The 72,089-nt window shown below is 37.6% G+C and overlaps 2 protein-coding genes and 1 long non-coding RNA gene across 16 annotated transcripts in view; 2 read left to right on the top strand and 1 right to left on the bottom strand.

Annotated features, from left to right (window-relative positions):
* The window catches only part of LOC123518851 (monocarboxylate transporter 1-like), a 132,128-nt gene extending 98,547 nt beyond the window's left edge, over positions 1-33,581 (top strand). For 9 of the 12 annotated variants that reach the window (XM_045279891.1, XM_045279892.1, XM_045279890.1 and 6 more), the window contains 2 exons: positions 30,823-30,953; positions 31,151-33,581. In XM_045279891.1, the coding sequence (XP_045135826.1) occupies positions 30,823-30,953; positions 31,151-31,357 (338 nt within the window). In that variant the 3' untranslated portion in view covers positions 31,358-33,581. Of the gene's footprint in view, positions 1-30,822; positions 30,954-31,150 lie in introns of those variants that run through there. The other 3 variants (XR_006678900.1, XR_006678899.1, XM_045279900.1) reach the window with 2 other exon arrangements.
* Positions 33,582-40,043: 6,462 nt separating this feature from the next.
* Positions 40,044-65,096, bottom strand: LOC123518849 (nuclear receptor-binding factor 2-like). Of its 3 annotated transcripts, none has more exons than XM_045279887.1 (6): positions 64,758-65,096; positions 52,289-52,409; positions 49,717-49,901; positions 44,920-45,120; positions 43,998-44,274; positions 40,044-41,402 (listed from the first exon to the last, which is right to left on the bottom strand). In XM_045279887.1, the coding sequence occupies exons 2-6, from the start codon at positions 52,334-52,336 to the stop codon at positions 41,205-41,207; spliced, it is 909 nt and encodes a 302-aa protein (XP_045135822.1). In that variant the 5' UTR covers positions 52,337-52,409; positions 64,758-65,096; the 3' UTR covers positions 40,044-41,204. The 3 variants fall into 3 exon arrangements, with proteins under 3 accessions (XP_045135822.1, XP_045135824.1, XP_045135823.1); XM_045279889.1 differs by lacking the exon at positions 52,289-52,409 and adding an exon at positions 64,292-64,430 and having other exon boundaries at positions 64,758-65,095; XM_045279888.1 differs by lacking the exon at positions 52,289-52,409 and having other exon boundaries at positions 64,758-65,093.
* Positions 64,774-65,613, top strand: LOC123518850. The gene is made up of 2 exons (XR_006678898.1): positions 64,774-64,905; positions 65,365-65,613. It is a non-coding gene; the product is annotated as an uncharacterized LOC123518850 (long non-coding RNA).
* Positions 65,614-72,089: the final 6,476 nt, after the last annotated feature.

Below are 72,089 nucleotides of genomic sequence, written 5' to 3'. Positions count from 1 at the left end.
TGTGTGTGTGTGTGTGTGTGTGTGTGTGTGTGTATATATATATATATATATATATATATATATATATATATATATATATATATATATATTTTTTTTTTTTTTTTTTTTTTTTTTTTGATAGATATTATGATTTGGATTCATATCATGTTCTACATGGGGCATAGGGTTGATTTTGTTCCCCTTACAATTGTGTCTATTTCTCTTTTCACTGTATATAGCAGTTTAACTGACTGTAATTCCGGATTCTTGGAAATTCTTCAAGAGGGTGGCTGAAGCAGAAGTTTCCATTTACTGCTGTTCATGCACCTCATCTTTGTAGACTTTCAAACACTCATTCACTTTTATATAGGAAAATACAGTGGTGCCTTGCGATAACAGACACTTCGGGGGTGAAGGGTAGTCTGTTACTGAGAGCAGTTTATCTGTGAAACCCTTAAACACCCCCTTTCCCTTTTTCAGTAGTTTATTCTCTTTTAATAAGTATTTTGATAATTTAATCCATCTTATTCTACACTCAGTGTTGAAATAAAAGAATTAATTATTGTTTAAGAAGTATACAGTGATAAAAATTTGTCATACAAGAATAGATTAATTAAGATATAGCTTCCCATTTGTTGTAATGGCCAGTTTCCATGTGGTCCAGTGGCATCTTTAAGAAGCATTTAATGATTGCCTGAAGGACATTATTGAGGTGACAAAGGAGGGAAGGAAGGCAAGGGGTCATCAGAGTCAACTACTGTTATACCTCCATAACTTGGATTTCACAATAAGTCAGACTTTGACCAATCTAGGGACTAAAATTTGAGTTGAACTGCCCACCCGGGTCTTTTTTTTCAAAAGTTTGTTTTCACTTTCTTGAATCATTTTCTATTGACATTATCAAAACTCTAATTCCAACAAAAAATTGCATTTTAGTTGTAGTTTAAAATGATACCAAACAAAAGTCGATCAGAGTTTATACTGATTTTGTGAAAATATTTGAAGTGTAAAAACACTTTTTGAAATATTTGCTCTTAAAGAATTTTCATAATTTTGTTCTTGTTTTGTTATTTGTATCCATCTGATTGACATGCAATTTTTACACATGATTGCTTACTTAATTGTGACTTCCTTGAGCATGATAGGATGATAATGCATCAGATCCCCTCTTCTCTAGAAAATATTATTCACTCGTACGTGAGGGTTCAGAGGGAGCCATCAGCATCGTCATGGCAATCTGCTGGTTTATGACTGAACTGGACACTCTCTGAATCATTATTGTTGTGTTGAAGTGAGATAATGATACTGTGAAACAATTATTACTTATCTGTTCCAACTGTATACCTCTGTCTCAAACATAATCTTTTGTAATAATGTTATGGTGAGAGTTACATGATGTAGAGTTGTCATGATGAAGGTTGTGAGAAAAAACTGTTTGGAAGGATCATAGTCGTATGATATAGAGAGAGGTTGGACAAGCATGGCATTGACTATTGATACCTATAAATCAGGTAATTCGTTCAAATCTTAGCAAAACCTTAAGTTATATATATATATATATATATATATATATATATATATATATATATATATATATATATATATATATATATATATATATATATATATATATTTTTTTTTTTTTTTTTTTTTTTACAATTTTTAATTGTACATACAATAAGTGAAGGCTGGTGATGGATAACTTAGAAGAGGAGGGGAGAAGGGTGGGAAGGAGGAGGCAGGTTGCCAGAGGATGAGTTACCATCCATGAAAACATCTTTGTAACTTTTCTCCTGATGTGCTTCCTGTGAATCCACTAATGGAGTGCTGCAGCTCACTAACACTTGCACTCTCACCACATTCCTTATTTTCATCATTAATAAGCCTCTTTGGTGCCATCATAAGTTTCTGAATGAAAAACTACCAACAGAATGCAGAAGAATGTTGTTTTTCCAAAGACTGCGGTAGGATTAGGAATTCACACCAGTATCGGTATACCGGTATTACCAGTAATACAGTATCAGAATAGTACAGTGGCAGCTGTGAGAAGGGAGATGACAGAGCTTTGTATGTGACCAAATATGCAGCTATTTGATTACCAGATATTTTCACCACTAATAAGCCTTTGGTGTTTATGTAAGTTTATGAATTAAAAACTACAGATAGAATGCAGGAGAATGTTATTCTGATGACCACGACAGCACAAGTCGCAACTGGCAGAGGTGGAAGAGGGACACCAGGGAGCCTTTGTTTACAACCGTGTGTGTGAACGTTCGAGTAATGAAAAGTTAAGTAATTAGATGTTCAAGTACTGAGTCTCCACTGTATTTCACTTCGGCAGGCTATGGATCCAACCACCCTGGGATCACAAATCACCATTAGTGTCAATCTGGTGACCCCACACAGGCAAGCAGTTGCCACTCTTCACCTTGTTACAAATTTTGTAAATCATAGATTAACAAAACATGTCATAATGGTATCTAGCATGCCTTTTTTTTTTTTTTTTTTGGCTTTTTATTGTGTGTTATGTGTATTCATCCGTGAAGCCACTCAGTAACCATGGATTCGTGGGGAAAATGCCGTAATAGTCCAAAAATAATTTATTATTGTCTGACCAGTCTGTTATTGAACAAAATCCATTACTGCAAGTTCTGTTATCGCTAGGCACCACTGTATATATAACATTTTATTTTAGACTTGTTTATTTATTGTGTCATCTCTCTCTCCCTCTCATCCCATTCTTTTCAGATACCCAGGCATTTCATTATCTCATTTTTTTATGGTTTATTTAATTTTGTTGCATGACGTATCAAATATTCCTTATATAATATCCATCCATATTTTTCTGCCAGGTATCTCTCAAATTATTTGTTTCTGTTTTAAAGATATATCAGCCTTTAATCTTAGGTCATTTTCATTTCTTAGATTTATCTCTGTTGTGGATCTTATTTATGTTCAGCCTCACTTTTACTTAATGGTTTTCATGTAATATTTCATAGATTGAATTTATTATATTTGTATATATTTTACTTATTTTTTTATTTATCATTATTTTTTTTCTGTCCTGTCATGCTTCACATCAATTCTGTTACTTTTCTTGATTACAAAGATATCTCACCTTTGTTTTCCCTAACTGACTTAATAGTCTTTTTGCATTATACATAACATTTTTTTGCAGTCCTTTCCTTTTCAATAACTGAATTTATGATTGAAAACATCTCAAGAACTGTGTGTTTGATCCATAAATTTTGTATACGTTTACTTTTCATTATGATGTATATATTTACTTTGAGGCACCTCAGCTTCAAGAACTAGAAAGTGTAGTAATATAGGCACTGTCTCCAAAACAATTGTGACAGTCTTGTATGAGTGAATGTTCATTGTTGATCATTGGGACACAAGTATCTTTTAGAACCCAAACTGATTAATGTACAGTACCATAAAAAAAAAAGGGATGGGTTTTAGGATAATTATGGTGTCCTGTCGTGCATCATGATATGTTGTAATTGAAAATTTTGATCATGCTAGTTCCTTTCTCATATGGAATTTATGTGTAATCATGCAATTTTTTCATGAAAAGTATATAAATGGGTTTTAAGATGTACACACACACATTAGGCTGGGAAGATATAATGAAAGGGTTAGGAGACCAATGAAGGTGAAAATGTAGAGGAAATTATGGCTAGAAAAGGGAATGTTAAAAAATATAGTTTCCCGCAAAGATATGTTGAGACGTGGAACAGTTTGAGTGAAGAAGTGGTGTCAGCAAAGAGCGTGCGTAATTTTAAAGAAAAATTTGATAAGTGTAGATATGGAGATGGGGCCACACGAGCGTAAAGCCCAGGCCCTGTAAAACTACAACTAGGTAAATACACACACACACACACACACACACACAAAGAAAGGAAGAACAAAGGAACTATGAAAAGGACATTGTCGAAAAATGTAAGGAACAACCAAAATTGTTCTACAGATTCATAAATGGAAAAATAAGGCAAAAAGGAACAATAGAAAGGTTAAAAGGAGAGAACGGGATGGTGAAAGACCCAAAAAGCATGGCAGAACTGTTAAATAATAAATTTCAGGAGGTCTTTACAAAGGAATCCAAATTCGAAAGACCACAGGGTAATAGAGAGACTGTCCATATGAAAGAGATTAAAGTAACCAAGCTTGAAATAAAAGAGTTGATGACGGAATTAGATGAAGAAAAGGCAATGGGACTGGATGAAGTCTCAGGCAGAATATTAAAAGAATGCAGAGAAGAACTAGCAAGTCCTATATACAACATCATAAAATGCTCAATAGAAAATGGAACAGTACCAGTAGAGTGGAAATGAGGTGGTTCCCATATATAAGAGTGGAAGGAAGGAAGAACCTTTAAATTACAGACCAGTATCACTAACTAGCGTAATATGCAAGATGTGTGAAAGAGTAATAAAGAAACAATGGATCGAATTTCTTGAAGACAACAAATTATTATCAAATAGCCAATTTGGTTTTAGAAAAGGTCGGTCATGTGTAACAAATTTATTGAGTTTCTACTCTAGAATAGTTGATAAAATACAAGAGAGAGAGGGATGGATGGACTATTTATTTAGATTTAAAAAAAGGCATTTGATAAAGTGCCACATGAAAGATTACTGTGGGAGTTAGAGGAGAAGGGTGGCTTAAAAGGAAGCACATTGAGATTGATGGAAAATTATTTGAGGGGGAGAGAAATAAGGACGGTAGTTAAAGATATGAAGTCCAAGTGGAGAGCATTAAACAGCAGAGTGCCACAGGGGTCAGTATTGGCGCCAATACTTTTTCTCATATATATGAACGACATGCCACAGGGAGTAAACAGCTACATAAATCTGTTTGCGGACGATGCAAAACTGTGTAGAGTCATAAATAAAACAAAAAGAGGATTGTGAAATACTGCAGGAAGACTTAAACAAGATCTGGAAATGGAGTAAAAAATGGGAGATGGAATTCAATGTGGACAAAAGGCATGTCATGGAAGTGGGAAAAAGTGAAAGACAACCAGTGAGAATCTATAAGATGGGAGATGGAGTAGAACTAGAAAAAGTAAAAAAGGAAAAGGACTTGGGAGTGACGATGGAAGAAAATAATCAACCAGTAAGCGATATTGATAGAATTTTCTGAGAGACATATAATTTGCTAAGGAATATTGGAGTAGCATTTCACTACATGGACAAAGAAATGATGAAGAAATTGATAAGTACTATAATATGCAGGAGTTGTGTGGACCCTCCATAAAAAGAAACACATAAGGAAATTGGAGAGGCTACAAAAAATGACTACAAGAATGGTTCCAGAATTTGAAGGAATGACATATGAGGAGAGACTAAAGGCTATGAATCTACTAACCCTGGAACAGAGAATGGAGAGAGGGGATCTGATACAAGTTTATAAATTGGAAGTAATGGATAATGCTGGGCAGTGGAGCGAGAAAGTGTTACAGTTGACTATGGTTAATACAACGGACCAGTGGGTGGAGGAGTCAACAAGGTACAGGGGGGAAGAAGAACCATCGTTGCTTGACCTAGTTTTCACTAAGAAACCAGAATCCCCTCCAATCATACAATACCTTAGTCTAATGGGGAAAAATTATCATGTGACATTTGAGATTCAAATGCAGGAGGAAGATGAGATAAGTTACAGAGAGGATTATACAGGATAGAAATTAAATTATGCAAAAACAGGTTTTGAAAAATTAAGGATTTATTTTGCTGATATTGCGTGGAGTAATATTATGTGCAGAAAGACTGTACAAGAGAAATATGATATATTCTTACAGAAATACAATGAAGGAGTAAAAAGTTTGTTCCTGTTTATAGAGTTCAGAAAAAAATACATGCATACAAGCAAAAAAGGCAAAAGATAAAGCGTGGAAGAAATTCTTAAAGCAGGGAAATGACAGCAGTACAAAGATGCTTGAAATTAATATATCAGAGTAAGGAGAGAAGAAGAAAGAAATTTTGAGAAAGATGTAGTGGATAAAAGCAAAGATGAACCAAAACTTTTCTACAAGTTTATAAACGGCAAAACAAAGAATAAGGAAACAATTGAAAAAATAATTAAAGAAGGGAAGACATACCAAACAGAAAAGGAAATGTGTGAAATAATGAATGAGAGCTTCAAAATGGTATTCACTGCAGAAAATGATTTCACAGAACCTAATAGAGCTTTGGATTGCCAAGGAATACAGGAGATTGCAGTGCACAAAGAGAATATTGGAAGATTACTGGATAAGTTGGAAGTCAGAAAAGCAATGGGGCCAGATGGTGTATCAGGCTGGGTGTTAAAAGAATGTAAAGCTACTGGACACAATTTGAGAAATAATTAAAAGTTCAATAAATGTGGGGCCAGATGGTGTATCAGGCTGGGTGTTAAAAGAATGTAAAGCTACTGGACACAATTTGAGAAATAATTCAAAGTTCAATAAATGAAGGGAAAGTTCCACTAGAGTGGAAGAGAGCCAATATAATACCGATATTTAAAGGAGGAAAGGCAATTGAACCACTAAACTACAGATCAGTGTCACTTACAAGTGTCGTAGGGAAGTTATGTGAAATAATTATCAAAGAAAAATGGATTAAATTTCTAAAAGAGGAGCAAGTCATATTGAACAGACAATTTGGGTTCAGGAGAGGGAGGTCATGTGTGTCAAACTTATTAAGGTTCTACTTGAAAACAGAGATGGATGGGTAGACACAGTATATCTGGACATTAAAAAGGCTTTTGATAAAGTCCCACACGGAAGACTTCTTTGGAAACTAGAGAACATAGGAGGACTGCGCAGAACCTTGCTTGAATGGACAAGAGATTATTTGAAGGATAGGAAAGAGAACTGTGATCAGAGATACATACTCATCTTGGGGTAAAGTAACTAGCAGATTGCTACAAGGGTCAATGTTAGCCCCCATTATGTTTCAAGTTTATGTAAACGACATTCACATTTGGATAAACAGTTATATAAATTTATTCACTGATGATGCAAAATTGCTAAGAGTTATCAAAACCAGAGAGGACTGTCCGCTGTTGCAGGAAGATTTAAACAAGATCTATGAATGGAGCAAGAAGTGGAGATTAGAGTTTAATGCCAAGAAATGCCACATAATGGAACTAGGAAAGAGTAAGAGAAGACCAGTATGGAACTATTTGATGGGAGAGGAACAAATAATGAAGACTAAAGAGGAAAAGATCTTGGAGTGATCATACATACAAGAAAATATGAGCCTTGATAAACATGTAAGCAAGATATTTGGACTATCATATAAGATGTTGACTAATATAAATAAGAGTGGCATTTCATTACATGGATAAAGATATGATGAAAAAAATTATCACAAGCATGATATGCTCAAGACTGGAATATGTAGCAGTGGTATGGTCTCTGAGCTCTAAAAAGGATATAAGAAAATTGGAAAGGATACAGAAGATTGTTACAAAGATGGTGCCGGAATTAAAGGACCTCACATATGAAGAACAACTGAAGGAAATGGGACTACCAACCTTACAAGATAGAAGAGAACAATGTATAAGATAGTAAATGATATTGAAAAGATAGACAAAGAAGATCTGGTGCTGTTGATGGAAGAAGATGGAAGAACAAGAGGACATGAAAAGATCAGGATGAGGCAGTGTGTGAAGGATATTTGAAAATACAGTGTTCCACACAGAATGGTGGAAAAATGGAATGCAATGGATAATCAAATTGTCACAACACATAGTGTCCATAACTTTAAGGAAAAACTAGATCAATAGAGATATGGAGACAGGACACTATGAGCCCCGCTCGAATCCTGTACAATACAACTAGGTAAATTTACACACAACACTGTGCTGACAAGATGTCTCTGAGCAACTCACAAGGAAAAGCTTCAACAAGGATTTGGAGCCTGACCTGGACATACAGGGGGAGAGGGGGCCATAAGGTTCTCCTGTCTCCATAATAAATAAGTTTTGGATCATATAGACGGAAAAAATGGAGAGAGAGATATAACTGAGTAGTGCTGCCAGATGTATGACAGAATCAAAATATACGCCATCTTGTGAAAACCAGCGGTACATTGAAACACCTGTTGGATTAAGGAAACTGACTGAGGATATTATGGACAAGGGTTTTTCTGGATTTAGGAATGAAGAGGTTGATTGACATGGAGAGAGATTTGAGATACATGAAGTAAGTGATGTCAAGTTTAATGGACAAGCAGGACAGACTGACAATGGAAAACACAAAGCTGAAATTGAGATTAGTAGAATGTGAGAAAGTCAGTGCAATCAATCAGGGATTAAAGGAGGAGATACAGGAGATAAAGAAGCAAAATTATTTATACACTAAAAGCTACATGTCATGACGATGAAGACTCCATAAGGAGCCTTTTCAAAAGCCATGCTCCTTTATGCCGCACAGTTTTTTTCTTTTATACCATGTGTTCTTTTCACTTGAATTCATGGGCTAAAGGGTATACTTTTTGGGGTACCTCCTACCTCAAAGCCCACCCGCTAGGAAACCATTGCCCCAAGTGAGGAAGCCCAACCTACACTCGAACCATGGACAGGATTCGAACCCATGCGCTTGAAGACCCCTCGGACCTCAAAGCACGCATGGTTCCACTGTACCATGTTTGTTTATATTTGAGGCTATCTTTTTTTATTTACACCATGTGGGCTTTTCATGGGAATTTATGGGCTAAAGGGGATACTTTTTGGGGTACCTCCTATCTCAAAGCCCACCCACTAGGAAACCATTACCCCGAGTGAGAAAGCCCAACCTTCACTCAGACCGTGGACGGGATTGGCACCCTTGCGCTTGGAGACCCCTTAGACCCCAAAGCACACATGGTTCCACTGTACCATATATCGAGGCCTGTCATTGGCCCATTGTTTTCAAGATGTTGGACACTTAGCCAATCATGTATCAGCTTTTAGAAGGATATGTTTGTGTAGGTGTGAGGGCACCAAGCGTGAGGATGTTGAGAGTACTTATGTCAGTATGCTGTATTTTATCATTTTTTATGTAGTATTTCTTGGTGAGATATAAGATATACATGTATTTCAATGGATAAGTAAGCAGTTCAGAAACATATTGTAATGCATGACAATATTGGAATCGTTATTTTTATCTCGTTATTGATTTAGATAAGAGTGCGTAGTACTGGCTTGATGGAGTAGGCTGAGGAGGATGTGTTGACGCTTGTTTCTGACCACGAAGAAGTTGAATTTTCATATTACAATTTGCTTACTTCCCTGATTTGTTTTCCATAATGAATGCAGTATATCAAAGAAAAACTTACTGCCTTATATAAGAGTATGTGGTGCTGGCTTGATGGAGTCAGATGAGGAAGATGTGGTGACTCTTGTTTCTGACCACGAGAAGTTGAATTTTCACTATATTACATTTTGCTTACTTTTCTTTTATAGTTATAGCATAATAGTAGTAGTAGTATATATAGTAATAGTATGCAAAAAGTAAGAAATTAGGTGAAAGTAGAATTTTTTTGGTCTTGGGAGGTGGTTTAGAACGAATTATAATTTCTTCCATAAGAATAGATGTTCTTTGATGCTTTGGAGTAAGAACAAAATTTTGAACAAATTAAGTTCGTTTTCTAAGGAACCACTTATGAGAGCTTTTACAGAACATAACCCTCACATATAATGAATACCTGGTGTATTTTCATTGCTTTGTGGGACAATGTTATTATTTTCATCAATTTTTATTATTCCTATATTTATTTTATTTATGTGTGGATCTTCTAAAGTTTTTTAACCTCATATTGTATAGTTTTTTAAATTCAATTAGAGGGCTTGATACTCTCCTGCATGAGCTTCCACCTCTTTATCTTGTATTTTTCCCTAATATCTACTATTCTTTCATCCTTTCAGACAGGGTGCTGTTGTATCCAGTTTAATATTACTTATAGAAAAACTTAACTCCAATTGTTTTCTCTCCTTTACTAGCAAACTGTATATTATATGTTACACATGAAGCTTTTCCTTAGCTAGTGTTATTGTTATATTGTTATTTATCCAGATCAGCTTCCTCATATTTTGTTAATTTAAAAAAAAATATATATCATATTTGATGGACATGTTCCCATGGATGTTAAGTTAGCACATGCAAACCAGAAACAACAAATGATAAAGGCATGTTCTACAATAGGACCACTGATTTATTTTCAATTACTGCTTCAAATTATTACATTCATTCAACATGACGACTGACATTGATACGTTGTGTACATTTGTGCGTGTGAATGTGTGTGTGTATTTACCTAGTTGTATTGTACAGGGTTCAAGCGAGGCTCAGAGTGTCCAGTCTCCATGTCTCCATTTATCCAATTTTTCTTTAAAGTTATTCACTTTATGTGCTGTAACAAATTCATTATTCAATGCATTCCACTTTTTCTCCGTTCTGTGTGGAAAACTGTATTTTCCAATATCCTTCACACACTACCTCATCCTAGTCTTCTTTGCATGTCCTCTTGTCTTTCCAGCTTCTGTCACCAGCACCAGGTCTTCCTTGTCTACTATGTTATACATTGTTATTAGGTCTCCTTGTTCTCTTCTATCTTGTAAGGTTGGAAGTCCCATTTTCTTCAGCCATTCTTCATATGTTAGGTCCTTTAGTTCCAGCACCATCTTTGTAGCTATCTTCTGGATCCATTTTAATCTTCTTATGTCATTTTTAGAGTTGCATATTCCAGCTTCAGACATATCATGCTTGTGCTGATTTTTTTCATCATATCTTTGCCCATGTATTGAAATGCCACTTTTTATATTAGTCACCATTTTATATGCTAGTCCAAACATCTTACTTGTGTGTTTTCAGGAGGTTCAGATTTTCCTGTATAATCATTTCCAGATTTTTTTCCTCCTTAGTCTTCATTATTTGTTCCTCTCCCATCAAATAGTTCCATACCAGTCTTCCTTTACTCTTTCCTAGTTCCATTACATGACATTTCTTGGCATTGAACTCCAAATTCCACTTCTTACTCCATTCATAGATTTTGTTTATATCTTCCTGCAACAGCAAACAGTTCTCTTGGGTCTTGATTACTATTAGCAGCTTTGCATCATCAGCAAACAAATTAATATAACTGTTTACCCCATTGTGAATGTGATTTACATATATCTGGAACATAATGGGGACTAACACTGACCCTTGTGGCACTCCATTTGTTACTTTACTCTGATCACAGTTTTCATCTCCCTGTTCTTCAAATAATCTCTTATCCAGTCTAACAAAGTTTTTGCAGTCCTCCTATGCTGTCTAGTTTCCAAAGTAGCTGGCCATGAGGGACTTAATCAAAAGCCTTTTTTTATGTCTACCCATCCATCTCTGTTTTCAAGTTCTGCAATAACTCTTAAGTAGAAACTTAATAAGTTCATCACATATGACCATCTTGTCCTGAACCCAAATTGTCTGTTCAATATAAATTGTTCTTCCAGATGTTTAACTTATTTTCTTTGATAACTATTTCACTTGTAAGTGACACCATTCTGTAACTTAATGACTCAGTTGCCTTTCCTCCTTTGAATATTGGTATTACATTGGCTCTCTTCCATTCTATTGGTACTCTCCCTTCATTTAATGAACTTGTAACCATTTTTCAAATTGGATTTCACAGCTGCTCTGTACATTCTTTTAGCAGCCAGCCTGATGCACCATCCAGCTCCATTGCATTTCCGACATCCAAAATATTTAATAATCTTCTAATATGATTTCCTGCAATCCTTGGTAATGCAATGTTATATTTTGTTCTGCAAAATCCTCTTCTTCAGTGAACATGGTTTTGAAGCTCTCATTCATTATTTCACTCATTTCCTTTGCTGTTTGGTATGTCTTCCCTCCTTTAATTTTTTTTTTATTGCTTCCTTATTCTTCATCTTACCATTTATAAATTTGTAGAAAAGCTTTGGTTCACCTTCATATTCTTGCACCACATCTTTCTCAAAGTTTCTTTCTTCCTCTCTCCTTACTCTAATATATTCATTTCTCACATCCTTATATTGCTGTCTGTTATTGTCATTTCTCTGTTTTTTTGAGTTTCTTCCAAGCTTTATCTTTTGCCTTTTTAGCTTCTGTACATCTGGCATTGTACCAAGCATGTATACTTTTCTTAACTCTGTAGATAGGTATGTACTTCTTTACTCCTTCCTTATATTTCTGTTGGAATATTTCATATTTCCCTTGTATTGTTTTTCTGTTCATAATATTCCTACATTCAATATCAGCAAAAATTTTCCTTAATTTCTCAAAATCTGCTCTTGCATAATTTAATCTCTTATTTGTAGTCATATCTGTATCTTATCCCATCCTCCTGCATTTCCAACTCTAATGTCACATGATCACTTCTTCCCATTGGACTAAGGTATTGAATGCTGGGAGGGGGCTCTGGCTTCTTTATGAATACTAGGTCAAGCAACAATGGTTCTTCTTCCCCCATGTACCTTGTTGATTCCTCCACCCACTGATCCATTGCATTAACCATAGTCAACTGTAACACCTCATCGCTCCACTGTCCAGCATTATCCTTTACTTTCATCTCTCTCCAGTTTATTCTTTTACAGTTAAAGTCTCCTACTAATAGTATTCTTCCATCTCTTCTTATCATATTATCTAAGCACTTAATCACCTCTCTGCATATCTTATGTTCCTTAATTCCCCATGTATTTGTCTTAGATGGCATATACATAATTATGATTTTCCTTTTTTTCAATTACTCTGTTTTGATTGTTACTCCCATTACTTCCACCATACTATCATCATATTGCACATCCTCCACACGTATACGTATTATCATGAACCATTATTAGTATTCCTCCTCCCCCTTTACCCTTCCTGTCTCTTCTCCAGCTATTATATCCCTCTTATTTAAAGCTAATGTGGATCTCCTCTTTTAGTTTTGTTTCTATGATGCACATACATCCGATCTTTTTCCTTTCAAATAATATCTAACTTCTAACACGCTGGATAACAACCCAACTATATTAGTATAAGTCACTCTTAATTTCTTGCCATGTCCATGACCTCCTCCTTCCATAGATACCACTTCTTTAGTCTCATATTTAGAACCCTCCAGTAGAAACTCTTTTTTCTCATTCTCCGTCCTTTTTATTTATTTTTTTTCCATAACTTCATTTCTTTGCACTTTCTTGTTCTCCCGTTCTTCCAGGTTCATATCTTTTTTTATTCATATATCCTTGGATTCAGTATCATCGGCCAGCTTCCCTTTTCTTGTCATAGTTTCCTCCAGCACCACTTGGGATCTCATTCTCACTTTCATTGGTCTCTTACCCCCTTCACTAAATCTTCCCAACCCAATCACTTCCTCCAACTCATGTGTGCTGTCCTCGACCTGTCTGATAATAGTTTTTGCCAATTCTCTCTCTTCACGCTCTATCATGAACTTGTTTGGATTTTTTTTCCTTCATCCCAAAATTTAAGAAACATTTCCTCTTATCCACTGTATCTCTCACTAGAGCTTCTTTTTCCTTAATTACTTGTACTGTACAGCAGTGTCCTTTGTCTTTTCCTGAATTTGCCTTCTTAGTACCTCTGAAATTTTAACTTTTGCCTTTTCCTGTATGTTTCCATGCATTTTGTAATTCCTTCAATTTGCTTTCACTCATTCATTCCATTCTCTACTTTGTCCTCCCCATCCTGCACTTTTTTCTGTTGGCTCCTTAAGGAGTCTTCATGGTTGTAACATGTAGGCTTTAGTATATCATTTTGTTTCTTTATCTCCTGCATCTCCTCCTTCATCTTTTGATTTATTTCCCTTACTTTTCACATTCCTCTAACGTCACTTTTAGTTCCGTGGTTTCTTTTATCACTTTGTCCTTTTTTTCCCATCATACTCGGCATCACCTCTGTCATGTACCTTATCTCTTTTTCCATGTTTATCATCCTCCTCATATTGCCTCTTTCCTCTCTAAATCCAGAGAAGTCTTTGTCCATATTATCATCACTCAATCTCCCCACTCCAACAGGTGTTTCGATAAATCTCAGGTTTTCACAACATGGCGTTTGTTTTGGTCCCGTACATTTGGCCGCTTCACCTAGCTCTGTCTCTCTCTCTCCATTTTTCTGTTCTGTATGGTATAAATTTTTGTATTTATTTTGGAGACAGGAGAACCTTATGGTCCTCTACCCCCCTGTACATATGTCTAGGTCAGGCTGCAATGCCTGCTGAAGTGCTTTCCCTGGGAGCTGCTTAGCAATGCCTTCACTCTGTGGCAGTTGGGCAGTGTGTGTGTGTGTGTGTGTGTGTGCACATGTTTTATTCTCTAAATATTTCAATGACCTAAGAAAAGGTCAGGATGTGATATTCACACAAGATTTGTTTTATTCTATTATTATATTTACTTTTTTTATTTATTATAATTATTTTTTTTTTTTATTAATTAATTAATTTATTTATTTATTTTATTTTATTTATTTTTTTTTTTTTTTCTTGAAACAGGGACTTCTCTTTAAATTATTATTGATTGATAGATCTTCAAACTTTCTTCAATCCTGGTACACATACAAGCAGAATTGAGTTATATGAAAATGTAATGCTGTTCCTGTTCCATTGTCTACCCATACACACCTGCACACTCTATGGAGACTGACAAAATTGAAGCACAGTTTTTCCTTATATCACAATTGGGTAAAAACACTGACACTCATGCACACACATAGCATAGAGATTGCAGAGAGCAGACATATAAACAACAGCTCCAGTACTGGATATATACAGCCAACTCCTTAACACAGAAAGGCCGGGTAAAGTATTGCAGGGGTAGAGAGGGGTATAGTAGGTAGTGTTTTCTGTCTCCATAACTGTAGTGAATTGCTTTGTGTTTGAAGCAGAAAAAAGTGTAGACGGTGCTGCTGGCCATGTAAACAAAGGAGTGAGGCCAAGGCAAAAGAGAGACCATTGGGACTGAGACAACCAGGGGATTGGAGTACTGAAAAGGAATTTTTTGGGTGCTAAAAAATGAAGAACCAACACAACAAAAATATCAATGGAGAAAGAGATAATGTGTACAAGGGAGATGATTGCCAGAATACTTGAGAAGCAAGGACAGCTGTTTGCAGAAAATCAAGAGCTGAAAGTGAAATGTGGTGAATTAGAGAAACTGTGAAGATAAACAATAAGATGAGGATAACATTGGAAGAAATGAGAGAGGAAAACAGTGCCCTTAAGAAGTGTAAGGACTATGAAGCAGCATTGGAGATACTAAAGGAAAAGGCAGAACACTAAGGTGGGGACAGAGGAAGGAGCGATGAGTGAAACAAAGCTGGAAGATTGGAGGAAGGCATGAAAAAAAGAACAAGAGAATGATTAAGTTAGCTTTGCAAAGGTGATTAAGCAACAAATACAAGAAAAAACTAAGAATAAAGTGATACAAGTAATTAAAGAAAAGGAAATTAGTGAGGGACACAGTAGATAAAAAGAAGAAATACCCAGTGAAGTTTGTGAGTGAAAAGGAAGAGTAGGAGATGGTTAAGAAAATTATTTCAATGGTTCTGGATGAGGAAGAGGAACACGGACTAGAAGAAGAAATTGAAGAAATATATGGACTTGGAAAATATAGTGAGGGAACTAAAAGGCCATTAAAAATTAAAATAAGATAGGACGCCTAACTTCTGAAGGACGCCTAACTTCTGATCTTTCACTTGTTTCTGATTGGGGCAGAGAAAACCTGGTTTTGTTCAATGCCTCAAAAACTCAATTTCTACAACTATCTACTCGACATAACCTTCCAGACAACTATCCTCTCTTCTTCAATAACACTCAACTTCCCCTCTCCTCTACATTAAACACACTCGGTCTATCCTTCACTAAAAATCTAAACTGGAAATTTCACATCTCTACTCTTGCTAAATCAGCTTCCAAGAAGTTAGGTGTCCTGTGCGTCTTCGTCCATTTTCTCTCCCTCCCAGCTGCTTGCTCTGTACAGGGCCTTATCCGCCCGTGTATGGAGTATGGCTCTCATGTCTGGGGATCCACACACAGCTTTACTAAACAAGGTGGAATCTAAAGCTTTTTGTCTTATCAACTCTTCTCCTCTAACTGACTGTCTTGATTCTTTAAGTCACCGCCGCAATGTTGCATCTTTATCTGTCTTCTACCGCTGTTTTCATGCTGTCTGCTCTTCTGAACTTGCTAACTGCATGCCTTCCCCTCCTGCGGCCTCGCTGCACAAGACTCTACTTCTTCTCATCCCTATTCTGTCCATCTTCCTAATGCAAGAGTTAACCAGTATCTTCACTCCTTCATTCCCTATACTGGTAAACTCTGGAACTCTCTACCTGTGTCTGTATTTCCACCTGCCTATGACTTAAACTCTTTCAAAAGAGGAGTGTCAAGACACCTCTTACGTTAACTGGACCCTCCTTTTAGATTTTTTTGTTTTTTCTCTTTCTCCTACTTTCCTCTTAACAGGGCCTGGCAACCAGCGGGATTTTTTTTTTTCCAACACTTTTTTCCCTTGGCCAGTGCCCTTGTAATGTAAAAAAAAAAAAAAAAAAAAAAAAAAAGTAGGGGAACAGAGACTAGAAGAAATATATGGACTTGGAAAATATAGTGAGGAAACTAAAAAGGCCATTAAAAATCCAAATAAGATACCAAGTGGGGGTCAAAGAAATTTCAGAGAGGACAGGAAAACTGGCTGAAAATACAGAATGTAACTACATTTGGATTAAGAAGGATGTGAAAAAGGGAAAAAGGGAGAAAACTGAGAAATGAAGCTAAGGAAAAAAAAAAAGAAAAAAAAAAAAAGAGGACAGAACAAGAAGAAATTTTACTGGAGAATACTAGACATGACGATGAGGAAATGGTATATCCGGGAAGGGGAAGAAAGACACCAAGAGTAATGTATAGAAACATAGACAGATTAATATCATGAGTGCTGGAAGTGAGAGTATATATTGGAAAAAAGACTAGATATGGTATGTATGAAACAAAGTTAAGTGAAGGCATCTAATAAAATTTTAAAGAACAGGGATATAATGTTTGGAGGAAAGCTAGAAGGGAAGAGGCAGAAAGAGGAGTATTGATAATGGCTCAAGAGGATATATACATGGAAGAAGTACAATATGGAGATAGATTGGCTGAGGTTTTAAGTATAATAGTTAGGACCAGTGGGAGGGAAAGGAGGAGACTCCTAGTAACATAATTATATGCCACGAAAGACTAATATATAGAGGCTGAATAAGCACAAGGAAATGCAAGAAGTGCTAAAATGCTTGAACAACATGTAGAAGGACAGAAAAGCACTACTTGTGGGAGAACTTAACTGCATAAACATAAATTGGGAAAAAATGGAAGTAAATCATTATTTTTTTTTTTTTTTTTTTTTTTTTACATTACAAGGGCACTGGCCAAGGGCAAACAAAGTGTTGGAAAAAAAAAAATCCCGCTGGTTGCCAGGCCCTGTTAAGAAGAAAGTAGAAAGAGAAAAAACAAAAAAAATCTAAAAGGAGGGTCCAGTTAACGTAAGAGGTGTCTTGACACTCCTCTTTTGAAAGAGTTTAAGTCATAGGCAGGTGGAAATACAGACACAGGTAGAGAGTTCCAGAGTTTACCAGTGTAGGGAATGAAGGAGTGAAGATACTGGTTAACTCTTGCATTAGGAAGATGGACAGAATAGGGATGAGAAGAAGTAGAGAGTCTTGTGCAGCGAGGCCGCAGGAGGGGAAGGCATGCAGTTAGCAAGTTCAGAAGAGCAGACAGCATGAAAACAGCGGTAGAAGACAGATAAAGATGCAACATTGCGGCGGTGACTTAAAGAATCAAGACAGTCAGTTAGAGGAGAAGAGTTGATAAGACGAAAAGCTTTAGATTCCACCTTGTTTAGTAAAGCTGTGTGTGGATCCCCAGACATGAGAGCCATACTCCATACACGGGCGGATAAGGCCCTTGTACAGAGCAAGCAGCTGGGAGGAGAGAAAAATGGACGAAGACGCCATAGGACACCTAACTTCTTGGAAGCTGATTTAGCAAGAGTAGAGATGTGAAATTTCCAGTTTAGATTTTTAGTGAAGGATAGACCGAGTGTGTTTAATGTAGAGGAGAGGGAAGTTGAGTGTTATTGAAGAAGAGAGGATAGTTGTCTGGAAGGTTATGTCGAGTAGATAGTTGTAGAAATTGAGTTTTGAGGCATTGAACAAAACCAGGTTTTCTCTGCCCCAATCAGAAACAAGTGAAAGATCAGAAGTTAGGCGTCCTATAGCATCTCGCCTTGAGTCATTTAATTGTTGTTGGGTTGGGCGTCTGTTGAACGCTGTTGAATAATGCAGGTGGTATCATCAGCATAGGAGTGGATAGGGCATTGAGTCAGATTTAGGAGATCATTGATGAATAATAGAAAGAGAGTGGGTGATAGGACAGAACCCTGTGGAACACCACTGTTGATAGTTTTAGGGAAGAACAGTGACCGTCTACTACAGCAGCAATAGAACGATCGGAAAGGAAACTGGAGATGAAGGTACAGAGAGAAGGATAGAATCCGTAGGAGGGTAGTTTAGAAATTAAAGATTTGTGCCAGACTCTATCGAAGGCTTTCGATATGTCAAGGCCGACAGCAAAGGTTTCACCGAAGTCCCTAAAGAGGATGACCAAGATTCAGTTAGGAAAGTAAGAAGATCACCAGTAGATCTGCCTTTACGGAAACCATACTGGCAATCAGAGAGAAGGTTGTGAGCTGATAGATGCCTCATTATCTTCCTATTAAGGATAGACTCAAAGGCTTTAGAAAGGCAGGAAATCAAAGCTATAGGGCGGTAGTTAGAAGGATTGGAGTGGTCACCTTTTTAGGGACAGGTTGAATGTGAGCAAACTTCCAGCAAGAAGGATAAATAGAAGTAGAGACACAGATGAAAGAGTTTGACCAGGCAGTGAGCGAGTTCGGAAGCACAGTTTTGAGAACAACAGGAGGGACTCCATCCGGACCGTAAGCCTTCCGAGAATCAAGGCCAGAGAGGGCCAGGAAAACGTCTTTATAAAGAATTTTAATTTTAGGGATGAAGTAGTCAGAGGGTGGAGGAGTAGGAGGAATATGCCCAGAATCATCCAAAGTTGAGTTGGTAGCAAAGGTTTGAGCGAAGAGTTCAGCTTTAGAAAAGAAGAGACAGCTGTAGAGCCATCTGGATGAAGTAAAGGAGGGAAAGACGAAGAAGTAAAGTTGTTAGAGATATTATTGGCTAGATGCCAGAAATCTCGAGAGGAGTTAGAATTGGAAAGACTTTGACATTTTCTATTGATGAAAGAGTTTTAGTAAGTTGGAGAATAGATTTGGCATGATTACGGGCAGAAATATATAGGGCATGAGTTTCAGCAGTTGGATGGCTACGGAACCGTTTGTGAGCCGCCTCTCTATCATTGACAGCACGAGAACAAGCAGAGTTAAACCAAGGCTTTTTAGCTTTAGGGTTAGAGAAAGTATGAGGAATGTATAGCTCCATGCCAGAGATAATCACCTCTGTTATGCGCTCGGCACAAAGAGAAGGATCTCTGACATGAAAACAATAATCATCCCAAGGGAAATCAGAATAGTACTGCCTTAGTTCCTCCCACTTAGCAGAGTTAAAATGCCAGAAGCACCTCCGCTTAGGCGGGTCCTGAGGCTGCACTGGAGTGATAGAACTGGTAACGGAAATTAGATTGTGGTCGGAGGAGCCCAACGGAGAGGAAAGTTTAACAGAGTAAGCAGAAGGGTTGGAGGTTAGGAAAAGATCAAGAATGTTGGGCGTGTCTCCAAGGCGGTCAGGAATACGGGTAGGGAACTTCACTAGCTGCTCTAGGTCATGAAGGATAGCAAAGTTGAAGGTTTGTTCACCAGGTTGGTCAGTGAAAGAAGATGAAAGCCAAAGCTGGTGGTGAACATTGAAATCCCTAAAATGGAGATCTCAGCAAAGGAAAGTGAGATAAGATGTGCTCCACCTTGGAAGTCAAATAGTCAAAGAATTTTACATAGTCAGAGGAATTAGGTGAGAGGTATACAGCACAGATGAATTTAGTTAGAGAGTGACATTGAAGTCTTAGCCAGATGGTAGAAAATTCTGAAGATTCAAGATTGTGGGCACGAGAGCAAGTGGTGTCGTTACGCACGTATGCGCAACATCCAGCTTTGGATTGAAAATGAGGATAGAGCAAGTAGGAGGGAACAGAAAAGGGGCTGCTGTCAGTAGTCACAGACAACTGTGTTTCGGTTAGGAAGAGAAGATGAGGTTTAGTAGAGGAGAGGTGGTGTTCCACAGATTGAAAATTAGAACGAAGGCCACGAATGTTGCAGAAATTGATAGTGAAAGTATTAGATGAAGTGTCAAGACACCCAAGGTCGACAGCAGAGGGCAGTCCGACCTGGGGACATTTATGGTCCCCTCCCCAGAGGGGGACTCCGAGGCAGGGCGTGGTGAAGCCATTATTAAATTTTGATTTGAAGAGAGTGTAAAAGTGTAAGGTGTTGTAGTGTAGTGTAGGAAGTAGTAGAAGTTGTCTTTAGAGGGCAGGCTGCAGCTGCTCAATTGTATAAATGAGACCACAAAGGGAACCGGGAAGAGAGGACACGGGGAATCACTCAATCTGCAGCACTGCCTACATCCCCGTAAGTACCTCTCCTGGAGTATTCCACCGGGCGGCAGGTGACTACTGCCTACTCCACTTAATTATGCTGGACAATGGGGGGAAGAAGTGCTACAACTGGCAATGGTAAATACAATGGACCAATGGGTAAAGGATTATGCAAGGTATAGAGAAGAAGAACTATCCATACTTGGCCTGATATTCATGAAAAAAAAAAAAGAACCTTGTCATAGCCCAGTGGGAAAAGTGATCATGTAGTTTCTAAAGTTGAACTGGGAGATTCAGAAAAAAGCAGTTAATGAGCAACTTCAGAAAATAATTACATTTTGCTTACAATGGTTGCAAAGCCTTGTTATAGAGCTTCATTTTGCAAAAAACTAGAGCTTTCTACCTCATCTCAGTAAAAAGTTATTGCGTTCTGAATGTTGCAAAACTCGAACTGCGTATTTCTCCGTTTTTTTAATATTTTTGGCGCTTACATCACTACTATTCTGAACGCCTCATATACACTTGGAACAGCACTGAACCCTGTAGTACACCACTAGTGACTCTGGTCCAACTAGATGGGGTGCTTCTTATCACTGTCCTCATCTCTCTATCTGTTAGGTAGTCTGTCATCTATTCTAAGTCAAAATGTATGACTTCAGTCATGTCATGACAAATTTTGAAGGATGAAGTAAATACTTTGGTAGTATTAATTGGAAAGAATTCATGGAGGCAATTTTATTTATAGTGGTACCCATATTAGGGCCCATATCACCGCCCAAGCTCATCTTGAGTGTAACCACCTAGAACCTGGGTATCATGGTGATATGTAGGTAACTTTAAACCACTTGACAAATGGCAAAGTGTTTTAAGGCTGTAAGTGGTGGGATTCGAACCTACGCGTGGACGTCTGCCCGATCCCACGCTCACCACCTTATCGACTATGCCACCGCCTATGTATAGACTATAGATAAATGACACTGTATAAAGATGCTCTGCCACAAGCAGAATTATGAACACATGCTTCCAGTTAGTATTCACCACAGAAAGCAATTTTGGAGGAGAAAGGGTATGGCACAAGGGCAATGTTTGAGTAATTCAAAGTGAACATTCAAGAAATTAAGAAAATGATGAGGGAATAGGATGTAATCTCAGGGGGCCGATTTAGTATCAAGTTGGATAATGAAGGAGTTTAGTGAGCAGCTGACTGAAATAATGCATCATGTCATACTATGTTCAATTTAGGGGGGGAAAGAGTCCCTATAAACTATAGAAGAGCTAATAAAGTACCAATTTTCAAAGGAAGTAATAATAAAGAAGAATCGCTGAATTACACACCGGGTGCCCCTAGCAAATGTTGCTAAAATATGTGAAAAAATTGTTAAAGACAAGTGGGTGAAATATCTAGAGGAAACATACACTTTGATTGGATGCCAATTTAGTTTCAGAAGTGGAAGATCTTGTGTCACAAATTTACAAGGTTTTACAGTAGAACAATTAATATAATTCAAGAGAGGGATGGGTGGGCAGACTGTGTCTATTTAGACCTGAAAAAGACATATGATAAAGTACCCCACCTGAGATTATTATGAAAAATCAAAAGTGTAGGGGGTTTGCAAGGAAAAATCTGCAGAGGGATATAAGATTTCTTAAGAGAGAGAGAGAAATGAAAACAATTAAGGATGAAACATGAGACTTCTACAATACAAAGTTACGAAAAGAGTTCTCAAAGGATAGTTCTGGTCCTGGTAATGTTCCTAATATATGTATATTAAATGACATGGTGGATGAGGTTGACGGCTATATAAGTTTATTTGCAGATGTTAAAGTTACTGAAAAAAGTGGAAAATAATATGGGTTGTAAAATGTTGCAGTAAGACCTGGATAAAATATGTGACTGGAGTATGAGATGGGAAATGGAATTTAATGCAAAGAAATGTAGTGATGGAACTAGGAAAAAGTTAAAATAGACACAAGATCCTACACCATGAGAGTGGTAGAAGTATAGAGAACCAAAGAAGAAAAGATTTGGGAATTATAACATGATAATGTATCTCCAGAAAAATATATAAACAATATTGTCAGAGAACCTATGAATTACCAAGAAAGATGGTCAAAGAAATTGACTTAGAGGATCAGGAATTTTTTAAATGCAATGAGAGAAACAAGCAAAAAAGACAGAACCATGCTAAGTGAAATTTTAAAGGGTTGAGAAGCTACTTTGGTAGTATTGAGTGGAAGGAAATTATGCAAGGCAAGACAGTTCAAGAGAAGTATGATATATTCCTAGACAGGAGATATGTTACTGAATATGAGTAAAATAAAGAAAACACATGTGATATAATGCTATATGTGCTCAAAATGAATAAATAAATAAAAAAATAAATAAATAAATAAAAGAGAAAAAGTGTTAGGATGCAGCTTGGAAAAAATTATGGAAGCAACGGAAGGAAGCAAATAGGAAGCAGTATAAAGAGGCATGAAACAAATACATTAGTATAAAAAGGGAGGACTAGAGAAATTTGGAAAAGAATGTAGTGAAAAGGAACCCAAGCTTTTTTTATAAGCATATAAATGGAAAAATGACAAACAGAGAGATCATCACTAAGTTAATTAAGGGAAATAGGATATATGAAACAACAGAAGAAATTAGTGAACTTATGAATGAGTATTTTATGAAGAAAGAGATTTCATAGAACCAAACAACCAAGCAACACAAGAAGGGTTAAGAAACACTGGTCCCTAAGCAAAAAATCAATAAACTGCTAGAAGGGGTGGATGTGAGGAAGACAATGGGGCCAGATGGAGTGTCAGGATGGACACTGAGGGAATGTAAAGAACAACTGGTGGAACAAATTTGTTGTGTGATCAACAGCTCTCTGATGGAAGGGAAGGTACCAAGGGAGTGGAAAAGAGCAATATAGTCCCAATGTACAAAGGAGAAAAAAAGACTGGGCCCCTAAATTATAGACCAGTGTCACTGACTAGTGTTGTGGTAAAGATCTGTGAAATTTTGATTAAAGAAAAATGGTTAGAATATCTGGAGGAAAATTAAATAATGACTCCCAATTCGGTTTTAGAAAAGGAAGATCATGCATAACAAATTTACTAAGCTTTAATACAAGAGCAATAGATAAAGTACAAGGGAGAGATGGATGGGTCGACACAGTGTATTTGGACATTAAAAAGGCCTTCGATAGAGTACCACATATGTATAAGACTCCTACGGAAAATGGAACACATCAGTGGAATAAAGCGAAATATCTTGGAATAGATGACAGACTACCTAACAGATAGGGAGATGAGGACAGTGATAAGAAGCACCCCATCTAGTTGGACCAGAGTCACTAACATAACATAACATAACATAAATAATAGGATATCAAAGGGCCACCAGGGCCCATCTAGGTTATCCTGTATCAGTCGCACAGCGACCTCGTCATCAGTACTTAAAGATACACTTACAAGTACACAATACATTATATACTAATTCTAAACATTTGGCCCATTAACAGGGCTAAGTCCTGCAGCGAATTCCTTTACAATCTGTGATCCCCATACATGGGGATCATGTCTTGTTTAACTATAGTAAATTTCTTATAAAAACTATCATGCAGTGCTATACATAATTATAAATCTAATAAATTTAAGTGCTTATCTAATCTGTTTTTAAACATTGTCAAACTAGTGCTATTTACAACCCTCTCTGGCAATACATTCCAGAAGTCTACCACCCTATGACTAAAGAAATATTTTCTTATATCTAACCTGTAGCCTTGCTTTCTAATCTTCCTGCCATGATTTCTAGTCCTACTTCCCTCCTCTAAGGTAAAGAAAGATCTCACATCTATGTAGTTTGTATCTGAGAACATTTTAAATAACTCTATCATATCCCTCTTATACATCTCCTCTCAAATGAAAACATGTTTAATTCCTTTAATCTATCTCTATACTCCAGGCGCTTTAATGCTGGTATCATCCTAGTTGCTCTTCTCTGAACTGCTTCTAACATGTTGATATCCTGCCTATAATGGGGTGACCAGGCCTGTATGCAATACTCTAAATGGGGCCTAACATAGGAATTATATAAGCTACGCACCACTTCCTTACTTTTATAACTAACATTTCTATTTATAAAACCCAGGATCCTATTTGCCCTATTTCTTGCTTCTAAACATTGCTTTGAAAATTTCATAGTCCTGTCTATCACTACTCCTAAATCCTTTCCTCCTCTACTGCCTCTAGCCAACATCCCTCCATCTCATAGCTAAAGTTTGTGTTGTCTTTACCTAAATGCATAACCTGACACTTTTAGAATTAAACTCCATCTGCCACCTGTCTGCCCATGCTATCAGCCTGTCCAGGTCTCGTTGTATTCTGTAATTGTCCTTTTCACCCTGTACTGCACATGCTATCTTAGTATCATCTGCAAACTTTGATACTTTGCTACTAATTCCTATATCTAAATCGTTAATGTACACCAAGAAAAGAAGAGGTCCTAGCACTGATCCTTGGGGTACCCACTAACCACTTCCTTCCACTCAGACATTGCCCCATTTAATACTACTCTGTTTCCTATCAGAAAGCCATTCACTAATCCAATCAACTAACCTACCCCTATCCCATGTAGTCTCAATTTGTACACTAGCCTCCTATGCGGTACCTTATCAAACGCCTTGCTAAAATCTAGATATATAACATCTATGCTATTTCCATCATCTAACTCCTTGGTAATATATTCTAAGATATCGAGCAAATTTGTAAGACAGGACCTCCCTGATCTAAAGCCATGTTGGGTATCTCTAATTAATCTATTCTCATTTAAATGCTCCCAAATACTACCCTTAATGATTTTCTCTAGTATCTTACATACTATACTAGTTAAACTGATCGGTCTATAATTATTCGCATCATCCTTCCTACCTTTTTTAAATATTGGTGTAACATTAGCTAACTTCCAGTCCTGAGGTATCTCAGCAAACCTAAGTGATCTTTCAAAGATTAACTTAAGTGCTTCAGAAATACTGTCTACACCCTCCCTAAGTACTCTGGCATGTAGCTCATCAGGACCACTAGCTTTCCTATCGTCTAGTTCAAGAATAAATTTCCTAATAATTCCCGGTTTTATATCAATATTTTCTAAAGCTCTTAAACTACTCGTCGCACTGTTTGTAACAGGATTTCCTATTCTTTCCCTAGTAAATACTGAAGAAAATTGTTCATTCAATAATTCTACTATGTCTTCATTTTGATCCACTACTACACCATCTTTTCTGAGTGGTCCAATCCTATCCTTATTTCTTTTATCACTGACCTTGTAATAACTATATAATTTTTTGGGATCTTTACTCCCAGCTCTAGCTAGTTTTATCTCTGCCTGCCTTTTACTTTTTTTATAACCTTACTCAAATCATCCCTGACCTGTCTGTACCTAATCAAATCTACATCTTCCCCACTTTTCTGCAACTCTCTATATGCCCTCTTCTTCTCTCTGATCTGTCTACCTATCTCGTGAGTCCACCATAATGGCTTCCTGTTTCTCTGCCTTATATCTTTGTAAGGGATACACTGCATCACTATACCCTTTACTACAACCTTAAAAATATCCCACATCTCCTGTGCAGTTTTATTTCCAAAACTATCTTCCCAGTTTACCTCTCCTAATAACTGACGTAACCTACCATAATTGCCTTTCTGATAGTTTGGGACTCTAGTCTTATTCACTATATTATCCCTACTGGAATTAATGATAAATCTAATTATATGATGGTCACTGTTTGCTAAAGTCTCTCCTACCTCAACTTCCTTTAAACAATGCTCAATATTTGTTAGTAACTATGTCTAAAACCTTCCTCCCCCTAGTAGGTTTATCTACCATCTGCACTAAATAGTTATCCTGAAAACTTTCCATAAACTTATTTTCACTAGCATCTCCTACCATCCTCTCCCAGTTTACTGACTTAAGATTAAAATCCCCTTAGATAATTGTCTGACTAGTACACCCCCTATTTATCTCATCTACCATAAGGTTGTCTACATCTGCTGACTGGTTAGGTGGTCTATAAAAAGCTGTAGTACACTAGTGGTGTACTACAGGGTTCAGTGCTGTTCCAAGTGTATATGAGGCGTTCAGAATAGTAGTGATGTAAGTGCCAAAAATAAAAATAAAACAGAGAAATACGCAGTTCAAGTTTTGCAACATTCAGAACGCAATAACTTTTTACTGAGATGAGGTAGAAAGCTCTAATTTGTTTGCAAAATGAAGCTCTATAACAAGGCTTTGCAACCATTGTAAGCAAAATGTAATTACTTTCTGAAGTTGCTCATTAACTGTGTTTCTCCGGGGGGACCTGTATTTTTGGAATGAAAAATTAATAATACTAATATTAATAATAAACAACCTCCACCCTTAAAAATAATAAAAAAATAAAAGTTACTGTGTAAAGCTCGTGTGTGTGTGTGTGTGTGTGTGTTTCACTGTTTGATCTGCTGCAGTCTCTGATGAGACAGCCAGACGTTACCCTACGGAACGAGCTCAGAGATCATTATTTCCGATCTTCGGATAGGCCTGAGACCAGGCACACACCACACACCGGGACAACAAGGTCACAACTCATCGATTTACATCCCGTACCTACTCACTGCTAGGTGAACAGAGGCTACACGTGAAAGGAGACACACCCAAATATCTCCACCCGGCTGGGGAATCGAACCCCGGTCCTCTGGCTTGTGAAGTCAGCACTCTAACCACTGAGCTACTGTGTGTGTGTGTGTGTGTGTGTGTGCGTGCATGCGTGCGTGCAGAAGGGTGGAGATTGGAAGAATGAAAGTAAGGGCAGAGGGAGAGTGAGGGGAGCAACAATGGCGGGCTCTCATTGGCTGTTGTCAGTCACGTCACTGCATCCCTGCCTCTCCATTGGTCGCTGAGCTGCCCGGGTGGAGATATGTTGGTGTAAAATTCACTGTGAGGTCACTTTAATGCACTTTAATGTGATGATGATACGGTCAATTAATGCCTTCACTACTAGCGGAATTTCACCCTTATTGCCATGATACTTCTGACGGCACAGATGCGAGCCAAACACAATAGGAAGAAGATAGTGCTATACCACAGCTTGCTGAGACATTCTGGGTGAAAATGCAGACCTCCCATTGCCTGCCCGAGTACATACATCATTATTGAGGGAGCGCGAGTTTTTTTTTTTTTTTTTTATGGCTGCACGGCCATGCGTACCCCTCCAAAGAATGGGAATTTTGACCATGTTGCGGGCCAAATTTTGACTTGGACGTTGCAAATTCGGAAAGCTGAAGGCGAGACAAAGAAAATGCTATAAAAACCTCAAAATCAGCCAGGGTGGTGCTTATGTCACTACTATTCTGAATGCCTCATATTAACAATATGCAAGAGAGTCTGAGTAGTTACATTAATTTGTTTGTGGATGATGCAAACCTTTTTGGAGTAGGAAGAAACATCAAAGACTGTAGGGAATTGCAGAAAGATACTAAGTGGAAATTAGAAGTTAATACCAGGAAATGCCATACGTATAATGGAAATGGGTAAAAGTTATAGAAGACCTACATGGAAATACAAAATGGAGAAGAGATTATGATGAAAAGTAGTGAAGAAAAAGACCTAGAGTGATTATACAAGACACACTGATTCATTGGGTTATTTGCTTCAACATCCAAGACACTAGCTAACATCAGGGTGGCATTTCATTATATGGACAAGAGTATGGTGAAAAAGATCATACCCACTATGATAAGACCTAGAATATGCAGCAGTGGTGTGGTCACCATACAAGCAGAAAGATTTCAAGAAACTAAAAAGAATCCAAAGGACTGCTACAAAGATGATGCCAGAAATAAAGGATCTTCCCTATGAAGAAAGACTGAAAGAAATGGAACTACCATCTTTGAAGGACGGTCGAGAAAGAGGTGATCTAATAACAATGTAACCATATGGAAAAGATAGATAGACAAGATCTAGTATCACTGACAGAGGATGGAGGTGGGCAAACTAAAGGACACTCCAAGAAGATCAAGAAAAATCAGTGTTTGAGAAACATTAAAAGTTTAGTTTTCCACAGAGGATGGTGGATATTCAGAACAGATTGAGTGGAGAGATTGTAGAAGCAGAAAGTGTGCACAAATTTAAGGAAAAGTTGGATAAATATAGACATGGAGACAGGTCACTATGAGCCCTGCTTGAACTCTGTAATATACAACTAGGTAAATACACACACACACACACACACACACACACACACACACACACACACACACACGAGACTAAAGGCTATGAATCTACCAATCCTGGAACAGAGAAGGGAGAGAGGAGATCTGATTCAAGTTTATAAATTGATCTATAAATTGATCAACGGAATGGACCAAGTGGATAATGAGAAACTGATCCTGAGAGAAGAATATGACATTCGAAGCACAAGATCGCATAGTAAAAAGCTGAGAAAGGGAAGATGTCTGAGAGATGTTAAAAATATAGTTTCCCACAAAGATGTGTTGAGACGTGGAACAGTTTGAGTGTAGAAGGGGTGTCAGCAACGAGTGTGCATAGTTTTAAAGAAAAATTGGATAAGTGTAAATATGGAGACGGGGCCAAAAAAGCGTAAAGCCCAGGCCCTGTAAAACTACAACTAGGTAAATACACACACACACACACACACACACACCATACTATTTATAGTCATATAATATGTGCTTAAGCTGTATTGCTTATTTGTTTTTATCAATTTATCTTTTTTTTTATGACAAGAGACTAATATGTGTGAGTGTGTAAATATAGGCTAATGCTTATGAATATATATATATATATATATATATATATATATATATATATATATATATATATATATATATATATATATATATATGCTTTCTTCCTTTTTTTATGTATACAGGTGAAGGTTTGTATATAAATTGGTATTAGTAAATGCTTCATAGTATAAATAAATTGTATACTGTAAAGGTTTGTACAGAAATGGGTATCAGTAAATTTGGTTTATGAATGAAAGCTGCAGATATGCTTTGTGTTCATTATACTGTGGCTGCAAAACAAATATTTACTTAGTGCACAAAAGCATTTAAGCAACAAAGTTTTTGCATACATTATTGGACAAGAATAAGTGAGATGAGAGTGATGACCTGTCCATTCAGTGCTTGCCTTTGGCTGCCAGCTATTATCCCTAGGAAATGTCAGTGTGCTATATCCTCTGATACAAAAATTAGCTGTATATTATTTGTCAGGCCAGAATTTTTAAAAAGACCTATAAGCTTAAATCACTTTTATATTTCACAGAATGAATCTAAATAAGATAGCAATATAGGGAAAATAAATAGGAAAATAACATGCTGCAATTCATGTAACCACAGATCTAAGATAGTTGTACATCACATACGTGTAGTGACAGCATTACATCTAGCACCCATACTGATGAGGAAATATGACCTTTTGTACATTTTGAAAGACTACACTGAGAATAAGGAGCATTAATTGCCTAACATGAAATTATGTCAGATCATTGTTCAACAAGTTCTACACTAGAGAATGAAAATCCAAACCTATTAAGAAAAAAATCATTATAACAGTATTTTCTTTGGAAGAACTCTAGTTATTGAATTGGTATATCCTATTAGAGAACCTCTTTCTAGCAAGCATATCATATGGAAATACTTGAAATAAAATAAAAATACAACACAATAGATCAGGGTAATCAATTGAAAGGACCTTTAGCTTGCAATGAAGGAGCTGTGGATGAACATGAACAAATCATCATTGGTGAAACTTGTTAGATTATTCCTAAGCCAGCTGCAGATGACACTGAAATAGAAAACTAATATCGCATGTAAAAGAAATAGCTCAGGTGAAAGTTTGCAGAAATGATATGCCTTATTCTTTTTCAAGTATCTTTGTAAATATCTTCTTGCAGTCACTATGAATAGTATTTATTAAGATATTTAACTGTTAATTTGATTGGAGGTTGCTTGTCATATTGTAATTGCATTTAAGTTTGTACTATATGTATTTGCACACTACACTAATTTGATTTTTCTATTATATTCAAAAGGTACACATTGATCTTGCCTACACTTTGCATGTAATACTTATAATGAAATAGCAGCATACTGTATATCTCTAAATACAGAAATTGGTTTTGAGCCTAATGCTATGAATATAGTAGTAGAAGAGTGAATAACTGATGCCTTTTTTTTTTTTTTTTTTTTTTTTTTTTTTTTTTTTTTCTCTCACCAGGAAGCATATATGATGCTACAAATAGCTACGACATCTCATTCTACTCTGCGGGTGCCCTTCTGTTTGTGTGTGCTGGCTTACATTGTGCAGTCCCATTTGTTCAACGTTTATGTAGCCAAGATAGCAGACCGGTAAGATATATGAACTTAGACAAATTCAAATTCTATTGTGTTCATTGTACAGTTTGTTCATGAAATAGGTAATGGTAATACTACTACTATTATCACTACTCCTACTACTACTGTATATTTTAAGAATAATTATTATTCCACATGTAGAATATTCTACTTGAAATGCTGCCATATATCAGTGATTATTCTCTTGCCAGGTCACCTACACCACCAATGAAGAATACTTAGCTTCAGTACCAGAAGAAGGTGAAAATGAAGCTGTATCACCAGATGCTGGTGTTGGCATTGTTCTTGATATCAAACCCAAAGATTTTGCTGTAGTAATGCAAGAGTCTGAAGAGAATAAGATTGTGTTAGATGCTTCTCAAAATGAAAAAGGCAAAGAAAGTGTCTCTTCCCTGTGAAATAACTAAAAATAAGGAACTTTGTGAATTTTACTGAATTCATCAAAACTTACACAGAATTGTGTGAAGTGAATGGGCAAGTGACAGGCAATAGACTACAGCCAAAGGAAGTGTTTGCCACAGTTAATGTCAATATCTGTCACCTGCTGAAAATAAATTTGTCTTTCATTATGTAGGCTTATAAACTAGAAATACAGAAATATGACCATAAATTATTTTTTATCTTACAGTACAGTATAAGAATTATAAGATAATTTCGTTTAAAACAAGTGTGAAGGAACTTATGGAAAAGTATAACATATTTCATGTATGGCTCCACACCAAGTAGTTTTATGTCTGCTGAAATAACAAATATTATTTAGTCTAGTCTTTGAGTATGAAATATTATGAAAGGTCTCATTTCAAGAAAACAAGTAGAGTAAGGGAGGGTAGAAATCAATGATGAATCACACAGTTCAGTAAGAGAAACTGGGAAGAAAGTCTTATTTTGTTTAGTGTTCATGCACTAGGGAATGCTTCAGGTAATAGATGAAAAGGTGCCAAAACATAAGACAACCATTCTGAATCCTATAATGACTGTAATGTTGAAAGGAAGATGCTGAAGCTTCCCACAGTGTATGACTGTCTCTGATTATTCTTCAACAATTATGTACATGTTCTGATATTTGTATTGCAATTATGTGAGAAATAGGAAGGGTTAGTTTTCATTCTGAATAGATTTTGTAAAAAGCATAGGCAAATCAGGTAGTTAATCTGCAAAGAATAATAATATTTATAGCTCAGCTAAGCCTTTCCTTAAACAAGAGCTAATTTTGGAATTAGTTACTACATGCAAGATTGAGAATGTAAGGACAAAGATGAAAGCTCTTTGTTCTAGTAGGCCTTGAGATACACAAAATGAATTTACTTTGCAGCACAATATTTTTCTGAAGTAATCATAATTTTAATTACTCATTTTATTTTTATAATCTGTTATGAGAATGATATAATGGTATCAAAGCAAGATATTGTCTTTTGATAATTCTCTACCCATTTACTATGGGCTCTCAAGTCTCATAACATATGCTTGTTGTAAGCAATGTACAAATTCAGTTTCGTGTTTTCTTGATCCTCTCTCTTAAAGGTTTCAGTATTTAAAAAAAAATTCAATTAAAAAAAATGTAAACACTGTTATTCATATAGCAGTGATATAAACCTTCATATTAAGTATAAAAGTAACAATAGTTTTATACATTAGTACATATTAATCCATGATGAGAAATTGAAAATATGTAGCATCAGCAGCAGCTTGACAGTCTAATCTAACTTTTTTCAATAGCCTTTAAACTAACTCTGATACAGATATCAGCAAAGTATGAAGCTGTTTTACAAAACGAGTATTATTTTGGTCTCCCATTCATACATATAAATTATTTTCTTAGTGGCAGTGCATACTGTCGTCAGAGTTTACATAACTAACAGCTATCATCAGGTGGGATAAATATTAAGGAAAGAATAAGGTAGAATATATCAAAAGAAAAAAATTTGTAAATATATTACTCATCCTTATTACAATGAAATTATTGAAGGTCAGTAATAAAGGTAAGAGAATGCTTCATAAGATAAAGAACTTCAACATTTGGCTTACGAAAAGTAAATTTGCACAGATGCACCCTATGTTATTCTGAAATGTACTACATTATAACAGTGCATTACAATTGCCAAAAAGTAAGAGGAAAATGTATCCTTGTTTTCTTAGAACTCAAAATGCATGATGTGTTATGTTACAGTATAAAATAAGATGTTTACTACAACTACTGGCCATAAGAGCCATTGTGTTTTCATAAGCAGCTAAAGAAATAATAATATTAATTTGGGTAAAAGAGTAACTAAAAGATAAAACATGAGAGAGTATAGTGAATGGTGCTGGCTAAATTAAGACATTATGGTGTTTAATAAATACCATAATCTAAAATTGTACACCAAGGAACAGTGCCTGCCTTAGTATCCAGATTTGTGTAACATATTACTTTTATAAAAAAGATAATTATGACTGAAATATGGACACTAATGACTTATGACATTTTGCATTTGGATATTATATGGTTAAAATCAAGCACATTGTAGAATTTATGATTGGTAACTATACAGTGGTACCTTGAGTTGCGAGTTCAATTCGTTCTGTGATGGAGCTTGTATCTCAATTTACCCGTAACTTGAATAAATTTTCCTCATTGAAATGCCACATACCTGTACCAGTCTCCCAAAACACACACCCTTTTTTTATTTTTCAATTTCTTTTAGCTAAGAAAAAAGTACTTGTAAATAAAAATTATTGTATAAAAACAATAAAACATACAGTATTTGACGGCATATAGGACGCACTTTTTCCCAAAGTTAGGTTCAAAAAGTCATCCTACATCTAATATGCGAAGTTGAGACCTCCCGTTGGTTAATCTTCTCCCTGACACTCATTAGCCTAACTTATGATTAATACTTCTACCTACTCTAACTGCATGCATCATTATTTTATTGTTTGAATATTATTACTTCAAAAAGAATTATCATAAAAATGAAACCTATCTAACCTGTTAGGCTTTGATCCCAATGTTTATAAATATCAATTGATCAAAATCATGACTTGATACCATTTGGCAGCGAGGAGTAACACTAAAGTTTATGATCATAAAGTTGATAATGAAAAAAAAGTTGATTATGAAACAAAGAGAAAATAGATAAACCTGCTACAACAAAAGTGAGAAAACAACATCAGAGTTGCGAAGGCTATTCACTAACTCTATATCCGATCCAATCATAAAACACATGAACACCCCACCGTAATGGATGCAGGAGGAAAAATATTGAGCTACATGATCCTCTACAAACTACAAGTGGTAGATTATATCAAGAAGCATGGCAATAGAGCAGCAGCAAGGGCTTTTGTGCCACCATCTACAGCAAAAATATACATGTCAGTTGACAGCAAGAAGACCAACTGTACAGTACATGGAAAGCTAAACATAACAATTGTTGCCAAGCCCCACATTGGCCAGAACTTGAGGATGACATTGCTTTTGCAGCAATGTTTTCTGCTTATGTAATGTGCTACTAGATTGCTTTCACAGTATACACTTAAATACACAAAAAATTTTTTCCTGAATTTTACCTGCTTAAATAGGGGGTGCATCTCATATACCCATGTGTCCTATATGCTGTCAAATATGGTAATTAAAGAAAGTTTAAAAAAATAGGCATTATATTCACCTTGAAGGTCACACGACTTGAGCTAATGGAAAATGCTAGCAGAGCTGGATGGTGAATATGAGAAGAGTTTGTTTTGTGCTTTCTCAATCATTTTCATTCGCCATGAACTCTCCCTTATGATGAACTTAACTTATTGGTTATACTCTAATGTTTCACTTTATTGCTCGACTTAATTGCTACATTTTTTGTTTTACTTCATATTTTACTCATGTTTTCCAATAATTTCATACTTTTAATTCAATTGACATCATTCACTTTTTCTTCTCAGCACTGACCTTTGCTACTCACTTGCTTTGGACCTATGGCTAGACAAAAGAAGTGTGGTTAAATAACAGTACAAAAAGCACAAAATGAGAAATACTTCCAAGTTGTTTTGGGGGATAAGGGAAATGCATCAGACACAGGATGCTTGGCGTTCACTGCACCAACTAGCGGTGGTGTACCTAGAGCTAGCTCACAATTCAGATTTTGGTTCACAAGTCAAAGCAAAAAATGGAGTGAGCAATGTCTCATGTCTTAGATTTCTTGTAAACCAGGGTGTTTGTAACTAAAGTTGTACTGTATACTTATACCAGCCTGCCATTGTCTTCACATGAAATAATTGTAATTATAATATGAGGGGGGGATGTACCAGACAGCAAAGGCCATATGGTACTACAGGCAAAGGAAGAGAGGCAAAGACCGCAGACAGAGAAGAAAGAATATGTTAAGTGGAGGAGAGAAATTGAAAAGAAGGGCATAACGGTGGAGAGAGAGAGAGAGAGAGAGAGAGAGAGAGAGAGAGAGAGAGAGAGAGAGAGAGAGAGAGAGGTGCCCAGCAAAGGAGAACAGAAGGAAGGCTAGATTCAGCATACAAGCTCTCCACAGAGGAAGATCGTAAGGCACTGAAAGCAGAGCAGAGACCAAGATGATGAACAGGGTCAAGGAGATTAAGGATGGTGGGGGAGGCACAAGAATATACATGTCAGCCATAATCAAGTATGGAAAAGACCAGCACAGTATGTGACGAAAGCAAAGACACATAGGAGGGGGCATTTAGGTGACAAAGATGGTGAAAGGCAGTATCTTTGAGAGAGAGAGCATGCTGATGTCAAGTGAGGCGAGTCAAAAGTAAGACCAAGAAACTTGCCAGACGTACATTACTTGAGAGTGCTACCATAAAGAAGAAGGGGTGGGGGACAGGCAGCACAGGAATGACAGAAGTACTTCGCATGTTTGGGGGGGTTCCAGTCACACAGCTTTGCTTGATAGGGTGGAATCGAAAGCTCTTCGTCTCATCAACTCCCCTCCTCTGACTAACTGTCTTCAGTCTCTTTCTCACTGCCGAAATGTTGCATCCCTTTCTATATTTTATCGCTATTTTCGTGGTAACTGTTCTACTGATCTTGCTAACTGCATGCCTCCCCTCCTCCTGCGGCCACGCTGCACAAGGCTTTCTTCTTCCTCTCATCCCTATTCTGTCCAACTCTCTAATGCAAGAGTTAACCAGAACGCTCAATCATTCATCCCTTTCACTGGTAAACTGGAATTCCCTCCCTGCATCTGTATTTCCGAATTCCTACAACTTGTCTTCTAAGAGGGAGGTATTGAGCCATTTGCTCCCATAATTCTGGCTGACAGTTTTGGCACTTTTTGTACTCTTTGGAGAGCCAGCACTCAAGTGGGCTTTTTTCTAACTTTTTTTTTTTTTTTTTTTTTTTGCCCTTGGCTGGCCCTCTTCCCTACGTAAAAAAAAAAAAAAAAAAGAGAGAGAGAGAGAGAGAGAGAAAGACTTCACGGAGTTGAAGTGGAAACGTCCATGAGAAGGCGATGAGGTCATTTTCATTGTCCACCATGGTATCAAGGGATTTGAGGCAAGAGACATGGTGAGGAAAGAAACACCCATTCATCCCACATCGAGGTGCACGCGCAAGACAACCAAGGCTCAAAAGGAACACATGCAGGAGAAGATATTGACCTGTGTGTACACTGCTAAGGCTATTGCAGGAGCTGATCATCATCACCTGCAAAGCCTTATTCCTCTACTTCTGCACCACAATGGCCTCCCTGCCATTCACATATCCCTTTTGGCCTTCACCCTACACAGCCAACACATGTCAAAACCACTGCAATGAAACCAGCTTGGGAGGAAAAATACCAAGGCACCAACAGAGACACAAGTGGGAGGAGATGATGATGACCACAAGAACAACCCAGCAGATGCTGAACCAACCACAGTAGTGGGAGACAAGCCTGGGAACAAGGTGGAGGAGCATGAGGACAATGAGGAAGAAGTAGATATCCTGGTGAACACCAGCAAGGATGTCACCCCCATCTCGGCAACAAGAGGAACCCAATCCCCTGAGGAACACACATAAGGGGCCAACGAACCACCAGTTGCAGCCACCATCCCTCGCCCCAGACTATGTGAACATGAGGACAAGGATGACGATGAAGACACACTATGCTGCAAAGAAAATAAGGCAACTACAAGACGAATTTGCTTCAGCAGTCCCAATCCAGTTAAAATCTTCACCAAAACCACGACCATCAACAGTAGACCCTGTCCACAGTTCTCCTTGAATCACTGGACATGAGGTGGATGAGGGAGAACAAATGCTCCAAGACTGTCTTCGAAGATGCACTGTCCAGCATCTACCACTACAAGAGCGAGACCTTCAAGGGGACGATTACTGGATTCAACAAAGGCAACAAATTCCGGTACCCGACAAGAACAAGACGCATAAAAAGGAAAAAGTGAAGTGAAGTGAAACAGTACAGTGTAGTGCAATAAGTGACGTTAAGCGACACTGTGCAGACCTGGATGGATAACCGCCTGGATATAGCTGGTTTTCATTATTCTTTTTTCACATTATATTTCTCAAATGTTTGTGACCTTATGCTTTTCTGATATGTATTCATGTATCTATGCTTACAGTTACTTTGCCATTATTGTTATTTATGCCCTTTTTCTTTTTCTTTTTTCACTCTTTTACTCAAGATATTCAAAATAACAGCAGGCTGGACTGCCAGGCTACTTTTGACTTATTTATGTATTTCTGTATTTCATTGTTTTTGTATCTTGTACTGTCCCACCCCTTCTTTTGTAATATCCCCCCCCCTTTTCCTAATAAACTTACAAACTTATGAAGCCATGGTCAGTGGCCTAAGAAGAGACAGCAGTAACTATACTATAAGACATATCTTGAGTAATTTATACTGAAACAAAACTCAAAATTAATATCTTAATCCACCTGAAATTTGTCAGTTTAAGTGTTAGAAAATTTGAGGCAATTATCACAGATATATACAAGAAAAACTTAGTTATATCTGCTACCTGTACCAGCAGATAAATTTCTATCCCCATACAGCTGACAAATCAAATTTATGCATTTCACTGCTTCACAAAAATTTGTTGTGAGAATTTAATCAAAGATTTAATTCAACCTACAAATAAATTTTGTAAATTACCATGAATAACTGCTAACTACACTTGTATACTTCTCTAATATCCAATATAGAAGTGAATACCAAATACACTGTGACAACATTCTCAATGTGGAAATAAAGGATCCTATAACCTATAACACTCCATAGTTTATAATTGTAGATATATATTCAAAACTGACATCAATACTGTACTATATTAATTCTGTAACCAGACAAATAGAGAAATAAAAGATATGTTGTTACATGGGCTAGTTGTAAACTATTCCCAGATATAAAATGCAGATCAGCACTGAAATATTAGCAGAATGCAGATAATTTTGTATTACCAACTTTAAAGATATTTCTGGAAATTTTTATACATTTTCATATTTTTGAGTGATGCCAAATTATTTAAGTTATTTTCCTTAATTAAACCATATTTAATTTTAACAACAATATACCTAAAGAAACAGTAAGTAAATCTGTCACAACCTAAAAAATAATTGTTACATTAAAAATGGCTATGATAAATTGCATTTATTGGATAAGTGCATCCATTTCATTAGAAAATAACTATGAAGTTAAATGGGCAAATTACAAAATACTTACAGTAACCTTAGATGGCAGTGAGAGTCAAGTGTGCAGTCATCTCCACTCCTTTGTCAAATATACATCAGTGATTTGTATCCAAGCATAAAAAGGAAGGAAGCATATTTCCAAGTTATTCAGAAGAAAAAAAGGAGTTTTTGAGATAAATAACCATTATAATCTAACACATTGACAAGAATGACTTTGTACATGATAGCTAATATCCAATGTAAAGTAAACTCAAGTGTACAGCTAAAAATGAAAATCAAGTAAAATCAAGTATGCAGGTGCCTTTTCCTTTTCTTTATTTTCTTATTTATATATTTGGATTTATGTTTATTTCAAAGATCCTTAATTCTAAGTGCACATACTAGTATGTGCAAGTTGCACACCTGGGCTACACAGGAAGAATGAGCAAGTAAAGAACTTCGTTGGCCTAGTGAACACTATGTAGAAAAGAATGATACTTATACATAACACGCACTGTCACGATGCCAGATCATCAAGATGTTGCTAAACAGCTCCCAGGGAAAGCACTCCAGCAAGTATTGGAGCCTGACCTAGACGTATGTGCAGGGGAATAGGGGGCCATAGGGTTCTCCTGTCTCCATAATATATAAGATTTGTATACAGTATAAACAGAAAAATGGAGAGAGAAACGGAACTGGGTGGAGCGGCTGGATGCATGACATCAAAACAAACACTTATGTTGTGAAAATCAGCAATTTATTGAAACACCTGTTGGACTAAGGAGATTGACTGAGGATACTATGGATAAGGACCTTTCTGGATTTAAAGACAAAAGAGGCAATATGAGGAGGTTGATAAACGTGAAAAGAGAGATAAGGTACATGACAGAGTGAAGTCGAGTTTAATGGACAAGTAGGACAGACTGATAACAGAAAACACAGAACTGAGATAGAGATTAGTCGATTGTGAGAAAGTCAATGTAATCAATGGAAGACTACTTTGGAAATTAGAGAACATAAGAGGACTGTGAGGAACTTTATTAGAATGGACAAGGGATTATTTGAAGGACAGGGAGATGAGAACTGTGATCAGAGATACATGCTCATCTTGGGGTAAAGTAACTTACGGAGTGCCACAGTGGTCAGTGTTAGCCCCCATTATGTTTCAGATTTACATAAATGACATTAGCAATGGGATAAACAGTTATATTAATTTATTTGTTGATGATGCAAAGCTACTAAGAGTTATCAAAACCAGGGAGGACTGTTTGCTGTCACAGGAAGATATAAACAAAATCTATGAGTGGAGTAAGAAGTGGAAATTGGAGTTCAATGCCAAGAAATGTCATGTAATGGAACTAGGAAAGAGCAAAATAACCATCTGATGGGAGAGGAACAAATAATGAAGACTAATTTATTAAATATTTAAAGAAGAAAAAGATCTGGCATTGATTATACAGGAAAATCAAAACATTGACTAATATAAGAATGGTATTTCAATTCATGGACAAAAATATGATGAAAAAAATTATCACAAGCATGATATATCCAAAGCTGGAATATGTAGCTCTGGTGTGGTAATAAGAGCTCTAAAAAAAACATATAAGATTAAAACAGATAATGAAGATTGCTACAAATATGGTGCCAGAACTAAAGGACCTAACATATGAAGAATGGCTGAAGGAAATGGAACTGCCAACCTTACAAGATAGAAGAGAATGAGGAGACCTAATAACAATGTACAAGATAGTCAATGGCATTGAAAAGATAACCAAGAAAGACCTGGTGCTGGTGACAGAAGATAGAAGGACAAGAGGACATGTAAAGATCAGGATGAGGCAATGTGTGGACATTAGAAAATACAGTTTTCCACACAGAACAGTGGAAAAATGGAATGAATTGAATAATGAAGTTGTTACAAAACATAATGTGCATAACTTTAAGGAAAAATTGGACAAATGGAGACATGGAGACAGGACACTATGAGCCCCGCTCGAACCCTGTACAATACAACTAGGTAAATACAACTAGCTAAATACAGGGAAATATGACTCATATCCTTAGAATTGCCAAATTGCATGCACATGAATGAAGACTTATAATAATGCAAACCTTGTTTTGTATAATGTTAAAATCTTATAAGTAAATATTATTAACAGTTGAGAGAGAGAGAGAGAGAGAGAGAGAGAGAGAGAGAGAGAGAGAGAGAGAGAGAGAGAGAGAGAGAGAGAGAGAGAGACTAATAAAGAGTTATACAAAAAATGTATTGTATACCCAAGATTCTTTTGTTCCCTTTTACTGACACTGGTGCAAAAGCAGTACCATTAAATGCAAACATACAATTTTGGGATACTTTTTATATTGTTTTATCTCTTGAAAGAGACTGGAAGAAGTTTTTCAATGATGAGAAAAGTCATTTATATGTAAAATAATAATACTTACATGATGTGATACATATACTAATTGATAGTATTACTTCAGAAAATTATGGTAATTTGGATTTTGTCAGTGTAAAACTATCATACAAAAGTTGTATATATTTAGATGATGAATAATGGATGCTTTTCCTGGAATGAAATACAAAATACATGGCATACTCCTAGAATCTTGCACTCTACTGTCTATGATCTAATTTCTAACTAAGAGTCTGCCTCATGGTTGTCTAAGAAGTCCAATGGAGGCATCTCCAAAGGAGCCAGATCAGGCACATCTGGAGGGTCTGGAGAGAATTCACTCAGTGGTGAGAACACAAAAGGTGAGCAACTGGAGTCTGCCATAGCCCGCAGTCTCCTCCGTTCACTTTCATAGCCTTCACACCGAGCCTGCAGCTCCCGGACCTTAAGGAAAATTCTACATTGAGGAACTTATCTTTGGAATCTTATTCTAGAATAGTACAGACATACAATGAAGATTTCTCTATGTGAAATGAAATGGTGGCTTTAGTTAGAATTGGTAAGCACATAAATATTTTTACACAATTTAGTAAAATCTGAACTATGTAATTTGAATTTATTCAAACAATTATAGTGCAAAAAATAAAAATCTCTACATATATGAAAGTTCAGGTGCATTCACGCCCTCAACTAACTCTTTGTCTTTATTACTAACCAATTGTATAAAATGTCTTTTAAGAAAATAATGGTGGCTGTGCTGTACTTTTTATTGAAAATCAGCACCTTTAGAGCAAAATGGATACAGCCTTGGAGTAGGTCTGCTTGCCAGATTTGCTCTGTCTCCACTTTGAATATCAAAGTACCTATAAGGCATCTTTTCAGTTCTTTGTAAGCACTTAGGAAACAACTATTTTTCAATTACTTCCTTTCACATGGGTCTCCTGACAGCTTTGGACCCTTACAACTACACCAAGCTGCAAGCTTCTTAAACTCCCAGGACAATTGTCGGTAGAAAGAGGAGGGCAGCAGGGTGGAGTGAAAGACACAGACATTAACGTGCATTGATAGAAACACTTTAGGTGAAAGCAAGACAAAGTTTAAGTATTGCTTTCAGTAAAAATCTTGAGCACAAAATTCCTTGTGTACAAATAAATTGTGGAAAAAAATCATCCATCAAAACCATTTAGCATTAATTGTTTCAAATTTAGTGAATAGGAACGTGTGCTTACAATGAGTGTGAAACAGTCAAACCTTACAGTGCTGTGAGGCATTCTGGCAGGGCAAGTAAAGGTTTCTGAATGGCTTTCCTGTCTGGAACCATGGTCACTGTGTTCTGGTACAATGCCATAATGCATGCAGACTGAGTCATGAATCATTCAATGAATTCATATTAAAATACTCTGCTTGTATTTGCATAGGTGGTGAAATAGGAAAAAAGAAGTGATACATAGGATAGAACATTGCCTTAACATGGCAGAATCTGAGGAGCAGGACAAGGAACCTTGCTCTCACCTCTGTGAATGATCTGTAATCTGGACAGGTACTAGATATGCTCCCTACATTACAGTTTTCCCTTACTCCATAATCCCTAATAATAGAAAATATCTTGTTATATTATAATACTTGCAATTTGCATAAACAGACTAGGACATTAAATAGGGATACCAAAGAGATGAAATGCACTCAAACATGAAAATAATGTACTACAAAAAGATACTTTGATATTTCATAACTTCAGTATGTACAGTACATTTGACAAGTTTTACTAGTCACATCTAGCTGATATCAGGCATCATTTTAATCTGGAATATCTTCACCAAGCTGTCACATTAGTATAAGCCAATCTTTAAATATTTCAAAAATTTAACTAAAATCACTAATGTGTCTACCTGTCTTTTCTTCGATCTGAATGAAAAAAAAAGACCCTATATGGTTACTTATATTCAAATTACAATATCACAAGGCCTGGAAATGTCTTGAAAATTCCCTTGTAAATGAGATCAAGTCATAGGAATATGGAAATACAGAAGCAGGTAGGGAGTTCTGGAGTTTACCAGAGAAAGGTATGAATAACTGAGAGTACTGGTTAACTCTTGCATGAGAGAAGTGGACAGAACAAGGGTGAGAGGGAGAAGAAAGTCTTGTGCAGTAAGGCCTCAGGAGGAGGGGAGGCATGCAGCTACCAAAATCAGAAGAGCAGTTGGCATGGAAATAGTGGTGGAAGATAGCAAGAGATTCAGCATTACAGCAGTGAGAAAGAGGCTAAAGACAATCAGCCTGAGGAAAGGAATCAAAGATACAAAAGCTTCTGATTCTACACTATCTAATAAAACTGTGTGAGTGGAACCCACCACACATGCAAAGAGTGCTCCACACATGGGCAGATAAGGCCCTTGTATAGAGTTAGCAGTTGGGAGTGCAAGAAAACTGGTGGAGACACCTCAGAATCCCAAACATCATAGAAGCTGTTTTAGTATGAGATGAGATGTAAAGTTTCCAGTTTAGATTATAAGTAAAGGGCAGACCAAGGATCTTCAATGTAGAAGAGGTGACAGCTGAGTGTCACTGAGGAAGAGGGAATAGTTGTTTGGAAGGATGTGTCAAGTTTTTGAGGTATTCAAAACTACAAAGTTTCCTAAATAGCATAAACTTCAAGGAGCAAGTGATTAAAGCTACAGTGATCTCTATGAGGGACACATTGACAATCTTTTGATTTGCCACAACATCATCATTACTGCATAATTGTATTTTCCAGTAGCATTTACCATTAGCAAGATGTCTAAAAGTTTTGATTATCTTCATTTTGCAGGTAAGTGAGTTGCTTCTCTCTGTTACTTTGAAAGGTTTGCCTCACTAGATTGTTAATAAACAGAACACTTGCATAGTCTTAACAATATCTTCTGATGAGTTTTGCATCACCAAGTTGATTTAAAACCTTTCTGAATAAATAATTTCTGAGCTAAGATGCTTGGGAGCAGCTAACTTAGCAATGGGAACATTTATCAATAGCTGCCTTTTAGGAATTAATGAAATATTTACCTGAGCCTTAAGGAGTGAATTTTCTTTTTCAGCAGAGGAGAGTTCACTTAGAAGTTGTGTTACAAGATCAGTCTGGTGATCATGCAGTGATCGCAACTCCTCCACCACAGCTGCCAACTCTTTTGCACCACCTACTGCTGCTGATGTTGCTAATTTCTCAAAGGGAGCAGCCATCTCTTGAGATTCACGAGAAAAGTTTGACAGTCCCTGTTGGCTCTTGATTTCATTTTCTTCCACAGTTAGTTGATAAAGTATAGAATCAAACTTTTCTGAATACCTGTAAATATAAATATATAACTTTACAGTGAAAAAGAGTAATATCATTTATGATGAATAAAATCAATAAAGAATCAATAAAAGTGAACCTATTGTGTAAGCAACTGATTGTAAACTTTAACAGGTATTGTGGGAGAAACTGTGCTAACATATCATAATTTGATTAAGAGGGTAAAGATGGTAATCAGAATGATTGTTAATGATAAAAATGGAGCACAAATGATTGTGGAAAGATGCAAAATGACTAGTAAATGACATGTCCACTGTAACCCTAAAAGGATAATTTGCTAAGGGTAATTACCTTTTCAAACCATTAAAGACAGTAAATGACAGCAAATTACCTCTTCAAACTGCTGGAAATAACAAATGACAATCAACTTAAAACTAATGAGTAATACACCAGATCCTTGTTGAAAGGAAGGGATATGCATCATATAGTCATCACAGTATAGATAATTACTGTACATGATGGCATATGAAAAGCACTATTCACAAAAGGGCTAAAATCTTCCACTTACACATTTCCCAAAGGCTTAAATAGACAAGTAAATAAGAAAAAATTACCTATATAAACTATGCTAAGCATATACTAAAATTTTGTAAAAGATAAGAGATGCCTACTTAAATTGAACTAAATATAACTTACTTTGCCATTTCCATTGATATTGTATGAGCCTTCTTGCCAAAGTTAGACACAAGAGAGCTGGGTAGTTCACGACTCCCTGAGCCTGAACCTAGTCCTGAACCAGAGCCTGAGCCTGAGCCACTGCTTCCACTCACACTCCCAATCTTGACACGTTGGTTCTCCATTGCTTTCACGTACTTTTCCAACTGCTTGTTGCGGAACCTTTGTAATAGTTTGGAAAAAAAAAAAAAAAAAAAAAAAATATATATATATATATATATATATATATATATATATATATATATATATATATATATATATATATATATATATATATATATGGATTTATCAGTTCCTGTGAGAGATACACTGCTGAAGGAATCAGGTAATGTGAAAATCACATAATGTGAACATGGTTACTGAACTAAACTGTATACTGTTAGAGGTTCTAGGTACTGTGTATATATATATATATATATATATATATATATATATATATATATATATATATATATATATATATATATATATATATGCACACACACACACACAGAGAGAGAGAGAGAGAGAGAGAGAGAGAGAGAGAGAGAGAGAGAGAGAGAGAGAGAGAGAGAGAGAGAGAGAGAGAGAGAGAGAGAGAGAGAGAGAGAGAGAGAGAGAGAGAGAGAGAGAGAGGGGGGGGGGGAAGGGAAAGTACTGGAGGGTCTGTGCACCAGGTGGGTTTGTGTGCTATATCCCGTATTAAGTCCCATAACACATAAACGGAGAGTGGAAACGATGAGGCAAAGTTCAAATTTTCAGCCAGTACCTTTCCAGTGTTGTGTGCACACCAGAGAGAACTAGCTAGTGTGTTTTCCACTATAACCAAGGTACACTGAGGTCCGCAAACTGTTTGTATAAAACACATAAATGTCAGCATTAGTCACTGCCACCTATTTTCATACAAAATTAACATAACTTGTCAATGAATTCATCATTATTATGCCTGCCTGTCAAATGGTTGAGGATAAACATGTCTAGTCTCAACAAACAAGGAATTGTGTGGGTAGCACATAAACCCTCCATAAAATGTCCTTGGAGGGTAGTGAACTGACCAGGGTAGGGCATTACTAGGCTATAGTAAAACTAAATTGTACTGGCCCAAAGGGTGAGGCCGATAATCCCTGCCACATTGCCATATCTCTCATTGCTTCAAGGAAAATGGAGGAATAAATCTCTATTCAGTTTAATGCATGATTTCACTTAAAAAAAAAAAATTGGAGAGGGACACAAGAGATATGAAGTTCTCTGCAGGTGATTACAATAAAGGCATTGGTTATAAAAGTCCAAATGAGACTGGTAATTTACATAATATTTACTGTAATGGCCTCTCGAGATACCCAATCTAACATAATGAGTAGTGAGAAGAACTGTAAGATGAAACAGCATTTTATTTTAGTTATTGTCCCAAGCTCCACTTATTTATTTGAACATCATTGGACAGAGAGAGTTTTTTTTCCTTAGTCTGGCTGTACAACACACAGTAAGATGGAGAAGCATCAGTGTGTACTTTCATTTAACAACCAGATGAAAAGTGAGTCAATCTGCCTGGTGACCTTGACTCCCCCCTTCCCCTGCGAAAAAATACAAAGCTAGTTTGCAATCCCTTTTTTTTTCTTTCTTTTTTTTTTTACTTTTACTCCTAGACAGGCAAGAGGAATTACTAACTACTTAATGACAACAATTTTGATAGCTTGTGGATAAAAGAAAAAGAACTTGGGAGCTTAGCACGATAACCCGATATCTCCTAGTGCAGAAACACACCAGTAGGCACACTGAGCTGTCCTAACCTTCCTTCACTTACAATACTCCATCCTCAGAAACCACAGTGATAGAAGGTAGTGTGATATCTGCCATCATAGCAGATACAGTTTTACGCTACTGGTGAAACTTCCGTGGCCGTATTCCAGTCTGGATGTTTCGTAGTTGATGTTGTCTGCTTAGGGTAGCGGAAACTGCCGCCTCTAACTCTATCCTTTTTTTGGTAGCTTATTCTCTTTAGACAATTTTTTTTAAAGTTTTTTATAATCTAAGCCATCTTATTCCGTACTCAATGTTGAAATAAGAGTTCATCATTACTTAAGAAGCATACGGTAATAAAAATGTCTTACCAAGAATAGGTGAACTAAAGATATAGTTTCCGTTTGGTGTACTGACTGATTCCCATGTGGTCCAGTGGTATCTTTAACAAGCAATTAATGACTGCCTGAAGGACATTGCTGAGGTGACAAAGGAGGGGAGGAAGACAAGGGATTGTCAAAGTCAGAGTAGACTACCTCTACACTATTGCCACCTTCCCATAGATCACCTTCCTTTAATGCCCCTTCACCTCCTTACCCTGCCTCTGCATTTCCTTTTTTCCTTCATGGTTTGTTTCCAAAATTACTTCAAAAATACTTCTATTAACTTTTGTATGTGGAGTAGGTAGTAGACACCTACTGAAACGATAATTTACTCTCAGCGAGATCTAATAGCTCTAGTTCAGGAGGTGCTGTGAGCCTTCCATTAAAGCTAGTTGTGATCTCGCTCAACATTTCCCTTTGTGTCTCACAACTCAAGGGAGCAGTCACAGCCTGCCCTCTAAAGACAACTCTCCTTCTTCACACAAAACTACATGCACTTACCACACACACACACACACTCTTCATTTAAAATTAAAAATTAAAAAATGGCGACTCCAAAGCCAGTCCCCTTCTGATGGAGGGGACCAGAAATGTCCCCAGGTAGGACTCCTCTCTTGACAATGACCCCAAATATCTTGACACCTCCCTCAACTTTTTCTACATTAACTTCTGCAACATTTGCAGTCTTAGATCTAATTTTCAATCTGTGGAACACCACCTCTCCTTTACTAAACCTCATCTTTTCCTCACAAAAACATAGCTGCCTGAGGCTACTGACAGTAGCCCCTTCTCTGTTCCCTCCTATTTTCTCTATTCTCTTGAATGTTGCATTTATGTGCACAAAAACTTAACTTGCTCTCGTGCCCACGCTCTTGAACCTTCTGAGTTTTCCATCATCTGGCTTCAACTAAACAGTCACTCTCTAACTAAATTTATCTGTGCTGTCTATCTCTCCCTTAACTCCTCTGACTATAGTTAATTCTTTGACTATTTAACTTCCAAAGTGGAGCACATTCTGTCCCTCTACCCTTTCACACAGATCTCCATCCTTGAAGATTTCTATGTTCACCACCAGCTTTGGCTTTCCTCTCCCTTCACTGACCATCTTGGTGAACTAGCCTTCAACTATGCTATACAACATGACCGAGCAACTGGTGCAACCTCCTACTTGTATCCCTGACCGTCTTGGAGATACTCCCAACATTATTGATCTTTTCCTCACCTCTAATCCTTCAACTTATGCTATCTTCTCCGTTGGGCTCCTCTGATCACAATCTCATTTCTGTATCTTGTTATAACTTAGTTTATGTTCACACAAATGGTTATATTTGTTGGTTGTTATGTCTACTACCTGTAATCAAGAGGAAATTGCCATACTACAATTAGTTATGATTTTATAGCATGATTCTGAATTTTTTTCATCGCCTAAAAAACATTTTTACACAAAAAACTACCTGAGATATATATATCATATTTATGGTATAAAAGCAATACATGTTAGTACACATTATGTCTAAATGTCATTCATTTAGGTGAAAAAATAAGAAGAGGAGAGCCACAACACCAATACCACATCATGAGAACTGAATTTCCCACTTAAATTATAATGAACTCTTTTATTTCAACATGGAGTGTAGAATAAGACAGATTAAATTATTAAAGTTTTTTTTTTTGCATTATTTGAAGAGAATAAACTACCCAAAAAGTGAACATGGGTGTTTAAAGACCCCACAGACAAACTGCTCTCAGTAACGGACAATTCACGGTAACGGACAGCTCCTCATCCCTCCCCCCCCCCCGTGTTCATTATCACGAGGCATCACTAAATATATATATATATATATATATATATATATATATATATATATATATATATATATATATATATATATATATATATATATATATGTACATATTTAGTGATGCCTCGTGAAAATAGACATTTCTGGGGGTCAGGGACTGTCCGTTACCGTGAATTCTCCGTTACTGAGAGCAGTTTGTCTGTGGGGTCCTTAAACACCCACGTTCACTTTTTTGGTAGTTTATTCTCTTTAAGTAATGCAAAAAAATACTTTAATTATTTAATCTGTCTTATTCTACACTCAATGTTGAAATAAAAGAGTTCATTATTATTTAAGTGGGAAATTCTGTTCTCATGATGTGGTATTGGTGTTGTGGCTCTCCTCTTCTTATTTTTTCACCTAATTGAATGACATTTAGACATAATGTATATTAATATGTATTGCTTTTATATATGTATTAATATATATATATATATATATATATATATATATATATATATATATATATATATATATATATATATATATATATAAGATGATAATAACATAAGAAAGGAGGGAAGCTGCAAGAGGCCGCCAGGCCTATACGTGGCAGTCCCAGTGTGCTTAATCTACCTAATTCCATCTATCTTCCCCATCCATGAATTTATCTAACCTTCTTTTAAAGCTCCCTATTGACTCAGCCCACTGAGACTGTTCCATTCATCAACCAATCTGTTTGAAAACCAGTTCCTTCCCATTTCCTTCCTAAACCTGAATTTTTCAGGAAGGAAATGGGAAATGACAAAACTTTATCATTATCACAAATGCCACCAATTCATGCTTTCTAATTCGTGAGATTTTAGAAAAATTACCTAAGGAGTTGATGCTGTCGCAGGTGGTGATCATACTGCAGAGTAATGCTCTGGAGGGCAAGATTGTTTTTGGTTAGGCTTAATGCTGCTTTCAACAGCTCAGCAGCTCTGCCATGACACTCAGCAGCCTCTTCTAGCCTTCCTCCACGTTGAAAAGACTCTGCCCGTCGCTGCTCTCGATGGGCCTGCATAATAATAGTTTGTAGTTTTTGTAAAATATCAATAACAGGTATTAGTCATATAATTTTCATTTTCAATTCACTAATGTTCATTATAGTAAATCACTGTCTTTCATATAATAACATCTTGATGAAAACACTTAATTTGTTAAGTATGGATATGTCAGGATTGGCAAGAGTCTCCTGAATTACTTAAAAAATATATTAGACTGAGGTTACTAGACCTTTTATAGAATCTTGTAGGTATTTTCATGCCACTCAATGGAGCAAACAAGATAAAATTTCATACACATTTTTTTCATGCACTTTTGGATTCTTGGCTGCCACTGAATGAGTTGTAGATGGATGCAAGCTATGGTGCCACATCTCAGAATGACACACCAAGGTTACTGAGTATGGTTCTACTCTTGCTTGTGACAACACTGTTATGGCCAGTAGAAAGGCAAAATGGTTATATGTGACAATTTTTGTTACAGGAAAGTATGATCTAATGAGGAAAGTATCTGATGAGTCTGGGTGCAGCATTATAGTAATTTAATCATGCTTAGAGTTCATGAGACAATATTCTTACAATAGAAAGAAGGCTGGAACATCAAAGAGAGACAGGATTAGTGATGTGTTCTGGGGAAGGAATATCAGAGGAGGAAAAATATCAGAAAACTTAGTGACAAAATTAGTTGGTAGCACATTTCCACCATGCTGGCACAAGACAACTCAAAGATTAAATAATCTCTAGATACGCTCAAAATGTCTGCCAAGGGTTGTATAGATGCAAAATAAAAATAAATAAATAAAATAAATAAATAAAATAAAAATTCTCAAAGCAATTATTTAGTTCAGCTCTTTTCAAACCTCAGCCAATTATATACGCACATGTTTTCTTCTTTTGTCCTTTCTCCCAATACAAGTACTTCTGGAATTAGGTCTTTACTAACCTAGAAGATCAGAGGCTGTCTTATTCAGATTTTTTTTTTAGCAAATAAGTACTGCTTCAGTGTGTACCATATAACTAATAGAGGAGACTGTTGTGGCATGGAAGTCTACATTCTAGATATTCTCTAACAGAATTAAATTTCAAAAACTTAAAACACAATTTCCAAAATTTTATAAAAAAAATAGAGAAGTTACTTATAGTACATACCACTGTAATCCTCTCATATCACAAAGGAAACAAGATATTCATAAACAAGTCTGTTTTACAAAAATCTTCAATTATCTGATGTTACAGCATTTTAGGTGGAGTCTTGTTTCATCAGTAAGAAGTAATGTAGTAATCATAAAAAGCAGTTGTGCAAGGATGTAAAAAAAAAAAATGAGGAAAAGAAACTAGGACTACAGTTAAGAGAAGAATAAAATATGAAGGAAGAATTCAATAAATTTAAAGGTGCAATGACTAGAACAGCTCTCTGAGCCAGGAGTTCTGTCTGACCTCCCTGAGTCCCTTGCCTATGAAATATTCACATCACCCTTGAATATATTCCTTTTGGGAGTATGTGCAGTACCCATGAGTAGCAGTTATTTTTGTTTCTTTTGTTCCAATGTTTGAAGCAGGACTGTAGATGGTTGGACACTTACCATTAGAGTTTTACAAGTAAATATTTGTTTGATATAATGGTGAAGCAGGTGAGTAGAGAAAAATATGATTTCTTAATGTAAAATCCATTTCCATCTACATACTACTACCCATAATTATCAATTATTGCTTAAATCCCCACATTTCCACAGCAAACTTACACTATGTCTAACAGCTTGAAAAAAAAAAAAAAAAAGAGAAGAAATACTTGGTGCCCTTTCTTATTTTCTCTGAGAAGACACCCAGCCCATTTTCTACTTCTAGGTACCACCCGTCAGGCTAATTCCCTAATTTGCCTCTAGCCTAAAAGGTCATAGAGGGGAGGAAGGAAGGGAAACACAATTATAATTAATAAGTATGGGTAAGTATGTAAATAAAAATGGATTTTACATTAAAAAATCCTATTTGTTATTACACATACTACTACCCATAATCATTAATTATTGCTTAATAATTGAATTCCAAGTATAGGAGGGAGGATGACTTCACCCCTGAAAACAAGTTTCATTCCCTAAGACACACACCCTTGCAAACCCAAAACTTATAAGGTAGAAACCATATCCTGAGGTGGGTGCAGCACTCATATCCCATGACAGAGGGACAAAACCAGAGGAGAGAGAGGAGCATTACAATTCTTGCCACGAGAACAGTCCAATGACCCCAAACCCCACAGAGGACAATGCATAGAACCATATGTATCAGGAACCCAAAAGAAAAATTATTGAATTATCCTGAGAGCCAACACAACAGGGCCCAGAGAAGAGGTATCCAAATACCGATTAAGAGAAGCAAGAGTGGACATACCCTTCCAGGTTCCTACCTGAAGAATGGCAGGAATACTCTGAATCTTCTTGAACAAGACGCTCATCTAACTTCATGTGCCTTCACCCGAACCAAGTGCATGTCTGCTCAGAAACATCCTCATGTGCACGCTGGATAATCTGACATATTCAGTGAGGAATAGTTAGAGGATGCACCACACGCCAAGGCTAAGGAACCATCACAAAAAGGTGGGAGCATGTAGAACAACAATCCCTGGTCCAATGAAGGTACTCCCTGATGGCCCTGACTGGACACAAAAGTCTGTCCCCTTCCAAGTCACCAACATACTCCATAAGAGCAGAAATGGTCAAATCGGACTGAGATTCATTACCTGGGAGTTTAGTCTTCACTAGAAAATCAGGGGTAAAAAAAAGTCTTAGAAGGCCAGCCCTTAGAGTGATGAACTTCTGTTGGAAGCCCATGCAGTTCGCTAGCTCAGTGAGCAGACGCTAAAGCTAAAAGAAAAGAAGACTTTAGTACAATGTTCCTCAATGAAGCCAAGTGAACTAGCTAATAAGGGGCTTCATTAACCCTTAAAGTACGGGGGTTTGATGTACTTTCCGTCTATTACAGCAAGAAAAAATCACACTTGTCAAAATTGCTAAAAATATTTCTTCCTTATAAAAGTATACTTCTTTGTGTTATTCTGAGTACAACGATGTAGTTTTCAACATGTTATGATCTTTGAGAGAAAAGTTATTGCATATCAAAAAATTCTCCCCAAACCCATGGCAGAACCAGCCACTAAGAAATACCCCCCAAGCTCTGATAACACAGCACGCTCTCTCTCTCTCTCTCTCTCTCTCTCTCTCTCTCTCTCCTTTTGGGCATTTGAATTTGATGTAAATGTAGGAACTTTTTGCACTTTCATGTCAAGAAAATGCAAACTCAGATATATGAAATGATGTGCAAAACAGGAAAAGAAAAAGAAACCATATATTACAAGTATTGTGGATTTCTATAATAATTGGAGTCTGGCAACTCTTAATAGCAATGGGATTCACGTGACTTGGCCGACAAGCACAGCCCTGTAGAGGCAACCATGGGGGACACATACCAGCGCATTGCTCATGAGGAGTATGTGAGGAGGTTTATGCATGTCGCTGTGAGGGTTGGTCTCTGTCTCCCAGATCACTATCAGAATCACTACTAGAGTCTTCACTTTCTTCTGTCTCAATAAAAAAAAATCACTGTCTTCATTTTAATCACTGTCCTCAATGTCATTACCGAGTAACATTGACATAACATCACTTGGATTACCGTTTCCTCCTTCTGGGAGGTACCAGATGTCGCCTCAAAATGGGAAAAGATGACCTATTGTAAGGAAACATATGTCTCAAGGATCAAGGAGGCAAGCGAAAAAAGATGCCAGATACCTCCACTTGCCCCAGGACCAATAGTGAGAGGAGAGAGAGATTCAAACGTTTAGCACAGAAAAATCATGATTCCCAGAACGGCCGCTGAGTTGCCCAGCGGCCGTAGACCACTCAACTCCCCATTAACTGGAGGAAGAGCCAGTGAGGTCCCCCTCAGGCAGACAAAAAAGACCTGGCCCAGCCATACCAATTCCTAGACAACTGAAAATTGACAGAGCACGACTTAGACTCCTTCAGGGACCTGCATTGGGCTTCCTTGCAGACAGCTTGAGCCATATGCGACCACGGGAGAGTAAGTGAGGGCTAGTGGGGCAAAACTGAGCCCTGTGCCCTTTCTACACCCATAAGCTGGGCCAAGGAAGGAGACTCCTCAGGAGAAGGCAGATGAAGATAGGCTCTCATTTGGCCTATAAGGTGCAAAAAAGGGGAAACACCTTCTTGATTGGGAGGCACTTCCTCCTCATCATCCTCACAGGATTTTAATCTTAAGTCAATAAACTAGGAGAGGATGGTAGGAGATGCTAGTGAAACTAAGTTTATGGAAAGTTTTCAGGATAACTATTTAGTGCAGATGGTAGATAAACCTACTAGGGGGAGGAAGGTTTTAGACATAGTACTAACAAGTATTGAGCATTGTTTAAAAGAAGTTGAGATAGGAGAGACTTTAGTAAACAGTGACCATCATATAATTAGATTTATCATTAATTCCAGTAGGGATAATATAGTGAATAAGACTAGAGTCCCAAACTATCAGAAAGGCAATTATGGTAGGTTACGTCAGTTATTAGGAGAGGTAAACTGGGAAGATAGTTTTGGAAATAAAACTGCACAGGAGATGTGGGATATTTTTAAGGTTGTAGTAAAGGGTATAGTGATGCAGTGTATCCCTTACAAAGATATAAGGCAGAGAAACAGGAAGCCATTATGGTGGACTCACGAGATAGGTAGACAGATCAGAGAGAAGAAGAGGGCATATAGAGAGTTGCAGAAAAGTGGGAAGATGTAGATTTGATTAGGTACAGACAGGTCAGGGATGATTTGAGTAAGGTTATAAAAAAGTAAAAGGCAGGCAGAGATAAAACTAGCTACAGCTGGGAGTAAAGATCCCAAAAAATTATGTAGTTATTACAAGGTCAGTGATAAAAGAAATAAGGATAGGATTGGACCACTCAGAAAATATGGTGTAGTAGTGGATCAAAATGAAGACATATTAGAATTATTGAATGAACAATTTTCTTCAGTATTTACTAGGGAAAGAATAGGAAATCCTGTTACAAACAGTGCAACGAGTAGTTTAAGAGCTTTAGAAAATATTGATATAAAACCGGGAATTATTAGGAAATTTATTCTTGAACTAGACGATAGGAAAGCTAGTGGTCCTGATGAGCTACATGCCAGAGTACTTAGGGAGGGTGTAGACAGTATTTCTGAAGCACTTAAGTTAATCTTTGAAAGATCACTTAGGTTTGCTGAGATACCTCAGGACTGGAAGTTAGCTAATGTTACTCCAATATTTAAAAAAGGTAGGAAGGATGATGCGAATAATTATAGACCGATCAGTTTAACTAGTATAGTATGTAAGATACTAGAGAAAATCATTAAGGGTAGTATTTGGGAGCATTTAAATGAGAATAGATTAATTAGAGATACCCAACATGGCTTTAGATCAGGGAGGTCCTGTCTTACAAATTTGCTCGATATCTTAGAATATATTACCAAGGAGTTAGATGATGGAAATAGCATAGATGTTATATATCTAGATTTTAGCAAGGCGTTTGATAAGGTACCACATAGGAGGCTAGTGTACAAATTGAGACTACATGGGATAGGGGGTAGGTTAGTTGATTGGATTAGTGAATGGCTTTCTGATAGGAAACAGAGAGTAGTATTAAATGGGGCAATGTCTGAGTGGAAGGAAGTGGTTAGTGGGGTACCCCAAGGATCAGTGCTAGGACCTCTTCTTTTCTTGGTGTACATTAACGATTTAGATATAGGAATTAGTAGCAAAGTATCAAAGTTTGCAGATGATACTAAGATAGCATGTGCAGTACAGGGTGAAAAGGACAATTACAGAATACAACGAGACCTGGACAGGCTGATAGCATGGGCAGACAGGTGGCAGATGGAGTTTAATTCTAAAAGTGTCAGGTTATGCATTTAGGTAAAGACAACACAAACTTTAGCTATGAGATGGAGGGATGTTGGCTAGAGGCAGTAGAGGAAGGAAAGGATTTAGGAGTAGTGATAGACAGGACTATGAAATTTTCAAAGCAATGTTTAGAAGCAAGAAATAGGGCAAATAGGATCCTGGGTTTTATAAATAGAAATGTTAGTTATAAAAGTAAGGAAGTGTGTAGCTTATATAATTCCTATGTTAGGCCCCATTTAGAGTATTGCATACAGGCCTGGTCACCCCATTATAGGCAGGATATCAACATGTTAGAAGCAGTTCAGAGAAGAGCAACTAGGATGATACCAGCATTAAAGCGCCTGGAGTATAGAGATAGATTAAAGGAATTAAACATGTTTTCATTTGAGAGGAGATGTATAAGAGGGATATGATAGAGTTATTTAAAATGTTCTCAGATACAAACTACATAGATGTGAGATCTTTCTTTACCTTAGAGGAGGGAAATAGGACTAGAAATCATGGCAGGAAGATTAGAAAGCAAGGCTGCAGGTTAGATATAAGAAAATATTTCTTTAATCATAGGGTGGTAGACTTCTGAAATGCATTGCCAGAGAGGGTTGAAAATAGCACTAGTTTGACAATGTTTAAAAACAGATTAGATAAGCACTTAAATTTATTAGATTTATAATTATGTATAGCACTGCATGATAGTTTTTATAAGAAATTTACTATAGTTAAACAAGACATGATCCCCTTGTATGGGGATCACAGATTGTAGAGGAATTCGCTGCAGAACTTAGCCCTGTTAATGGGCCAAATGTTTAGAATTAGTATATAATGTATTGTGTACTTGTAAGTGTATCTTTAAGTACTGATGACGAGGTCGCTGTGCGACTGATACAGGATAACCTAGATGGGCCCTGGTGGCCCTTTGTTATCCTATTATTTATGTTTTTATGTTATGTTATGTTAACTGGCATAAGAGCCAAAAGACCTTGGCCGACCCCACTGCCACCAGGTACCTCTAACCCTTCTGCTTATGCTGTCACCCTTTCATCTTCGTTGGGCTCCTCCGATCACAATCTCATTTCTGTACCTTGTCCTATTTCTCCAATCCCTCCGCAGGATCCCCCAAAGCGAAGGTGCCTCTGGCATTTTGCTTCTGCCAGTTAGGGGGACATGAGGAGGTATTATGCTGATTTTCCCTGGAATGATTATTGCTTCCGTGTCAGAGACCCATCTCTTTGTGCTGAACGCATAACAGAGGTGTTAGTGTCTGGCATGGAGGTGTACATTCCTCATTGTTTTTCTCAACCTAAACCTTCTAAACCTTGGTTTAACTCAGCCTGTTCTCGTGCTATACATAAAAGAGAGGTTGCCCACTAAAGGTACTTGAGCCTTCCATCTCCTGAATCTCATGTACTTTATATCTCTGCCCATAATCATGCCAAGTCTGTTCTGCAACTTGCCAAACACTCTCTCATAAATAGAAAATGTCAAAATCTTTCAAACTCAAACTCTCCTCGTGACTCCTGGCATCTAGCCAAAAAACATCTCAAATAACTTCACTTCTTGATCTTTCCCTCCTTTATTTCATCCTGATGGCACCACTGCCATCTCTTCTGTCTCTAAACTTGAACTCTTTTCTCAAACCTTTGCTCACAACTCCACCTTGGACGATTCTGGGCTTGTCTCTCCCTCTCCTCCTCCCTCTGACTATTTCATGTATACAATCAAAATTCTTCGTAATGATGTTTTCCATGCCCTTGCTGGCCTAAACCCTCGGAAGGCTTATGGACCTTATGGGGTCCCTCCTACTGTTCTCAAAAACTGTGCTTCCGTGCTTGCACCTTGCCTGTCCAAACTCTTCGAACTTTATCTATCGACTTCTACCTTTCCTTCTTGGTGGAAGTTTGCCTACATTCAGCCTGTTCCTAAAAAGGGTGACTGTTCTAACCCCTCAAACTACCGTCCTATAGCTTTAATCTCTTGCTTGTCTAAAGTTTTTGAAACTATCCTGAATAGGAAGATTCTCAAACATCTGTCACTTCACAATCTTCTGTCTGATCGCCAGTATGGCTTCCATCAAGGTCGCTCTACTGGTGATCTTCTGGCTTTCCTTACCGAGTCTTGGTCATCCTCTTTTAGAGATTTCGGTGAAACTTTTGCTGTAGCGTTAGACATATCAAAAGCTTTTGATAGAGACTGGCATAAAGCTTTGATTTCAAAATTGCCCTCTTACGGTTTCTATCCTTTCTCTGCAACTTTATCTCAAGTTTCCTTTCTGACCGCTCTATTGCTGCTGTGGTAGATGGCTACTGTTCTTCTTCTAAACCTATTAGGTAATAGTGGTGTTCTTCAGGGTTCTGTCCTGTCACCTACTCTCTTTCTATCATTCATTAATGACCTTAACCAAACTTCTTGCCCTATCCACTCCTACGCTGATGATACCACCCTACATCTTTCCACGTTCTTTCAGAGACATCCAACCCATCAGGAAGTCAACAGATCGATCACGCGGGGATGCCACGGAACGCCTGACTTCCGATCTTTCTAAGATTTCCGATTGGGGCAGAGAAAATCTAGTAGTTTTCAATGCCTCAAAAACTCAATTCCTCCATCTATCAACTCGACACAACCTTCCAGACAACTATCCCCTCTTCTTCAATGACACTCAACTGTCTCCCTCTTCCACAATGATTATCCTCAGTCTGTCCTTTGCTCATAATCTTAACTGGAAACTTCACATCTCATCTCTTGCTAAAACAGCTTCTATGAAGTTAGAAGTTCTGAGGCGTCTCTGACAGTTTTTCTCGCCCCTCCAACTGCTTACTCTGTATAAGGGCCTTATCCGTCCCTGTATGGAGTACTCTTCGCATGTTTGGGGGTATTCCAGTCACACAGCTTTGCTTGATAGGGTGGAATTGAAAGCTCTTCGTCTCATCAACTCCCCTCCTCTCACTAACCTCTTCAGCCTCTTTCTCACTGCTGAAATGTTGCATCCCTTTCTATCTTTTATCGCTATTTTCATGGTAACTGTTCTACTGATCTTGCTAACTGCATGCCTCCCCTCGTCCTGCGGCCTCGCTGCACAAGGTTTTCTTCTTCCTCTCATCCCTATTCTGTCCAACTCTCTAATGCAAGAGTTAACCAGTGCTCTCAATCATTCATCCCTTTCACTGGTAAACTCTGGAAATTCCTCCCTGCATCTGTATTTCCGAATTCCTACAACTTGTCTTCTTTTACGAGAGAGGTATCGAGGCATTTGCTCCCCTAATTCTGGCTGACGGTTTTGGCACTTCTTAGAAAGCCAGCACTCAAGTGGGCCATTTTTAACTTTCCTTTTTTGGCCCTTGGCTGGCCTTTCTCTTGTGTGTGTGTGTGTGTGTGTGTGTGTGTGTGTGTGTGTGTGTGTGTGTGTGTGTGTGTGTGTGTGTGTGTGTGTGTGTGTATTTACCTAATTGTATTTACCTAATTGTAACATACGGGAAAAGAGCTATGCTCGTGTTGTCCCGTCTCCATATCTATTAATGTCCAGCTTTTTCTTAAAATCATGAATATTCCTTGCGTTGACCACTTCCACGTCTAAACTATTCCATGCTTCCACCCTTCTATGAGGGAAGCTATATTTTTTCACATCTCTCCTATAAGTGGCCATTTTAGTTTTTCCCATGCCCTCTCGACATTCTTTCATTCCACATACACAGATCTTCCCTATCCATTTTTCCATGCCAATCATCACTCTGTATATTGCTATCAGGTCTCCCCTTTCTCTTCTGTTTTCCAGGGTCGGAAGTTGCATTCTTTTCAGTCTGTCTTCATAAGTCAAATCTCTTAAGTCAGGCACCATTTTTGTTGCAGCCCTCTGTACTTTCTCTAGTTTCCTTATGTGTTTCTTTAAGTTCGGAGCCCACTGTATTGTTGCATATTCAAGCCTCGGTCTTATCATTGCAGTAATTATTTTCTTCATCATTTCTTCATCTAAATATACGAACGCCACTCTTATGTTCCTCAATAAGTTCAATACTTCTCCAATTATTTTGTTTATATGTCTCTCTGGCGATAGGTCATTGGTAATTGTCACCCCAAGGTCTTTTTCTTCATGACTGGTTTGTGTGTGTGTGTGTGTGTGTGTGTGTGTATTTACTTATTTGTATTTACCTATTTGTGTATTACAGGGCCTGAGCTAAGCTCTCCGTGTCCTGTCTCCTTGTCCATTCCTGTCATATCTCTCTTTCATCTGATTGACACACACCACGTCAATGACATCACTGCTCAGTTTATTCCACTTATCAATGCTACGATGCAGGAAACTGTATTTTCTCACGTCATTTAGACAGATGTCCTTTATTGGCTTTTTTCCATGTCCTCGGAGATAATTACTTGTGGTCACCTTTATCAACTCTCTATCCAGTATGTCAATATTGTTCACCAATTTATACATAGTTATCATGTCTCCTCTTGTTCTTCTCTCTTTTAATGTGGTCAGCCCCAGCTTCCTCAGTCTTTCCTCATAGTCTAACTCCCTGAGTCCTGGTACCATCCTTGTTGCCAGCCTTTGTACCCTTTCTACCTTCTTCACATTTTTCTTCATATGCGGTGACCAGACACATGCTGCATATTCTAGCTGAGGTCTTATTAAGGTACATAATATCTTCTTCATCATTCCTTCATCTAGGTAGTGGAATGCAAGGCCAATATTTTGAAGCATGTTGTATGTTTTCCAAAAAATCTTGTTAATGTGTTTCTCCGGTGACAAAGTGTTTTGCACGGTTACTCCTAAGTCTTTCTCCTCATTGGTCTCTTTAATTAATTTTCTCATCACCCAGCCTGTAATCCCAGTTTGGTCTGTATCTACTTCTTCCCATTTTCATAACATGGGTCTTGTCCATATTAAATTCCATCTGCCACTCTTTACTCCATTCATATATTTTATCAAGATCTTCCTGTAACTTGTTACAATTTTCCACATTCTTTACTCTCCTCATAATTTTAGTATCGTCCGCAAACATGTTCATATAACTGTCAATTCCTACTGGCATATCATTAACATAAATCAAAAACATGATGGGACCCAGCACTGACCCTTGTGGAACTCCACTGGTTACCTTCTTCCACTCAGACTTCCTTCCTCTCACCACTGTTCTCATTTTTCTTACCACTAAGTAATTTTCCATCCATTTTGCTAGTTTATCATTTACTCCTCCAGTCATCTTTAGTTTCCACATCAGTCTATTGTGTGGTACTTTATCAAAGGCCTTTCTCAAGTCCAGGTAGATAGCATCCACCCATCCCTCTCTATGTTGCAGTATGTCAGTCACTCTTGAATAAAAACATAATAAATTGGATACACACGATCTTCCTTTTCTGAAACCAAACTGCCTTTCACTCAGAATGTTTTCACTTTCTAGATACTCACTCCACTTAGCTTTAATTACTTCTTCACATACCTTGCACAATATACTAGTCAACGATACTGGTCTATAATTTAGCGGTTCCATTCTACTACCATTCTTATATATAGGCACAATGTCAGCTCTTTTCCACTCTTTCGGGACTAATCCTGTTCGTATGGAGGTATCCACAATATCAAATATGGGGTTCAACAATTGATCCTTACATTCTTTTAGCAACCTCCCAGATATCCCATCAGGCTCCATTGATTTATTAATATCCAGATTGCTTATAATTTTCCTTACGTCTTCCTTAGTAACCATGATGTTCTGCATTTGCTTTCTTTCCGTAGGCCTTCCTCCCATAAAATGCTCTTCCTTTGTAAACACTTTGTAAAAGTTGTCGTTCAAAATTTCAGCTATCTCTCCAGCATCTTCATATACTTCTTCCCCGTTTTTTACCTTTTCTATTGCCTCCCTTCTATTTAGTTTTCCATTTATGAATTTGTAAAACATTTTTGGGTCACTATCACAGTTTTCCACCACCCTCTGTTCATATTCCTTCTGTGCTGTTCTCCTTACTTCAACATATCTATTCCTTGCTGTTTTGTAGCCTTCCCTTGATAATACACCACTGCTTTTCTTAAGTTTCTTCCATGCCTTTTCTTTGTTCTTTTTGCTTCTTCACAATTTCTATTAAATCACTGTTTATTATTTAAAGTCCCCTTCCTGTAGTATGGCACAAACTTTTTCACAGCAGAGTTATACAAATCCATAAATTTATCTTACTTCAATTGCATATCTCTTTCCTGGTATACCACGGACCAGTCAATTTCATTAAAGAACTCCCTTATATGGTTATAATTTGCCGTAGTATAATTTAATTTTTCCTCCCTGCGTTCCACAATCTTATTCGTGCTTAATTCTGTATCCAGCTCAAAGCTTAGGACATCATGATCGCTTTTCCCCAAGGGACTTTCATGTTCAATTTCCTCTTTTAGAGATTCCCTGGTAAATACCAAATCCAACCTTGCTGCAACATCTTGCCCCGTGCACCTTGTTGGTGATCTCACCCACTGTGTCATCAAGTTATTTGTTGCTACCTTTAACAATTCTTCTGCCCACTCACCACCATTCACCACTTCGTAGTCTTCCCACACTATTTCTTTGCAATTAAAGTCTCCAACTATCATCACTCTATCCTTTCTGATGAGTTCTTGCTTCATTCTGTCTAGAGTATTTCTCATCACCATTTGGTACTGTTCATATTCCCAAGCACTGGTTCTGGGTGGTATGTATACTGTTATAATATTAATGTCCCTCTTGCCATCTGTTATAAGCATACTTATCACTTCATTTCTCTTACTATAGTTCACCTCCTTCACTATGAGATCATCCTTAGTAAGAACCATTATACCACCACCACCTTTATTTTTTCTATCATTTCTCCATACTTTGTAGTGTTTTACAACAAACCAGTCTAGCTTTATTTCGGGCCTTAGCTTTGTTTCCACTACACACATTATATCCGGTTCATTATTTCTTAGGTAATCCATACATTCTAGCCTCTTAGACAGAAATCCATCTATGTTCGTGTAAGTCACTTTTATTCCATTCCTAGTCTCGTTCTTCCATGTAATGCCTATTCTGTCTGTTTTATCCACCACTTCTTTAGCCTCCCATTTCTCATCCTCCAAAAAAACTTGATCTTTTCCTCCTCTGTTCTTTCGTCATTCCTCTCCTTCACTTCAGATACTAGCTCCTTCATCTTCATTCTCTCATCTTGTGACATATTTCTTCTTATGTAAATTGTTTTGGTTTCCTCAGAGTCCTTAAGTTTCCAAGCCCTCCTCAACAAGGCCTCCGCTGCCACCTGAGACTTTAATTTCAATTTTAATCGTCTATTCTTGCCTTCCTCAAAAGCTCCCAATCTAACACTTTCTTCTACCTCAGCATATAGGTCCTCTTCTTCCACAGAGATCTTGTTCAGTAAAGACTTAATCTTGTCATTTTCCTTATCCCTCCTGTCCTGCCAGTTCCTGTTAGTTTCCTCCCGCAATCCTATTATGATCACACATTTTTTCTTTTCAGCGATATCTCTCACCACATACTCATTTTCCTTTAGTGCCTTTACCATTGCCCTAAGGTCATATAAATTGCTTGGTTGGACTTAAAGTGAACAGAATATAATGGCCTCTCTAGTCTTATTCATGTAACATTAAAATTAATTTCAAAACCAAGTTTAATCAGATTTTATAATGTTTTAGCTGGAGCAAATGCTTCATATTCACAGTAATCAAGCACAAGGGACCATGATATGCCTCTACTGAAGCTCCTGAGATATTGAAACAATACCATCAGAAACAAAACTTTGAGAAATAATGGAGTGGACAAAGGCTGGATGAGCAGTGGTATCAAGGATTGGGCTAAACAATGCATGGATCCACTGAACCATACCTAAACTGAAAAAAAAAAAAAAAAAACACTAACCTGTAGTAGTCCATATTATTTTACATATATTTGCAAGGGACTGCAAACCAGAGAAATTTGTTACTCACACTATTATCAACTTCTAACATCTGAAAAGTCATGTAATGCACAAATCTAGCTAAAACTAATGCAGACACTGTCCTAATATAGATGTCCCTCCAGCTAAGTGAAATAGCTTTACTGCTATTTCACTCAGCTGACGGAATATGGGAATGAAAATATGATAACCAAAACAAATCTAACCTAACCTAACCTAGCAAGCATAATCTGACTATGCTATTAGTCAGAAGGGTTCTGAGAAAGAAGTATTAGCAGTTTATGTTGTCTTAACTAGGTTATGTTAAGGCAGGTTCACATGTGTCAATATGCAACTGAAATTGTAAGTCAATAGAGTTTACGACTGAATATGGGTGCCCAGGGACTGGAAACACCAGTCATAGAACGAGACCAGCATGTTGGTCTTGTTGAGTCAATTTGCAACTTTGTTTTACATTGTGACATTAGAGAAAGGTTTGAAAATATAATGTCCAGACGCAGAGATGTCGGAGTTTGTGAGGGAAAAGAAACACACTAGGACCCTAACAAACAATTATACAACAAAAAAAGCTTACACAAATCAACATTTGATGAGATCACAGTCACTCTCCAAGAACTGTTTCCTTATTTGCAGGGTGTTGTTGGAGGTGAGATTTGCATACTTGTGATGATTTGATTTGATCAATTCAACAACACTGAAAACGAACTTTCTCCCTCAGAAAAGAGAAAAAAATGTTTACTCACAGATCCCAAAGGAAAGGTTGTAAGAATAAGGCTAAGTAAAAATGTCTTTAGAATTATCCTGTCAATATTTTGCGCATATAGCAAAATATGTATTAAGAGTTCATTTTACACAATTATTAGTAAATGGATTTGTAAAGTTTGTACATAAGTTTGTTGTTTCTGTCCGTCTCAAAATTATAAAGTAGGCAAGAATATATGCACATCGCTGTTTTATGAAACCAGGCAGGCTGCAAAGCTCAATGTCACGGATTTACTTTTACCATTTACAGGCGTGTGACCTTTATAACCAGCACTTACCTGATTCAAAGGAGAATTATCCATCCCCTCAGGTTACCGATCCATCGCTAACATATATGTGCGATCGATAACATCCAGTTAGGCCTGTGAAGTTTTACATAGCACATATATGATATTGGATGGCCTTTTTCTCCCACTACACTACTTAGTGAGTTGAGATTCTACAGATCTTAAATTAAGTATGGTAAACTTAAATTTATATTTCTCATATTTTTACCATATACTTAACATGAACAGTGAATGAAAAGAAACAACTATACCAAAACAATTTTCAATGATAAGTAAAATGTTAGCATTTCTTAAGAACAATGCTATCGCAAACTTAAGATCTGTAAACTCTTCTTTGTTTATGTCCATCAGCTGATAGGGCTCCTGAGTGAACATAATATAATATAATAGTTTGGTTCGCTTTATGATAAAAAAAAAATAATAATAAAAATAAGATATACAGTTCTCTTCATATTAAAGACAATGATATTATGATAAAATATAAGTTATGACGTAATATTTTATCTTGTTTTAGTTTCTTTGTACGGTAAATTTTTACGAGAATGTAAATAAACGTTTATTTTGAGGGATTGAGTATATCAGTACCTAATTATTTCAGGTGAAGGAGCTCGCAAAACAGGATTTATTCAGATCGTCTGCCACAATCGTCGACGAAGTGATGAAAGAAGTCATACCAGACGGTGCCCACTCACTCATGAACCCTGATAATATTGCGAGGGCAGCAAACTTATATTGACAGAACCTTCGACCAAAAGAACCCAAACCAGATGACGTGAAATTTGAAGTAACGAGAAGTGTTTCATATGTAGATACTATGCTTAGATAATAAATTTCATCTATATACCTACTTCTCAAAATTTTTATTATGACTTTTCAGATTGATTGTAATTTTTTGCTGTTTTTTGGCCTGTATCCTGAGATACCTCAGGACTGGAAGTTAGCTAATTTTACACCAATAGTTAAAAAAGGTAGGAAGGATGGTGCAAATAATTATAGACCGATCAGTTTAACTAGTATAGTATGTAATATACTAGAGAAAATCATTAAGGGTAGTATTTGGGAGCATTTAAATGAGAATAGATTAATTAGAGATACCCAACATGGCTTTAGATCAGGGAGGTCCTGTCTTACAAATTTGCTCGATATCTTAGAATATATTACCAAGGAGTTAGATGATGGAAATAGCATAGATGTTATATATCTAGATTTTAGCAAGGCGTTTGATAAGGTACCACATAGGAGGCTAGTGTACAAATTGAGACTACATGGGATAGGTGGTAGGTTAGTTGAGTGGATTAGTGAATGGCTTTCTGATAGGAAACAGAGAGTAGTATTAAATGGGGTAATGTCTGAGTGGAAGGAAGTGGTTAGTGGGGTACCCCAAGGATCAGTGCTAGGACCTCTTCTTTTCTTGGTGTACATTAACGATTTAGATATAGTAATTAGTAGCAAAGTATCAAAGTTTGCAGATGATACTAAGATAGCATGTGCAGTACAGGGTGAAAAGGACAATTACAGAATACAACGAGACCTGGACAGGCTGATAGCATGGGCAGACAGGTGGCAGATGGAGTTTAATTCTGAAAAGTGTCAGGTTATGCATTTAGGTAAAGACAACACAAACTTTAGCTATGAGATGGAGGGATGTTGGCTAGAGGCAGTAGAGGAAGGAAAGGATTTAGGAGTAGTGATAGACAGGACTATGAAATTTTCAAAGCAATGTTTAGAAGCAAGAAATAGGGCAAATAGGATCCTGGGTTTTATAAATAGAAATGTTAGTTATAAAAGTAAGGAAGTGGTGCGTAGCTTATATAATGCCTATGTTAGGCCCCATTTAGAGTATTGCATACAGGCCTGGTCATCCCATTAGAGGCAGGATATCAACATGTTAGAAGCAGTTCAGAGAAGAGCAACTAGGATGATACCAGCTTTGAAGCGCCTGGAGTATAAAGATAGATTAAAGGAATTAAACATGTTTTCATTTGAGAGGAGATGTATAAGAGGGGATATGATAGAGTTATTTCAAATGTTCTCAGATACAAACTACATAGATGTGAGATCTTTCTTTACCTTAGAGGAGGGAAGTAGGACTAGAAATCATGGCAGGAAGATTAGAAAGCAAGGCTGCAGGTTAGATATAAGAAAATATTTCTTTAGTCATAGGATGGTAGACTTCTGGAATGCATTGCCAGAGAGGGTTGTAAATACCACTAGTTTGACAATGTTTAAAAACAGATTAGGTAAGCATTTAAATTTATTAGATTTATAATTATGTATAGCGCTGCATGATAGTTTTATAAGAAATTTACTATAGTTAAAGAAGACATGATCCCCATGTATGGGGATCACAGATTGTAGAGGAATTCGCTGCAGGACTTAGCCCTGTTAACGGGCCAAATATTTAGAATTAGTATATAATGTATTGTGTACTTGTAAGTGTATCTTTAAGTACTGATGACGAGGTCGCTGTGCGACTGATACAGGATAACCTAGATGGGCCCTGGTGGCCCTTTGTTATCCTATTATTTATGTTATGTTAACGTTATATTCCTTGCAGTGACTTTAACGTTTTTTTTGTTTTTTTTTCGGTAAACCAAAACACAGCTGGACTCGATTCTATTGTAGTTTAGAAATTGGTTTGCTTTGCTAATAACAAATCAGATATCAGAACAATGCCAACTTCACTGATTAAGTAGAAATATTTCAATCCTTACAGCAAAATGTGTTTTCAGCAAGATTTGTGAGTGACCCCAACACCTCCATTTCGCTATTGGGAATATAATACTCGTGTTATTTTCATTTTCCTTTACCATTTCATATTACATTCTTTTATTTTAATGTTATTTTGCATTTATAAGAACTTTGAGTGATAGAGGAAGTGTATACAATGATGTCGACATTTTGCATAGAAGACATAAGAGAAACATTTGATGCTGGAGTGTGAGGGGTACGGGTGTGCAAGAGACAGGATGTTAGGTGTAGTGACAGAAGAGATAGAAGTAGAAACATGTAGTGAGATGAGAGAGAGGAATGCTAGGAAATGGATGGAGTACCTGCTGGGGCTGTGTGTTGAGAGGGTGTGAAAGATTTCTTAGAGGGTGCCTGGAGGGAACGTATGAGAATGATTGAAAGGCAGGGACCCCTCAGGGACAGGGATAGGGATGGGGAACAGGTGTGAATGTGATGAATGATGAGGAAGGGGGGAGGGAGGGAAAGCTTTAATGCTTCAGACTTCCTGCCCCACTCTTTCATTTCCAGGTGTGTATTGGAGAAGGCTACACTGACAGCAAGTGCTGGGTGACTCCCAACTCAAGCTCAAGCTCAAGCTCAAGCCATTGTTAGCCAGGCAAGTGAGAGTGTGAGGATTGGATGCATGAATGTGAGAGGATGGGGTGTGGGTAAGTTTGAGGATATTTCCAGGGAGCTCCAGGAATGGAAGTTTGACATAGTCGGGCTTACAGAGACGCACCTAAGAGGTGAGGTGCAAATGGAAGGATGTGAGTTTGCTATGATTGGGAAGGGACGTAAGACTCAGGAGACACAGGGAGGAGGCGTAGCCTTTCTCTATAGGAAAGAAAGTGGATTGAAAGTAGAGGAGCTTGGTGTGGGAACGTGTGAGAGCAGTGAGGATGTGTTGGCAGTGAGAGTGGAGTGCACAGATGGTCAGGGCAGAGTGGAGAAGATGGTTCTGGTGGTGGTGTACATGACTGTCATGGGTGAAAGAGCTGAGAGGAGAACAGGAGGAAGTATGACATATTGAAGAGAGTTGTGAGAGAACATGGAGGGGAGAGAGTGCTGGTGATGGGTGATATGAATGTACATGTAGGAATCCTGGGAGAACGTGTGAACAGGAATGGTGAGATGCTTGGGGATTTTGTGGATGAAATGGAGTTAGAGAATCTGAATGTAACTTTGGCTGAGGGACGTGTGACTTGGAGTACAAGGGAGCAGGAGTCAGCGATAGACTATGTGTTGGTGAATGGAAGAATGCGTGAAATTGTGTCACACATGGATAGATGAGGATGGTATGGTGGATACTGTGTCTGATCACAATATGCTGGTTGTGGAATGCCTGTTGCATGGTAGGAAAGAAGTGAAAGTGGTCAGTAAGAAGAGAAAGTGGAAACTGAGAGATGTAGGGTGGGAAAACTTTCAGGTGGACCTGAGTGCAAGAAGCTAGGATGATGTGGAGCACGTGAATGAGAGACTGGTAGATGATGTGCGGAGTGCTGCAGAGAGCAAGATAGGGTATGTGAGAGTAGGAAGAAGAAAGAAAGTACATAAACTATGGTGGAATGATGAAATCAGAGAGGCTACAAAGGAGCGAAAGAGAAGGAGTAGACAATGTAGGTGGCTGAGGAAAAAGAGGTATGAAAGTGATGAGGCAGAGAATGAGTACCAGAATGCATGGGAAATGTATGTAAAGCAGCAGAGAGTGACAAAGCGAATGATAGTGAAGGCCAAAGTAAAGTGTGAAAGGTGTGTGATTGAATCTTTAAGAGAGAAAGGCATGGAAGGTGGTCGTGAATGGTACAAGTTCTTGAGAGGTGAGAATATGGCAGACAGTGTTGGAGTGGAGAGTTTGAAGTTGAATGGTGAAGTTGTAACAGAGAAGGAAGGAATGAGAGAGGCAATCAGACAGTTCTGGGAAGAAGTGGGTGGTGTAGGTGAGGTGTTTGGTGCGAGAGAAGGATGTGTGACACTGGAGAGAAGGAATGCAGATGAACTGGATGAAAGGATCAGCAGGGAGGAGGTGGAGAAGTGTGTGAAAAGGCAGAAGAATGGGAAGGCAGCAGGGCCGGATGAAATACCATATGAGCTGTATAAAAATGGAGGTGATGTGATTGACAGGATGACTGAGCTTTTTAACCAGGTGTGGGAGGAGGAGAGAGTGCCAAGAATGTGGAATGAGTGCAGGGTGACTCTGCTGCATAAGGGCGGATACAAGAGTAAGAATGAGTTGAAAAATTACAGGCCGATCGTGTTAGTCAATACAGTAGGCAAAGTGTTCAGTGTGGTGTTGAATGCCAGATTGTGTAAGTGGATTGAAAGAGCTGGAGTATTAGGTGAGGAGCAGAATGGTTTCCGTGCGGACAGGAGAGCTGAGGATAACATGTTTGTGGAGAATGAAATGATTGAGAAAAAAAAGAGGGATGGAGGTAAATTGTATTTGGGTTTCCTGGATATAGAGAAAGCATATGATAGGGTGAATAGAGAAATGCTAAGTAGAGTCCTAGAAAAGATTGGGTTGAGTGCCAAGATAGTCAACATAGTGCGTAGCATGTATGTTGATACCAGAGCTAAGTACAGTTTAGGAGATATAGAAACAGACTGGGTGAGGAGAGAGAGAGGAGTTAGGCAAGGATGTATTTTGTCACCAACCCTTTTCAGCCTGTACACAGAGGAGTTAGCAGCAAGAATGAGAAGGATGAATGCAGGAGTGAGTGTGGGGAATGATAAGATAGGTGTGCTTCTTTATGCAGATGACGTAGTGGTTATGAGTGAGTCAGCAGAGGAGCTGCAAAGTCTGCTGGATGTGGTTTATGGGTATGGAAGAGATTTTGGAGTTAGGTTTAGTAGTGAGAAGAGTAAGGCGATGATTGTGAATAGGTCAGAGGATGAATGTAATACAGCATGGAGGCTGGGAGAGAATGAGTTGAAGCAGGCACAAGAATACAAGTACTTAGGGATGTGGATGAGTCCGAATGGGTGTGAAAAGTCAAAGAATTAAAAAATAAGCTTGGTGAACCAGTGGGTGGGCCGTTTAGGAAGCGCGGCAAGGATGAGAGCAAGTAAGTATGACGTGCTGAGAGAAGTGTGGAAGGGTGTGGCTATCCCCAGTATAATGTATGGTATGGATGTGATTGCATGGAACGAGAGTAAAATTGACAAGTTAGAAGTGGGGCAGTGTAGAGTAGCTAGGCTGGCACTGAATGCACCGAGGTACACGGCAGTAGAAGCCTTAAGAGATGATACGGGATGGAACTCTTTTAGGGAAAGACTTATAAAAGCAACACTTAGGTACAAGATTAGGCTTGAGAGAATGGATGATGCAAGAATAGCAAGGAAGGTGTATCTGTGGAGTGAAAGTGGAAGCAAATGGAGGAAAAGGTGTATGAGAATGACAGAGAGGAATGGTCTACAGGTTGGGTGGGCAGTGAGAATGGCTGGGGTGAATCAGAATGAGCTGGAATGGGTCGTGACAAGAGGAGGCATAGTGGGAACAGAATGGGATGCGAGGAAGTGGAAGAGTGAGATAGACAGAGATGTGAAGAGTATGGGACTGAATGAATGGAGGAATGGGATGGAACGAGACTACTCTGGAATGATACAAGGTGAAAGAGGCCCCGATGTATGAGAGGTGGTACGATGGAAGCCTGGGTTGTGATGTTCTCTTCAGAGCTAGGGCACAGTGTATGGATGTGATTGCAAGGAGTTACAGGTGGTCTGAGTCCCGCAGCAAAGTGTACCAGATGTGTGACTCGGCCCTCGGGAGAGGATGCGACGGTGAAGCATGTGATGCTGGAGTGTGTGAAGTATGCCAGAGACAGGTATGAGATGATGCAAGTGGTGTTGACTGAGTTAGGGGATAATAGGAACGAAAGAGTGGAAAAGACGGGGAGGGAGTGGATGGTGGTGCTGCTGGGACTGAGTAGAGAAACGAATGAAAGGATGATTGAGGCGGTGAAGGAGTTTCTGGAGAGAATGTGGCGTGCCAGATGTACAGACAGTTAGAGCAAAGGACCCTGTTTCCTTTTTCTTCTTCTTTTTTTTACCTTTTTTTCTGTGTGCCTTTCTTTTGTCGTCTACAGGAGCTGCCGACCCAAAGGCCCGGCTCAGGAGTGATCCCGAGTCGCCTGTAGTATGAAGATCAAGATCAAGATCTTGAAGTGTTGACATGGACAGTTTTTTGACATGGGAGGAGGAGAGAGTGCCGAGAATGTGGAATGAATGCAGGGTGACCTTGCTGCATAAGGGAGGGTACAAGAGTAAGAATGAGTTGAAAAACTACAGGCCAATTGCGGTAGTTAACACAGTAGGAAAAGTGTTCAGTGCAGTTCTGAATGAAAGATTGTGTAAATGGATTGAGTGAGATGGAGTGTTAGGTGAAGAGCAAAATGGGTTCCGTGTGGACAGGAGAGCTGAAGACAATCTGTTTGTGGTGAATGAATTGATTGAGAGAAAGAAGAAAGATGGTAGCAAGTTATACTTAGGTTTTCTAGACATAGAGAAAGCATATGATAGGGTGAACAGAGAAATGCTAGGTAGAGTGCTAGAAAAGATTGGGCTAAGTTCAAAGATAGTTAACATAGTGCGAAGTAT

This window comes from Portunus trituberculatus, chromosome 44, assembly GCF_017591435.1.
Source record: "Portunus trituberculatus isolate SZX2019 chromosome 44, ASM1759143v1, whole genome shotgun sequence".
NCBI classification, from domain to species: Eukaryota; Metazoa; Arthropoda; class Malacostraca; order Decapoda; family Portunidae; genus Portunus; species Portunus trituberculatus.
Note: the sequence above shows the minus strand (reverse complement) of the source record. Positions and strands in the feature narration are given on the sequence as shown.

Excerpts from the sequence above, each read along its gene's own strand:
- LOC123518849 (XM_045279887.1), bottom strand. The coding sequence starts at position 52,336 with ATGAGCGTCTTGTTCAAGAAGATTCAGAGTATTCCTGCCATTCTTCAG. Across the intron at positions 45,121-49,716 it reads CGACAGCATCAACTCCTTAG|GTTCCGCAACAAGCAGTTGG; the intron begins GTAATTTTTCTA and ends ACTATTACAAAG. Across the intron at positions 41,403-43,997 it reads ATTCACTCCTTAAGGCTCAG|GTCCGGGAGCTGCAGGCTCG; the intron begins GTAAATATTTCA and ends ATTTTCCTTAAG.